The sequence below is a fragment of the Nuphar pumila genome, chromosome 3 (genome assembly GCF_984573655.1).
Source record: "Nuphar pumila chromosome 3, dmNupPumi1.hap1.1, whole genome shotgun sequence".
Taxonomy (NCBI): domain Eukaryota; kingdom Viridiplantae; phylum Streptophyta; class Magnoliopsida; order Nymphaeales; family Nymphaeaceae; genus Nuphar; species Nuphar pumila.
Genome location: NC_143251.1, coordinates 100,142,258 through 100,214,346, shown reverse-complemented (window position 1 = coordinate 100,214,346; position 72,089 = coordinate 100,142,258). Strand labels below are relative to the sequence as shown.

At 37.3% G+C, this 72,089-nt stretch overlaps 1 non-coding gene across 1 annotated transcript; it reads right to left on the bottom strand.

Moving 5' to 3' along the window:
* Positions 1–37,708: 37,708 nt before the first annotated feature.
* On the bottom strand, positions 37,709–37,811 carry LOC149843174 (small nucleolar RNA R71). The gene has a single exon (XR_016431195.1). It is a non-coding gene; the product is annotated as a small nucleolar RNA R71 (small nucleolar RNA).
* Positions 37,812–72,089: the final 34,278 nt, after the last annotated feature.

Below are 72,089 nucleotides of genomic sequence, written 5' to 3'. Positions count from 1 at the left end.
ATCAAGGCATAAGCCGTGTTCCCAAGTCATCACCATAGTTTACTTGAATTACTGGTTCGATTAGTATTCAATTTTGTCGGAATCATAATAAATTAGTTTAATAGTTACTAAGCATGAAGGAAATGCCAACAACCTTTAAGATAGATTTCATTGCCAACATATAGAGATAATGGTGCAGACATCAGCAACTTACATGACATGATTTTCAGATATAAACAAATTGCGCATACGCTCATTTCTATATCAGGTTACAATTCATTCTATTAATAAAGCTTAAAACATTGTGTTTCACAAATAAATAGCATCACCTATTTCAGACTACAATCAGGATGCCATACACAGGTGCATAATGAATCAAAATCATAATGGCAATAAAGATTAAAACGCAGTTTTTTTTTTCAAGTATCTAATATCACCCATATTTAGCTACAAGTGTAGTGCCCATATACAACCATCAAAAAGGGTCAGCGGCTGTTGGGCTCTCAAAAGTTTATGCAGAAGACTATATTAAAGACTTGGTTTATTCACAGTTAGGATCACCATAGGAAATACATGTATACTTCTGTGGGTGTGCAGTGATAGGTGCAGCAAAATATGTCATAAACTGAGTATGTGCCGGCAGCAAAAATACAACCAGAGACATGTATATATGCTGGATACAAAGTAAAATACATTCAGGGACATACATACATGTTGGACACGAAGTAAAATACATTTCAAAACCGATGTTAAGTAAATGAATTATGCATTTACCGCATGGATATCTGTTATATTCTTCACCAACAAGACAGAGATGTTCCTACTTATAGGCATTTAACATCTCCTTAACATAATTGGATGTATATATACATATTATAACACATCCATTATGGTGATTCAAGTGAGGATTGGTATATATATCATCTATTCCTTTAAAGTAATTACTACTACCCATTTTATCCTCAACATAACAACTACTATTAAAGGAACTAAAGACTACATTAAAAAAAAAATCGACAGGCAGCAGTTCATCCTTCGACAACGCTCAATATGGTTATTAAAAGGATATTTCTATTTAATATTCTCCATGAAGTAATCTGGACAAAATTTATACATGTTGTTCTAAAAAAAAAAATCCACCACAGACCATTCACATTGGTAGATTAACGAAATTCAGAAGCATATGCAATGCAAGGTTCCATGGGGTTATATATTTTTAGAAATAAAGGCAGATTTCACAAAGCAATGAATATCAATGGAGAATTGAAAACAAACGCACATTTGTTAATTGGGCAGAAGTAAATACCAACTCTCCGACTCTAAACGAACCTGCCTATCGTACTAAAATGGTAAAACAAAACCATAAAGGAAAAAGAATGACTTTCAAATTGGGCATACTGTAAACACCCCAAATTTTCACTCACCTTCTTGACATCGCCCTCAATCATCATATTTCAGTTCTTCAGAAGCAATGAAGGGCAAAATGGTCATCTTCCAAGATTGAACCTTGAAGAAAGTCCTAAATTTTATTCTTGAGCCTCAAAATTTATATATTTAGGTTCAGAGACATCTTAAAATTGCAAAATTTCAAAATCCTCTTTCTGGACAAAAAGTTAGAATTTCCAAGTCCAAGCTCAGAGTGACATTTCATAGAACATGTTTTTGCATAGCATTGCATCATTTCACTGCATAGCATGTCAGTTTGAGATCCAGAACTCCTGATTTTCAAAATTGTCAATCCAGATTTGATCTTTAAACTTTTTCAAATTGATTTTTAAAACCCTGGGTATTCAAAATTACCAATTTTTCCCATTTTACCCCCAAGACTTTGAATTACAAAAATTTTTCTCAAGGAAAACAATCTGGATATTTGGATATTGATTTTAAAGATTTTATCTCAAAACTTTTTGCAAAAAGATTTTAAATCTCTTTACAATTTTTTTTTACATTTATTTTATCCATATTTTTGCCCTGAAAAACCAATTTTTCCAAATTCTTGAAAACAGATAATGTTTTATCTCGTATTTTCAAATAAATGGAGCGGGACCCGCCTTTGAACTAGCATCATACTCAGACTCTCAGGTAAGTTGTTTATTCTCAAGCGGGACACCCCCGAGGTTCATACCAATTTGCAAATTTTTCTTAATTTCTCAATATTTATTTATTTATTTTTAGTTAGCGGGCCCACACACATGTGGCACCCCATTTGAAAATAAAAGACTTGCAAAAATAAAACAAAAACTTTATTTTCAAAAGGATTTTAAAAGTGGATTGAGGTGGCATTTCCATAAAAGCCTCTCATTTATTTCATTATTCATTTTTTTTATTTTTTTTATTTCTTTTATTAATTTGCTTACTTAAAATTGTAAAAGGAAACTGCCCAAAAGGCGCCACAGCCATATTTTAAAAAAAAAATCCATCTTACCTAAAACTTAGGTAAATGAAACACATTTTTTTGAAAAAATACAAAAGGCGCCCTTTTGAAAACGGCTACCTTTAATGCTGTGGTTTTAAAAACTTTCAAGAGAAGTATAACAGATTTTTCAAAAGGAAAAGGAAGTTGCGATCTTTTGAAGAGGGGGCTGAAAATCTTTAAAAGGGGGAGTCTGGCCGATGAAAGAGGGGGGGGGGGAAATTGTGATTTTCTTGTCTTTGTTGGGTTTTTTTTGCATGGGTCTTCTTCCCACCAGCAGAGGAAGCAGTTTTCCTCAATCCAGCGTGAAAGCCCAGCAGCAAGGGACCAAACAGGCGGCTAACCCATTTCTTCCCACCAGCAGAGGAAGCAGTTTTCCTCAATCCAGCGTGAAAGCCCAGCAGCAAGGGACCTAACAGGCGGCTAACCCATTTCTTCCCACCCACTAGCAAAAAATCGCATCTTTCTTGCTGGTGACAGGGAATCTACAATCCCAGATAATAGTATTAACCTCTTAAGCGTGGGATACAAGTGGTTTTGCAGGGGTCTTCCATCTCCAGCCAGCTGCAGTCCATCTTTCTTTCATCTCAGCCACAGGAAACCGTCCCTCCCTTGTTGGTGCAGAGGATCCACAAACCAGCTGTTTCACCTTTCCTTCAGCCCACCAGAGTTTTCCCCATCTAATTCAGCCCACCGGCCGCAGGAGAGCAGGATCAACCCTTTGATCGTTGGCTATAAGTCGTTGGAGTGCAGGGGATATACAAGGTTTATTTGGTGCAAGGGGATCTACAAGGTAACGTGCAGATAGATTTTTATCATCCCTTTGTTTAATTTTATTAACTAAAATCTTGTTGCAGGCTTTTAGCTAGAGTTGATATAAGATAAAGGGCCATTTAAGGCCTCATTTTCAGCATAATAGAGGGATTTAAAAGGGATAATTGGAAAATTTTCACATCCAGACTAAATGGATGAGACTGTTCATCTTGTTCATGAACCAAACTTCTCATTTTAGTAGCCACATACAGCCTGCCATGGTCATTAGCCATTTATGTTTGTGCATTTTACCTACAGAATATATATTGTTGCACCCATTCTGTTTATCAATTTTCTGTATGTATTTGCATATATCTTCTTTAGCATGTGTATCTTATAATTGTCCTATTGGTATGTATTAACCTCTTATCTGCTATAGGTCTACTGTGGTTTTGATCATCACTAACCCCTTTTGTACACATATGTTCAACGTCTCATTACTGTAATTAATGTTCTGTAGTTATGTAAACTCTATCTTAGTAATTATACATTAATTTCTAAAGAAGAAAATCAGTTTCCCTTCACTATTTCTGAGTCTATCTGATGGGTTTTCGTTGATGTTAGGATCACCAAATTGATGAAAGACAAGAAGTCTACAACCCAGTTGGATTCAATAAATGGGTACCTTAACTATATGTATAGGTCATTTGTAGGAGGTTCATTAGCTACCTATATGTGATCCCATTCACTATTTCCTGCACCCATGCCCTTCACAGCCGTTGGTTATACCTATCCATCACAGCCATGGTACACATGGCTGTCACTTACTTTCAGCCCCACACACACCGTTATCTCAGTAGCATCAACTGCTACCCATCACCTACAACCAGTTTCAGTTCCAGTATTTTGCCCTACAGCAGCCCCTGTTGCTGCTATACCCACCTTTACTTGTCATGTGATATATAGATCATTTGATTCCTTGAAATTTCAAATCAGGTTTTAAGCTTTTGCTGAGAACACATTGAAATATTAGTTTAAAACCAAGTTTGGAAGCACTATGAGATGTGTTTTATTGATTAAGTCTTGTTTTAATATGTATTACATCCTCTACATATTCATTGCATGTTGTATATCAGCTTCCGGTGTTGTGGCAGGTAAATAGTTAGAAAGTGAGATTAGGGAAAACAAAGTGCAGGTGGATTCAATTTTGTACAATATGGCTGTAATGCCAAGAGAACATCAATGGCCGCCGGCTATATTGCACTAGCACCAGCTCTTGGCTTACGACATCTGTTACAGCACCTACAATGGCTATACCCATTTCACATTTCTATAGGTGTGCAGTCTTGAAAATCGGCCATATTCATGAACGGATATATCAATATCCATTCATGATTTATGGATCATATTTGGCATGCTTCGTTATTGATATATAGGGAAGTTCCATACCCATTTTTATTGAAAATTATTTTATAATTTGGGAAATAAGGCTATGTGAAATCCCCTACAGAAACTGTATATACCTGTATTTTCTAATTTTACCCATTATATGGAATTTCTATCAATATGTATATTTTCTCATTACATGTATACATATATCCATATATATATGTATATCTATGTATATCTACCTATATGTATACGTATATATGTATATATATATATACATATATATATATACTTATATATATATATACATATATATATATACTTATATATATATATATATATATATATATATATATATATATATATATATATATATATCACTTCATGTGCACTTGTTATCACATATATTTTTCTTTTCTTTTACTTTTTGTAAATATATCTTCATTACCATATATCATTTATCATAAATTCAAATATTTCTATATCTACATGTATATCTTCGTTGTACATAGTATATATACCCATTTTCTTGGTTATCTTGTACTAATTCTCATTTTTGCAGGAAAATCTGGAGGAGGATGATTCTTTTTCATTATGTATTTTTATTTCATTTATTTTGACTCATGTCAGAGATGTAATAATCAAACTTGGAATAATATTTACTTTTACTGCTTAGATTAGGATGCATCTCATGTAGTTTGATTTTTGCATTATCCTGATTCTATGATGCATATATCTAAATTTTCAAAATTCACCGTGGATGAACACAAATGGCACATGCACTAACTCTTAGAGAGTTGATGAACTCGGTGGAGTCCATATTTACGGCCCTAGTCGGAATATGGACGAGACCCAGATCCATCATCTTTCTACCAGTCACATTGAGCCTACACTCTTAGGCTATTTTAAAAATGCACATCATATTTTCAATTTTTCAAAATATGGTGAATTAACTCAAGTAAACTCTTAACATATTCATGGCCACAGTCAGAATATGTGAAGGATTTACTTTGGCTTAATCCACATTTTTCCAGCAAATTTTTCAGAAATCTTTTCAAACTGCATTCATTCATTCAAATCATCTGCATCATCTATTTTTCTCATGATTTTCTTAAGAAACTTTCACTTCATGGAATCGATTTCTCAAGAAACTATGAGGATTTTCGAAGTTGGATTTTCCAAATCAAAGTTTTTCTGTGATTTTCCTTGAAAATATTATTTTCTTAAGATGCTTTCAAAAGGAATTTCTCATCTTTCTCAAGAATCAAATTTGATTTTCAGATATTTCAAAGACAAGATTCTCAGGATTTCAACTTCCTAAGTTTTGAATTTTCTTCTCCAATGAGTTTTCCTATAGATTTTCCCTCATTTTCCTAAGAAAATTCTCAAAGTCTAAGTTTTCCTGACAAGTGCTTTCCTTTTCAAATGTTCATCTTTTCTCCAGAATTCCTTCCATTTTCCTGAGATTCCCATTTTTTCATGATTTTCTAAATCTCTATAAACTTTCTCGAGATTTTCCCTAGATTCTCATTTCTTCATGGTTTTCCAAGTCTTTATAAACTTTCTCAAGATTTTCTCGAGATTCTCACTTCTTCAAGATTTTCCAAATCTTTATAAACTTTCCCGAGATTTCAAATCTTCTTCGTCTGAGTTTCCTGAGAGATTGATTTCCTAGGAAATGCTTTTCAACTCAAAATGTTTTCTAAGCATACATCATATTTTCCCAACTTACATTTTTTAAAAATCTCATAGCACATGCCTGAATTCTCTGTGCATTTAGGATAGAACACAATTTCGATAATTTTACTAATTCAAGCACAATTTGGGTCCTTGGTTCGATTACCCCTGTTAAAGACGGCAGGAACGGTCGAACCTCGTATCGACAGGTCGAGCCCCATCCCATGGATTTTCCCGCAGTTTTCAAAACGGAGGCGAGTATTTCAAAACAAATTCCAAAATCCGATCAAGTTTGAATCGCGAAAGCATTTTCCTCTCTCTTCCGCAAAGAAGGGAAGATGGGAAAAATTTTGCGACGATAACAGGTTTGGCGACCGTGATGGGACCTGTCCTTTTCTGATCAAAATTGTGCTTGACTTAGTTCAATTATTGAAATTATGTTCACAAAATGTCAACTCTTTTGCTTTCTGATATCATGCAAACCTAGGAGCCTAGATTCTGACCTAGCTGATATTGACTGTATGTAGACTAGGCATGGTTTGGTTGGACCAGATTGAGGAGATATTTTCATGTTCACATAGACTTAGGTCTAAATACAACTCTCCTCAATTTAGGATCTGAATGTAAACAATGTATGCTTCTTCAAAGTTTTCAAAATCTATCTCTCTAGGACTTAGAGCCATCTATTTCTTGCATGTGATCATTCTTTAAACCTCCCTTACCTACTTTTACCCGGTCTTCACGTTTCTAGGCTCTTTTTCAGAACCCTAGTTCGGGACAAAGCCTCACAACTGGGCCACAGTCCGAAGTATATTGGTAGGCGCTCAAGGATGTTGGAAAACCTTACCTTAGAACCAGAGTTGAAATTATATGCCACGTACCTCGAATTTCGATTCGGGTATATCGGCGTAACTGGATTGGACAAAGATGATCTGAGCCTAGAGTTAGGATTAGGGTCCTACAACTATTTTCAAAATGATGCATTTAGAGTCAGCCTTTTAGGGAATGTTTGTGTAGGATGTGATTGTTCGTATATTACCTCTATCTTCTTACATTTCCCCAAATTTTTTTTCAAATATCCATATTCTTATATTTTTCCTTTATTTTCTCAACGTCTGGATGATTTTCCCAAACATCCAATTTCTTTCAAAACTCCATGTGATTTTTCATTCTCCCGTTCTGTTGGATCTCGAACTTCCAGCCTTATTCCAATCCTGCCTGCAATTTTTTTTTTGAAATTTCAAATTTTGCTTATATCTTCAAAAACTTTTCCATATCTTCCAGTATATCTTCCAAATTTTATCCAAAATTTTTGACATGTCCTTCCAATCCCATCATTTGTTTTTCCCTCAAGAGTGTTGGTTTCAAAATTCTTTTTCCCATCATGCTAAACATCCCATGTGGTTCTGCAGAGGGCATTGGCGTGGTTGTGTGATCCAGACGAGATCAAAGACCGTGCTACTTCAGCACATTAGTTACAGACAGTGAGTGAGAAATGGATTCCATAAAGTCTGTCAAAGAGGGAGCTCAGACCATCAAGGAATAGATTGATCCCGCTATATATCGGTTTGTTCAAAAGAATGAAGATTGAGATATTATCCGAGCAAGCTGAAGCCAATTTCAGAAAAGTTCCTGTTAAAGAAGAAACATCTATCACAATCCCTATGTGCATCATTGGCGACCACAACAGTGCAACCAGTTCTAAACCTAACAACAACAAAAACAGAGGCAATCAAAGCAACAATTTGGAAGAGCCTAAGGGTCGGAAGGGAAAGTATGCCAAAATCCAGAATAGACCTTTTCAATCCAGCCCTCAGCAAAAGGAAAAAAGTAAAGAAAAACCAAAGCGTGGAAACTGGAGCGGTGATCGAGATTTCACTCCTATAGACGAACCACTCGACGAAGTCCTTGAATACATGTTGATCAAGGGATTAGTTCGGCTCCCAAAAGCCACAGATCCTCCCACCATCATGGGAATATTCTTGAACCAGTTTTGCAAATTTCATCGGGCAGTAGGGCATGACAGTGATCATTGTTTTGTCCTCAAAAACATTGTGCAAGACTGTATTGATAAGAACCTCTTTGTTGAAGGCAGAGAAGAAAAACATCCAGTAGCCCTAACCAAGCAAGTTCAAACCAATTCCCAGAAAGAAGTCAGCATTCAACAGAAATCCAGCAATCCGAAGAAGATAAAGCATGATGGTTGGAGTTATGATCGCGAGTTTACTCCTTTAGGTCAGCCAATCGAAGAAATTCTTGGATATCTGCTCGCGAAGAATCTGATCAAACTTCCAAGGATTGTGGATCCTCCCGTCACCATGGGAAATGGAAAGATTGTTTCTTCAAGTTCCATCGGGCAATGGGGCACGATACTGAATGCTGCTTCGTTCTCAAAAATATTATACAGGACTACATCGATAAAGAGCTTTTGGTGCCGGAAGAAAGAGAGGGACGAGTTGCAGTCCTGACCAAGCCTTTCCCAAATCACTCGGAAGAATGACAATGACAATGCCAATGCCTTTTCATTTTGTCATATTTATTTTTGTCAAGACGATATAGTCCTAGTTGTTTTCCTTTTTCAAGTTGTCATCCCTTTTAAGGCATTAATAAAATCATCAACTTTTCTCATTTAGTTATGACATTCTTCTTTTGGTTATTGTGTTTTTTTTTAATATTATTCTCTCTTCCACATTACACTGGGGCATCTTTTTGAAAATTTGTTTTCAAACCATCCTGTATGCAGGCAAGATAAACCAATTCCTCATTTTGCATATATATGCACCCATTTGCATCAATTTGCATTCATTTGCATCAATTTGCATTCAATTATAATCATTTGCATTTCATGTGCATGTGCATTTCATTTGCACTAATTATGCACCCAATTCACTTCCCATTCAAAAGAAGGGATAAATCCTGAGACTATGAATGATTTCCCATCTTAATCATCAATCTCTGACTCTAGTCTACAATCTCTGTTGATTTTTTCTCAAAACTCTTCGGATAGGATCCTCTTTTCAAAAATCCAGTTCCCGCACTGACAATTTGCAAAATTTTGATCCCCTAACCGGGTTCTCCTCTGAAGATCTGAATTCCGATCCAAGCTCCTTTTCTTTCAAACTCCAACTTTCAAGTTGGTCCATATTTTTCTTTTGTTGATCAGGGTTCCGACTCGAGATCTCTTTATCTTATTCAAGCTCTGATTCAAGCTCTTTATTTTCTTGTGTTGATCCGAGTTCCGACTCGTGATCTCTTTATCTCATTTGAGCTCAGATTCGAGCTTGTCATTTTCTTTTGTTGATCCAGGTTTCGACTCGTGATCTCATTATCTTACTCAAGCTCTTCATTTTCTTTTGTTGATCCGGGTTCCGACTCGTGATCTCATTACCTTACTCGAGCCCTGACTCGAGCTCTTCATTTTCTTTTGTTGATCCGGGTTCCGACTCGAGATCTCTTTATCTTATCCAAGCTCTAATTCAAGAACTTCATTTTCTTTTGTTGATCCGAGTTCTGACTCGTGATCTCATTATCTTACTCGAGCCCTAACTCGAGCTCTTCATTTTCTTTTGTTGATCCGGGTTCCGACTCGAGATCTCTTTATCTTATCCAAGCTCTAATTCAATCACTTCATTTTCTTTTGTTGATCCAGGTTCTGACTCGTGATCTCTGTATTTTATTCGAGCTCTGACTCGAACTCATGATTCTCATTTGTTGATCCAAGTCATTTCGATCCTCAGGGTCTGTCAATTGCTCAAATTCGATATTTTGCCCACCAATCTCCAATTTAAATCTTTGGACCATGCAATTCTCCAATTCCGGCCTCTGGGTCACCTAATTTCAAATTTCAATTCCAATTCTCAATTCTCAATTCCAAATTCTCAATTTTGACCTCCAGGTCATTTAATTTCCAATTTTCGACCTTTGGGTCACTCGATTCAAAATTTCGACCTTCGTGCCACACAATTTTGACCTTTTGGTCAACCAATTCTCAATTTTGACCATCATGTCATCCAATTTCGACCTCCGGGTCATTCAAACAATCAATTTTCCAATTTCCAATTTCGACCTTTGGGTCAATCAATCTCAATATCCAATTTCAATCATTTTCTCTTGCGAGAGACCCTTTTTAGGGAGAGTTCGAGGGAGCTCGTTCTTTTCGCATGCTATCCAATTCGTTCACTTAGCCCCTTTTCAGGGAGAGTTTAAAGGGACTCGCATCTTTGTGAACCGTTTGCAAAACAATTTTCAATTTCACACAAGGAACCCTTTTAAAGGGAGAGGCTCGACGGAGACTCGCTTTTCTTGTGGTCCCCCCCCAATTTTCATACTAGGCTAATTTTGTCATGAAGGACCCTCTTTTCAGCGGGAGTGTGTTGGACTCGTTCCTTTCATGATCCAATTTTCAGACCACACTATTATCGGCCGCTTTCCATAAGAGAAGCCTAATATTAGGAAGCTTTGACGAAAGCTTAATTTTTCTTCGAAAGTTCATTTTGCAAACACCTTCTCTTCAGGGAAGAGAGGAGTATTCTCCATTTCCCATTCAGGTAAGGGTTAAACCTGAGTCTCTCTTTTTGGGGAAAAAGAGAGGAGAATTTTCGTCACGGATGTGTTGAATCGGACCTCAAATGCTCACTTTTACCAAAGATTTCAAGAAAACTTTGTCAATTTGTCAATCAAATTATTTGTTGATTTCAGAATCCTTATTACATGGATCTTTATCTTAGTTTACCTTTAGCATTACTTCCAAAAGAGTAAAGCTTTTGCGAAAAGAGATTAAAAACTCAAATCCTTTCTATTGGCCAACCAAAAGGGTTGAAGGATAAATCCTCGATATGGCCAGAAAAGAAGATTCAATGTTATTGAAAATCCATAGATGATTGATATTCATCGCAGCTATGACACATTTTAAAGACCATTCTTGTAAAGACGAGGCAGTGGAAATATCCTGAGTGCTAGTAAAAGAGAGAATTCACCCAAGCCCTGTCTCCTTAAAATCACCTAAGCTGCAATAAAATATCCGCAAAAGGGATCTCTTAATTGTCGTCAAGATGAAGGCGAATTAAGCGAGTAGATTCCCGAGGCCAAAGAAGATTTGAAATATCTCCAAGATAACGGAGTTTGTGACGGATCCTTCCAGGAAAGTCCAAAGCACTGTCGAGATGAAGGCAGGTGCGATGAACCTCCCGACAATCCCCAAAAGATATTTAATTTCCGCTATCATCTAAAGATCTCTAACCCAAGAGCCAATATCGTCAAAGAAGGATCGAAACATCTCCAAGTTGAAGGAGTTTGTGACGTACCCTTCTCAAAAGAGAGCAAGAGAGAAAAAAAAGAAAGAGAGAAAAAGTCAGAACATCTCCAAAATGAAGGAGAATATAGCAAAAAACTCAAGAGAGCCAAAAGAGTGCAGAAAGATTATCATCAGAGAAGCTCCCAGGATATCAAACTGCCAAATTTATCAAGAACCCTCTTTAAATTTGTAAAATTCTATTATCAATATTCTTTCATCAATTGCTTTCATAATATCAAATTCTCTTCTCTGTTTATATCAAGGAAATTGATAGCTTCTTTGAAGAAGGTCAATTACAAGCAATTTGGATTTCAAATCTCGATTCTATGAAGTCAATCTCATTTGGAGGTAATACTTCAAGTAGAAAAAAAGGAATATTTTTGCAACAATGTGCATCATTTTCAAATACTTTGAATCAACAACAAAATTCTCAACATTTTGACAATATTTTCTAGCTATCCTGTCGTGAAGTGAGAGCTTGATATCCGTCTTTGATAGATACTGACACCAATTTTAAATCCCTCTTAAGGACTTGATTCCTTCCCTTCTTTGAAAGCGTAACCTCTCAGATTCACACACTTCCCTGTGTCCCCACTGTCCAACCATAGACAGTCCCATTTTGGTTTGAGGTCGAACCACCAATCATTTCTCTTAAAAAGCAATTTCAAAAGCTGATTTTAGTCTCAGCAATGAGACGCCCAAGATCAACCCCTTTTCAAGCTTTAGGGATCCCATTTTCCTTCCTTTTACAAAACCCCTGTCGGATTTACTGTGCAAAATCCGAAGGTTCCATCATACTATTCCATTTTCCGCCCGATCAGGATAAGGGTACAAACCTCAGCCTCTTTCAAAGAGGTATTCCGCCCGATCAGGATAAGGGTACAAACCTGAGCCTCATTCAAAGAGGTATTCCGCTCGATCAGGATAAGGGTACAAACCTGAGCCTCATTCAAAGAGGTATTCCATTTTTCGCCCGATCAGGATAAGGGTACAAACCTGAGCCTCATTCAAAGAGGTATTCTGTCCGATCAGGATAAGGGTACAAACCTCAGCCTCATTCAAAGAGGTATTCCGCCCAATCAGGATAAGGATACAAACCTGAGCCTCATTCAAAGAGGTATTCCACCCGATCAGGTTAAGTGTATAAACTTGAATCTCATTTCAATGAGATATTTCATTCCCCAATCAGGTCAAGGGTTAAAACCTAAACTTCGTTCCACGCGAGGTATTTCTGTCTCATCCAGGTTAAGGGCAAAAACCTGAAATTCGCTCTTTCAGAGAAAATCTATTTCCTCTTCATTTCTCCATTTCATACCTACCATTTTCCTTTGGCTAATTTCTTAATACCCCGTCAGATCTTTCTAAACCGGGGCATTTTATATATATAGCCCAAATTTGGAGTGTTTTTCTTTGCCACTAAGCTCGACCATAAGCCAGCTTAGTAGCAAAGAGGGGCATCTGTAAACACCCCAAATTTTCACTCACCTTCTTGACATCGCCCGCAATCATCATATTTCAGTTCTTTAGAAGCAATGAAGGGCAAAATGGTCATATTCCAAGATTGAACCTTGAAGAAAGTCCTAAATTTTTTTCTTGAGCCTCAAAATTTATATATTTAGGTTCAGAGACATCTTCAAATTGCAAAATTTTAAAATCCTCTTTCTGGACAAAAAGTTAGAATTTCCAAGTCCAAGTTCAGAGTGACATTTCATAGAACATGTCTTTGCATAGCATTGCATCATTTCACTGCATAGCATGTCAGTTTGAGATCTAGAACTCCTAATTTTCAAAATTATCAATCCAGATTTGATCTTTAAACTTTTTCAAATTGATTTTTAAAACCCTGGGTATTCAAAATTACCAATTTTTCCTATTTTACCCCCAAGACTTTGAATTAAAAAAAATTTTCTCAAGGAAAACAATCTGGATATTTGGATATTGATTTTAAAGATTTTATCTCAAAACTTTTTGCAAAAAGATTTTAAATCTCTTTACAATTTTTTTTTACATTTATTTTATCCATATTTTTGCCCTGAAAAACCAATTTTTCCAAATTCTTGAAAACAAATAATGTTTTATCTCATATTTTTAAATAAATGGAGCGGGACCCGCCTTTGAACTAGCATCATACTCAGACTCTCAGGTAAGTTGTTTATTCTCAAGCGGGACCCACCCGAAGTTCATACCAATTTGTAATTTTTTCTTAATTTCTCAATATTTATTTATTTATTTTTAGTTAGCGGGCCCACACACATGTGGCACCCCATTTGAAAATAAAAGACTTGCAAAAATAAAACAAAAACATTATTTTCAAAAGGATTTTAAAAGTGGATTGAGGTGGCATTTCCATAAAAGCCTCTCATTTATTTCATTATTCATTTTTTTTATTTTTTTTATTTCTTTTATTAATTTGCTTACTTAAAATTGTAAAAGGAAACTGCCCAAAAGGCGCCACAGCCATATTTTAAAAAAAAAAATCCATCTTACCTAAAACTTAGGTAAATGAAACACATTTTTTTGAAAAAATACAAAAGGCGCCCTTTTGAAAACGGCTACCTTTAATGCTGTGGTTTTAAAAACTTTCAAGAGAAGTATAACAGATTTTTCAAAAGGAAAAGGAAGTTGCGATCTTTTGAAGAGGGGGCTGAAAATCTTTAAAAGGGGGAGCCTGACCGATGAAAGAGGGGGGAAAAAATTGTGATTTTCTTGCCTTTGTTGGGTTTTTTTTGCAGGGGTCTTCTTCCCACCAGCAGAGGAAGCAGTTTTCCTCAATCCAGCGTGAAAGCCCAGCAGCAAGGGACCTAACAGGTGGCTAACCCATTTCTTCCCACCAGCAAAGGAAGCAGTTTTCCTCAATCCAGCGTGAAAGCCCAGCAACAAGGGACCTAATAGGCGGCTAACCCATTTCTTCCCACCCACCAGCAGAAAATCGCATCTTTCTTGCTGGTGACAGGGAATCTACAATCCCAGATAAGAGTATTAACCTCTTAAGCGTGGGATACAAGTGGTTTTGCAGGGGTCTTCCATCTCCAGCCAGCTGCAGTCCATGTTTCCTTCATCTCAGCCACAGGAAACCGTCCCTCCCTTGTTGGTGCAGAGGATCCACAAACCAGTTGTTTCACCTTTCCTTCAGCCCACCAGAGTTTTCCCCATCTAATTCAGCCCATCAGCCGCAGGAGAGCAGGATCAACCCTTTGATCGTTGGCTGTAAGTCGTTGGAGTGCAGGGGATATACAAGGTTTATTTGGTGCAAGGGGATCTACAAGGTAACGTGCGGATAGATTTTTATCATCCCTTTGTTTAATTTTATTAAATAAAATCTTGTTGCAGGCTTTTAGCTAGAGTTGATATAAGATAAAGGGCCATTTAAGGCCTCATTTTCAGCATAATAGAGGGATTTAAAAGGGATAATTGGAAAATTTTCACATCCAGACTAAATGGATGAGACCGTTCATCCTGTTCATGAACCAAACTTCTCATTTTAGTAGCCACATACAGCCTGCCATGGTCATTAGCCATTTATGTTTGTGCATTTTACCTACAGAATATATATTGTTGCACCCATTCTGTTTATCAATTTTCTGTATGTATTTGCATATATCTTCTTTAGCATGTGTATCTTATAGTTGTCCTATTGGTATGCATTAACCTCTTATCTACTATAGGTCTACTGTGGTTTTGATCATCACTAACCCCTTTTGTACACATATGTTCAACGTCTCAATACTGTAATTAATGTCCTGTAGTTATGTAAACTCTATCTTAGTAATTATACATTAATTGTTGAAGAAGAAAATCAGTTTCCCTTCACTATTTCTGAGTCTATCTGATGGGTTTTCGTTGATGTTAGGATCACCAAATTGATGAAAGACAAGAAGTCTACAACCCAGTTGGATTCAATAAATGGGTACCTTAACTATATGTATAGGTCATTTGTAGGAGGTTCATTAGCTACCTATATGTCATCCCATTCACTATTTCCTGCACCCATGCCCTTCACAACCGTTGCTTATACCTATCCATCACAGCCATGGTACACATGGCTGTCACTTACTTTCAGCCCCACACACAGCGTTATCTCAGTAGCATCAACTGCTACCCATCAACTACAACCAGTTTCAGTTCCAGCATTTTGCCCTACAGCAGCCCCTGTTGCTGCTATACCCACCTTTACTTGCCATGTGATATATAGATCATTTGATTCCTTGAAATTTTCAATCAGGTTTTAAGCTTTTGCTGAGAACACATTGAAATATTAGTTTAAAACCAAGTTTGGAAGCACTATGAGATGTGTTTTATTGATTAAGTCTTGTTTTAATATGTATTACATCCTATACATATTCATTGTATGTTGTATATCAGCTTCCGGTCCTATGGCAGGTAAATAGTTAGAAAGTGAGATTAGGGAAAACAAAGTGCAGGTGGATTCAATTTTGTACAATATGGATGTAATGCCAAGAGAACATCAATGGCCGCCGGCTATATTGCACCAGCACCAGCTCTTGGCTTACGACATTTGTTACAGCACCTACAATGGCTATACCCATTTCACATTTCTGTAGGTGTGCAGTCTTGAAAATCGGCCATATTCATGAACGGATATATCAATATCCATTCATGATTTATGGATCATATTTGGCATGCTTTGTTATTGATATATAGGGAAGCTCCATACCCATTTTTATTGAAAATTATTTTATAATTTGGGAAATAAGGCTATGTGAAATCCCCTACAGAAACTGTATATACCTGTATTTTCTGATTTTACCGATTATATGGAATTTCTATCAATATGTATATTTTCTCATTACATGTATATATATATCCATATATATATGTATATCTATGTATATCTACCTATATGTATACGTATATGTATATATATATATATATACATATATATATACTTATATATATATATATCACTTCACGTGCACTTGTTATCACATATATTTTTCTTTTCTTTTACTTTTTGTAAATATATCTTCATTACCATATATCATTTATCATAAATTCAAATATTTCTATATCTACATGTATATCTTCGTTGTACATAGTCTATATACACATTTTCTTGGTTATCTTGTACTAATTCTCATTTTTGCAGGAAAATCTGGAGGAGGATGATTCTTTTTCATTATGTATTTTTATTTCATATATTTTGACTCACGTCAGAGATGTAATAATCAAACTTGGAATAATATTTACTTTTACTGCTTAGATTAGGATGCATCTCATGTATTTTGATTTTTGCATTATCCTGATTCTATGATGCATATATCTAAATTTTCAAAATTCACCGTGGATGAACACGAATGACACATGCACTAACTCTTAGAGAGTTGATGAACTCGGTGGAGTCCATATTTATGGCTCTAGTCGAAATATGGATGAGACCCAGATCCATCATCTTTCTACCAGTCACATTGAGCCTACACTCTTAGGCTATTTTAAAAATGCACATCATATTTCCAATTTTTCAAAATATGGTGAATTAACTCAAGTAAACTCTGAACATATTCATAGCCACAGTCAGAATATGTGAAGGATTTACTTTGGCTTAATCCACATTTTTCCAACAAATTTTTCAGAAATCTTTTCAAACTACATTCATTCATTTAAATCATCTGCATCATCTATTTTTCTCATGATTTTCTCAAGAAACTTTCACTTCATGGAATCGATTTCTCAAGAAACTATAAGGATTTCCGAACTTGGATTTTCCAAATCAAAGTTTTTCTGTGATTTTCCTTGAAAATATTATTTTCTTAAGATGCTTTCAAAAGGAATTTCTCATCTTTCTCAAGAATCAAAGTTGATTTTCAGATATTTCAAAGACAAGATTCTCAGGATTTCAACTTCCTAAGTTTTGAATTTTCTTCTCCAATGAGTTTTCCTATAGATTTTCCCTCATTTTCCTAAGAAAATTCTCAAAGTCCGAGGTTTCCTGACAAGTGCTTTCATTTTCAAATGTTCATTTTTTCTCCAGAATTCCTTCTATTTTCCTGAGATTCCCATTTTTTCATGATTTTCCAAATCTCTATAAACTTTCTCGAGATTTTCCCTAGATTCTCATTTCTTCATGGTTTTCCAAGTCTTTATAAACTTTCTCAAGATTTTCTCGAGATTCTCACTTCTTCAAGATTTGCCAAATCTTTATAAACTTTCCCGAGATTTCAAATCTTCTTCGTCTGAGTTTCTTGAGAGATTGATTTCCTGGGAAATGCTTTTCAACTCAAAATGTTTTCTAAGCATACATCATATTTTCCCAACTTACATTTTTCAAAAATCTCATAGCACATGCCTGAATTCTCTGTGCATTTAGGATAGAACACAATTTCGATAATTTTACTAATTTAAGCACAATTTTGGTCCTTGGTTCGATTACCCCTGTTAAAGACGGCAGGAACGGTCGAACCTCGTATTGACAGGTCGAGCCCTATCCCATGGATTTTCCCGCTGTTTTCAAAACGGAGGCGAGTATTTCAAAACAAATTCCAAAATCCGGTCAAGTTTTAATCGCGAAAGCATTTTCCTCTCTCTTCCGCAAGGAAGGGAAGACGAGAAAAATTTTGCGACGATAATAGGTTTGGCGACCGTGATGGGACCTGTCCTTTTCTGATCAAAATTGTGCTTGACTTCGTTCAATTATTGAAATTATGTTCACAAAATGTCAGCTCTTTTGCTTTCTGATATCATGCAAACCTAGGAGCCTAGATTCTGACCTAGCTGATATTGACTGCATGTAGACTAGGCATGGTTTGGTTGGACCAGATTGAGGAGATATTTTCATGTTCACATAGACTTAGGTCTAAATACAACTCTCCTCAATTCAGGATCTGAATGTAAACAATGTATGCTTCTTTAAAGTTTTCAAAATCTATCTCTCTAGGACTTAGAGCCATCTATTTCTTGCATGTGATCATTTTTTAAACCTCCCTTACCCACTTTTACCCGGTCTTCACGTTGCTGGGCTCTCTTCCAGAACCCTAGTTCGGGACAAAGCCTCACAACTGGGCCAATTATTTGGGTTAACACCCCCCTACCACGTACCGCGGGCCACAGTCCGAAGTATATCGGTAGGCGCTCAAGGATGTTGGAAACCTTACCTTAGAACTGGAGTTAAAATTATATGCCACGTACCTCGAATTTCGATTCGGGTATATCGGCATAACTGGATTGGACAAAGATGATCTGAGCATAGAGTTAGGATTAGGGTCCTACAACTGTTTTCAAAATGATGCATTTAGAGTCAGCCTTTTAGGGAATGCTGTATGTGCATGAATGTTTGTGTAGGATGTGATTGTTCGTATATTACCTCTATCTTCTTACATTTCCCCAAATTTTTTTCAAATATCCATATTCTTATATTTTTCCTTTATTTTCTCAAAGCCTAGATGATTTTCCCAAACATCCAATTTCTTTCAAAACTCCATGTGATTTTTCATTCTCCCGTTCTATTGGATCTCGAACTTCCAACCTTATTCCAATCCTGCCTGCAATTTTTTTTTTGAAATTTCAAATTTTGCTTATATCTTCAAAAACTTTTCCATATCTTTCAGTATATCTTCCAAATTTTATCCAAAATTTTTGACATGTCCTTCCAATCCCATCATTTGTTTTTCCCTCAAGAGTGTTGGTTTCAAAATTCTTTTTCCCATCATGCTAAACATCCCATGTGGTTCTGCAGAGGGCATTGGCGTGGTTGTGTGATCCAGACGAGATCAAAGACCATGCTACTTCAGCACATTAGTTACAGACAGTGAGTGAGAAATGGATTCCATAAAGTCTGTCAAAGAGGGAGCTCAGACCATCAAGGAATAGATTGATCCCGCTATATATCGGTTTGTTCAAAAGAATGAAGATTGAGATATTATCCGAGCAAGCTGTAGCCAATTTCAGAAAAGTTCCTGTTAAAGAAGAAACATCTATCACAATCCCTATGTGCATCATTGGCGACCACAACAGTGCAACCAGTTCTAAACCCAGCAACAACAAAAACAGAGGCAATCAAAGCAACAATTTGGAAGAGCCTAAGGGTCGGAAGGGAAAGTATGCCAAAATCCAGAATAGACCTTTTCAATCCAGCCCTCAGCAAAAGGAAAAAAGTAAAGAAAAACCAAAGCGTGGAAACTGGAGCGGTGATCGAGATTTCACTCCTATAGACGAACCACTCGACTAAGTCCTTGAATACATGTTGATCAAGGGATTAGTTCGGCTCCCAAAAGCCACAGATCCTCCCACCATCATGGGAATATTCTTGAACCAGTTTTGCAAATTTCATCGGGCAGTAGGGCATGACAGTGATCATTGTTTTGTCCTCAAAAACATTGTGCAAGACTGTATTGATAAGAACCTCTTTGTTGAAGGCAGAGAAGAAAAACATCCAGTAGCCCTAACCAAGCAAGTTCAAACCAATTCCCAGAAAGAAGTCAGCATTCAACAGAAATCCAGCAATCCGAAGAAGATAAAGCATGATGGTTGGAGTTATGATCGCGAGTTTACTCCTTTAGGTCAGCCAATCGAAGAAATTCTTGGATATCTGCTCGCGAAGAATCTGATCAAACTTCCAAGGATTGTGGATCCTCCCGTCACCATGGGAAATGGAAAGATTGTTTCTTCAAGTTCCATCGGGCAATGGGGCACGATACTGAATGCTGCTTCGTTCTCAAAAATATTATACAGGACTACATCGATAAAGAGCTTTTGGTGCCGGAAGAAAGAGAGGGACGAGTTGCAGTCCTGACCAAGCCTTTCCCAAATCACTCGGAAGAATGACAATGACAATGCCAATGCCTTTTCATTTTGTCATATTTATTTTTGTCAAGACGATATAGTCCTAGTTGTTTTCCTTTTTCAAGTTGTCATCCCTTTTAAGGCATTAATAAAATCATCAACTTTTCTCATTTAGTTATGACATTCTTCTTTTGGTTATTGTGTTTTTTTTTAATATTATTCTCTCTTCCCCATTACACTGGGGCATCTTTTTGAAAATTTGTTTCCAAACCATCCTGTATGCAGGCAAGATAAACCAATTCCTCATTTTGCATATATATGCACCCATTTGCATCAATTTGCATTCATTTGCATCAATTTGCATTTCATGTGCATGTGCATTTCATTTGCACTAATTATGCACCCAATTCACTTCCCATTCAGAAGAAGGGATAAATCCTGAGACTATAAATGATTTCCCATCTTAATCATCAATCTCTGACTCTAGTCTACAATCTCTGTTGATTTTTTCTCAAAACTCTTCGGATAGGATCCTCTTTTCAAAAATCCAGTTCCTGCACTGACAATTTGCAAAATTTTGATCCCCTAACCGGGTTCTCCTCTGAAGATCTGAATTCCGATCCAAGCTCCTTTTCTTTCAAACTCCAACTTTCAAGTTGGTCCATATTTTTCTTTTGTTGATCCGGGTTCCGACTCGAGATCTCTTTATCTTATTCGAGCTCTGATCCGAGCTCTTCATTTTCTTGTGTTGATCCGAGTTTCGACTCGTGATCTCTTTATCTCATTTGAGCTCAGATTCGAGCTTGTCATTTTCTTTTGTTGATCCGGGTTCCGACTCGTGATCTCATTATCTTACTCAAGCTCTTCATTTTCTTTTGTTGATCCGGGTTCCGACTCGTGATCTCATTACCTTACTCGAGCTCTTCATTTTCTTTTGTTGATCCGGGTTCCGACTCGAGATCTCTTTATCTTATCCAAGCTTTAATTCAAGAACTTCATTTTCTTTTGTTGATCCGGGTTCCAACTCGTGATCTCATTATCTTACTTGAGCCCTAACTCGAGCTCTTCATTTTCTTTTGTTGATCCGGGTTCCGACTCGAGATCTCTTTATCTTATCCAAGCTCTAATTCAAGCACTTCATTTTCTTTTGTTGATCTAGGTTCCGACTCGTGATCTCTGTATTTTATTCAAGCTCTGACTCGAACTCATCATTCTCCTTTGTTAATCCAAGCCATTTCGATCCTCAGGGTTTGTCAATTGCTCAAATTTGATATTTTGCCCACCAATCTCCAATTTAAATCTTTGGACCATGCAATTCTCCAATTCCGGCCTCTAGGTCACCCAATTTCCAATTTCCAATTTCAATTTCAATTCTCAATTCTAAATTCTCAATTTTGACCTCCAGGTCATTTAATTTCCAATTTTTGACCTTCGGGTCACTCAATTCTCAATTTCGACCTTTGGGCCACACAATTTTGACCTTTTGGTCAACCAATTCTCAATTTCGACCCTCAGGTCACCCAATTTCGACCTCCGGGTCATTCAAACAATCAATTTTTCAATTTCCAATTTCGACCTTTGGGTCAATCAATCTCAATATCCAATTTCAATCATTTTCTCTTGTGAGAGACCCTTTTTAGGGAGAGTTCGAGGGAGCTTGTTCTTTTCGCATGCTATCCAATTCGTTCACTTACCCCTTTTCAGGGAGAGTTTGAAGGGACTCGCGTCTTTGTGAACCGTTTGCAAAACAATTTCCAATTTCACATAAGGAACCCTTTTAAAGGGAGAGGCTCGACGGAGACTCGCTTTTCTTGTGGTCCCCCCCCCCCTCAATTTTCATACTAGGCCAATTTTGTCATGAAGGACCCTCTTTTCAGGGGGAGTGTGATGGACTCATTCCTTTCATGATCCAATTTTCAGACCTCACTATTATCGTCCTCTTTCCATAATCGAAGCCTAATATTAGGAAGCTTTGACGAAAGCTTAATTTCTCTTCGAAAGTTCGTTTTGCAAACACCTCCTCTTCAGGGAAGAGAGGAGTAATCTTCATTTCCCATTCAGGTAAGGGTTAAACCTGAGTCTCTCTTTTTGGGGAAAAAGAGAGGAGAATTTTTGTCACGGATGTGTTGAGTGGGACCTCAAATGCTCACTTTTACCAAAGATTTCAAGAAAACTTTGTCAATTTGTCAATCAAATTATTTGTTGATTTCAGAATCTTTATTACATGGATCTTTATCTTAGTTTACCTTCAACATTACTTCCAAAAGAGTAAAGCTTTTGCGAAAAGAGATTAAAAACTCAAATCCTTTCTATTGGCCAACCAAAAGGGTTGAAGGATAAATCCTCGATATGGCCAGAAAAGAAGATTCAATGTTATTGAAAAGCCATAGATGATTGATATTGATCGCAGCTATGACACATTTTAAAGATCATTCTTATAAAGACGAGGCAGTGGAAATATCCTGAGTGCTAGGAAAAGAGAGAATTCACCCAAGCCCTGTCTCCTTAAAATCACCTAAGCTGCAATTAAATATCCGCAAAAGGGATCTCTTAATTGTCGTCAAGATGATGGCGAATTAAGCGAGTAGATTCCCGGGGCCAAAGAAGATTTGAAACATCTCCAAGATGACGGAGTTTGCGACGGATCCTTCCAGAAAAGTCCAAAGCACTGTCGAGATGAAGGCAGGTGCAATGAACCTCTCGACAATCCCCAAAAGGTATTTAATTTCCGCTATCATCTAAAGATCTCTAACCCAAGAGCCAATATCTTCAAAAAAGGATCGAAACATCTCCAACTTGAAGGAGTTTGTGATGTAACCTTCCCAAAAGAGAGCAAGAGAGAAAAAAAAGAAAGAGAGAAAAAGTCAAAACATCTCCAAAATGAAGGAGAATATAGCAAAAAACTCAAGAGAGCCAAAAGAGTGCAGAAAAATTATCATGAGAGAAGCTCCCAGGATATCAAACGGCCAAATTTATCAAGAACCCTCTTTAAATTTGTGAAATTCTATTATCAATATTCTTTCATCAATTGCTTTCATAATATCAAATTCTCTTCTCTGTTTATATCAAGGAAATTGATAGCTTCTTTGAAGAAGGTCAATTACAAGCAATTTGGATTTCAAATCTCGATTCTATGAAGTCAATCTCGTTTGGAGGTAATACTTCAGGTAGAAAAAAAGGAATATCTTTGCAACAATGTGCATCATTTTCAAATACTTTGAATCAACAACAAAATCCTCAACATTTTGACAATATTTTCTAGCTATCCTGTCGTGAAGTGAGAGCTTGATATCCGTCTTTGATAGATACTGACACCAATTTTAAATCCCTCTTAAGGACTTGATTCCTTCCCTTCTTTGAAAGCGTAACCTCTCAGATTCACACACTTCCCTGTGTCCCCACTGTCCAACCATAGACAGTCCCATTTCGGTTTGAGGTCGAACCACCAATCATTTCTCTTAAAAAGCAATTTCAAAGCTGATTTTAGTCTCAGCAATGAGACGCCCAAGATTAACCCCTTTTCAAGCTTTAGGGATCCCATTTTCCTTCCTTTTACAAAACCCCTGTCGGATTTACTGTGCAAAATCCGAAGGTTCCATCATACTATTCCATTTTCCGCCCGATCAGGATAAGGGTACAAACCTGAGCCTCTTTCAAAGAGGTATTCCGCCCGATCAGGATAAGGGTACAAACCTGAGCCTCATTCAAAGAGGTATTCCATTTTTCGCTCGATCAGGATAAGGGTACAAACCTGAGCCTCATTCAAAGAGGTATTCCGCTCGATCAGGATAAGGGTACAAACCTGAGCCTCATTCAAAGAGGTATTCCATTTTTCGCCCGATCAGGATAAGGGTACAAACCTGAGCCTCATTCAAAGAGGTATTCCGTCCGATCAGGATAAGGGTACAAACCTCAGCCTCATTCAAAGAGGTATTCCGCCCAATCAGGATAAGGGTACAAACCTGAGCCTCATTCAAAGAGGTATTCCACCCGATCAGGTTAAGTGTATAAACTTGAATCTCATTTCAATGAGATATTTCATTTCCCAATCAGGTCAAGGGTTAAAACCTAAACTTCGTTCCACGCGAGGTATTTCTGTCTCATCCAGGTTAAGGGCAAAAACCTGAAATTCGCTTTTTCAGAGAAAATCTATTTCCTCTTCATTTCTCCATTTCATACCTACCATTTTCCTTTGGCTAATTTCTTAATACCCCGTCAGATCTTTCTAAACCGGGGCATTTTATATATATAGCCCAAATTTGGAGTGTTTTTCTTTGCCACTAAGCTCGACCATAAGCCAGCTTAGTAGCAAAGAGGGGCATCTGTAAACACCCCAAATTTTCACTCACCTTCTTGACATCACCCTCAATCATCATATTTCAGTTCTTTAGAAGCAATGAAGGGCAAAATGGTCATCTTCCAAGATTGAACCTTGAAGAAAGTCCTAAATTTTTTTCTTGAGCCTCAAAATTTATATATTTAGGTTCAGAGACATCTTCAAATTGCAAAATTTCAAAATCCTCTTTCTGGACAAAAAGTTAGAATTTCCAAGTCCAAGCTCAGAGTGACATTTCATAGAACATGTCTTTGCATAGCATTGCATCATTTCACTGCATAGCATGGCAGTTTGAGATCCAGAACTCCTTATTTTCAAAATTGTCAATCCAGATTTCATCTTTAAACTTTTTCAAATTGATTTTTAAAACCCTAGGTATTCAAAATTACCAATTTTTCCCATTTTACCCTCAGGACTTTGAATTACAAAAATTTTTCTCAAGGAAAACAATCTGGATATTTGGATATTGATTTTAAAGATTTTATCTCAAAACTTTTTGCAAAAAGATTTTAAATCTCTTTACAATTTTTTTTTACATTTATTTTATCCATATTTTTGCCCTGAAAAACCAATTTTTCCAAATTCTTGAAAACAAATTATGTTTTATCTCGTATTTTCAAATAAATGGAGCGGGACCCGCCTTTGAACTAGCATCATACTCAGACTCTCTGGTAAGTTGTTTATTCTCAAGCGGGACCCACCCGAAGTTCATACCAATTTGCAATTTTTTCTTAATTTCTCAATATTTATTTATTTATTTTTAGTTAGCGGGCCCACACACATGTGGCACCCAATTTGAAAATAAAAGACTTGCAAAAATAAAACAAAAACTTTATTTTCAAAAGGATTTTAAAAGTGGATTGTTGTGGCATTTCCATAAAAGCCTCTCATTTATTTCATTATTCATTTTTTTTTCTTTTATTTCTTTTATTAATTTGCTTACTTAAAATTGTAAAAGGAAACGGCCCAAACGGCGCCACAGCCATATTTTAAAAAAAAAAATCATCTAAACTAAAACTTAGGTAAATGAAACACATTTTTTTGAAAAAATACAGGAGGCGCCCTTTTGAAAACGGCTACCTTTAATGCTACGGTTTTAAAAACTTTCAAGAGAAGTATAACGGATTTTTCAAAAGGAAAAGGAAGTTGCGATCTTTTGAAGAGGGGGCTGAAAATCTTTAAAAGGGGGAGCCTGGTCGATGAAAGAGGGGGGGGGAAATTGTGATTTTCTTGTCTTTGTTGGGTTTTTTTGCAGGGGTCTTCTTCCCACCAGCAGAGGAAGCAGTTTTCCTCAATCCAGCGTGAAAGCCCAGCAGCAAGGGACCTAACAGGCGGCTAACCCATTTCTTCCCACCCACCAGCAAAAAACAAGTGGTGACAAAGAATCTACAATCCCAGATAAGAGTGTTAACCTCTTAAGCGTGAGATACAAGTGGTTTTGCAGGGGTCTTCCATCTCCAGCCAGCTGCAGTCCATCTTTCCTTCATCTCAGCCACAGGAAACCGTCCCTCCCTTGTTGGTGCAGAGGATCCACAAACCAGTTGTTTCACCTTTCCTTCAGCCCACCAGAGTTTTCCCCATCTAATTCAGCCCACCGGCCGCAGGAGAGCAGTATCAACCCTTTGATCGTTGGCTACAAGTCGTTGGAGTGCAGGGAATATACAAGGTTTATTTGGTGCAAGGGGATCTACAAGGTAACGTGCGGATAGATTTTTATCATCCCTTTGTTTAATTTTATTAAATAAAATCTTGTTGCAGGCTTTTAGCTAGAGTTGATATAAGATAAAGGGCCATTTAAGGCCTCATTTTCAGCATAATAGAGGGATTCAAAAGGGATAATTGGAAAATTTTCACATCCAGACTAAATGGATGAGACCGTTCATCCTGTTCATGAACCAAACTTCTCATTTTAGTAGCCACATACAGCCTGCCATGGTCATTAGCCATTTATGTTTGTGCATTTTACCTACAGAATATATATTGTTGCACCCATTCTGTTTATCAATTTTCTGTATGTATTTGCATATATCTTCTTTAGCATGTGTATCTTATAATTGTCCTATTGGTATGTATTAACCTCTTATCTGCTATAGGTCTACTGTGGTTTTGATCATCACTAACCCCTTTTGTACACATATGTTCAATGTCTCATTACTGTAATTAATGTCCTGTAGTTATGTAAACTCTATCTTAGTAATTATACATTAATTGCTAAAGAAGAAAATCAGTTTCCCTTCACTATTTCTGAGTCTATCTAATGGGTTTTCGTTGATGGTAGGATCACCAAATTGATGAAAGACAAGAAGTCTACAACCCAGTTGGATTCAATACATGGGTACCTTAACTATATGTATAGGTCATTTGTAGGAGGTTCATTAGCTACCTATATGTCATCCCATTCACTATTTCCTGCACCCATGCCCTTCACAGCCGTTGCTTATACCTATCCATCACAGCCATGGTACACATGGCTGTCACTTACTTTCAGCCCCACACACACCGTTATCTCAGTAGCATCAACTGCTATCCATCACCTACAACCAGTTTCAGTTCCAGCATTTTGCCCTACAGCAGCCCCTGTTGCTGCTATACCCACCTTTATTTGCCAAGTGATATATAAATCATTTGATTCCTTGAAATTTCCAATCAGGTTTTAAGCTTTTGCTGAGAACACATTGAAATATTAGTTTAAAACCAAGTTTGGAAGCACTATGAGATGTGTTTTATTGATTAAGTCTTGTTTTAATATGTATTACATCCTCTACATATTCATTGTATGTTGTATATCAGCTTCCGGTCCTGTGGCAGGTAAATAGTTAGAAAGTGAGATTAGGAAAAACAAAGTGCAGGTGGATTCAATTTTGTACAATATGGCTGTAATGCCAAGAGAACATCAATGGCCGCCGGCTATATTGCACTAGCACCAGCTCTTGGCTTACAACATTTGTTATAGCACCTACAATGGCTATACCCATTTGACATTTTTGTAGGTGTGCAGTCTTGAAAATGGGCCATATTCATGAACGGATATATCAATATCCATTCATGATTTATGGATCATATTTGGCATGCTTCGTTATTGATATATAGGGAAGCTCCATACCCATTTTTATTGAAAATTATCTTATAATTTGGGAAATAAGGCTGTGTGAAATCCCCTACAGAAATTGTATATACCTGTATTTTCTGATTTTACCCATTATATGGAATTTCTATCAATATGTATATTTTCTCATTACATGTATATATATATCCATATATATATGTATATCTATGTATATCTACCTATATGTATACGTATATATGTATATATATATACATATATATATATATATACTTATATATATATATATATATATATATATATATATATATACTTATATATATATATCACTTCATGTGCACTTGTTATCACATATATTTTTCTTTTCTTTTACTTTTTGTAAATATATCTTCATTACCATATATCATTTATCATAAATTCAAATATTTCTATATCTACATGTATATCTTCGTTGTACATAGTATATATACCCATTTTCTTGGATATCTTGTACTAATTCTCATTTTTGCAGGAAAATCTGGAGGAGGATGATTCTTTTTCATTATGTATTTTTATTTCATTTATTTTGACTCACATCAGAGATGTAATAATCAAACTTGGAATAATATTTACTTTTACTGCTTAGATTAGGATGCATCTCATGTAGTTTGATTTCTGCATTATCCTGATTCTATGATGCATATATTTAAATTTTCAAAATTCACCGTGGATGAACACGAATAGCACATGCACTAACTCTTAGAGAGTTGATGAACTCGGTGGAGTCCATATTTACGGCCCTAGTCGGAATATGGACGAGACCCAGATCCATCATCTTTCTACCAGTCACATTGAGCCTACACTCTTAGGCTATTTTAAAAATGCACATCATATTTCCAATTTTTCAAAATATGGTGAATTAACTCAAGTAAACTTTGAACATATTCATGACCACAGTCAGAATATGTGAAGGATTTACTTTGGCTTAATCCACATTTTTCCAACAATTTTTTCAGAAATCTTTTCAAACTGCATTCATTCATTCAAATCATTTGCATCATCTGTTTTTCTCAAGAAACTTTCACTTCATGGAATCGATTTCTCAAGAAACTATGAGGATTTCCGAAGTTGGATTTTCCAAATCAAAGTTTTCCTGTGATTTTCCTTGAAAATATTATTTTCTTAAGATGCTTTCAAAAGGAATTTCTCATCTTTCTCAAGAATCAAAGTTGATTTTCAGATATTTCAAAGACAAGATTCTCAGGATTTCAACTTCCTAAGTTTTGAATTTTCTTCTCCAATGAGTTTTCCTATAGATTTTCCCTCATTTTCCTAAGAAAATTCTCAAAGTCTGAGTTTTCCGGACAAGTGTTTTCCTTTTCAAATGTTCATCTTTTCTCCAGAATTCCTTCCATTTTCCTGAGATTCCCATTTTTTCATGATTTTCCAAATCTCTATAAACTTTCTCGAGATTTTCCCTAGATTCTTATTTCTTCATGGTTTTCCAAGTCTTTATAAACTTTCTCAAGATTTTCTCGAGATTCCTACTTCTTCAAGATTTTCCAAATCTTTATAAACTTTCCCGAGATTTCAAATCTTCTTCGTCTGAGTTTCTTGAGAGATTGATTTCTTGGGAAATGCTTTTCAACTCAAAATGTTTTCTAACCATACATCATATTTTCCCAACTTACATTTTTCAAAAATCTCATAGCACATGCCTGAATTCTCTGTGCATTTAGGATAGAACACAATTTCGATAATTTTACTAATTTAAGCACAATTTTGGTCCTTGGTTCGATTACCCCTGTTAAAGGCTGCAGGAACGGTCGAACCTCGTATCGACAGGTCGAACCCCATCCCATAGATTTTCCTGCAATTTTCAAAACGGAGACGAGTATTTCAAAACAATTTCCAAAATCCGGTCAAGTTTGAATCGCGAAAGCATTTCCCTCTCTCTTCAGCAAGGAAGGGAAGACGGGAAAAATTTTGCGACGATAACACATACCCTTAAAGTCTTATCATAATTCAAAATACAAGGTCTGAATCCTCTTTTTCTAATCCTATTCTTTTTCATATGGGTTGCTACTACAACTCACTACATATTTGATTCCAAGCACAGAACTAAATCAAATACGGTAATCAACAAGGTAAACGTTAGATTTAAAAAAAATCAGAACATGAGAAATCAACTATTTGTTATTTAAAACATACACAGATCCGAGATTCAACATTTAAATCGTTTAAACCCTTGCAAATGGGTTGTACTATTGTAACTTGCATCCTTGTAACATGCACATTGCGAAAACCATAATAAACCCTACAGTGCAATGCATGGTTTGATGTCAACTACGAACAAAATCAGGGTATGTTTGGGGGGATGCAACAAGATACGTGTACCCCAGGGCACCAAACACACGCACAAGAATACGATGCCTCTTACCTTGTTGAAGACCGAAGGAGTTTTGCGAGAGGGCTTCCACTTGCTCCACACGTCTCCTTTCGTCGTTTGGTTCAGCGTCAATAAGAAGCCGAGATAGAAAGATGGTGATGGCCATGGCTGGAATGGGGAAGATGTGAAAGAGGGAGGAAGGAAGAAGATCACACGGTTGAGAGGGGAAAAGTGAGAGAGAAAGGGAAAGGGTCACCATGAAACTCTTTTTTTGTAAACCTCTCCCTGTTTTCGGTTTTTTTTTTTTTCATGTAACCCCCACCTCCACTTTTCCTGATTTCGAAAATATGGGAAAGTGGAAATTTCCAAAGGGGAAAACAGTTGGGTTTCCTCTTTGGGAAACCACCCAGTCGCCCCCTTTGATGGTACAGTGTTTCCTCATTTAAACCCTTCTTAAATAAGGAGGTTTCCAAATCATTTTGAATTTGAAAAGGCGTAAAAAAAATGTCAAAGTCGTTTTTAGCAAAAAGGCTCCCTGGCGCACAAGGGATTTGAACTGGGGTCCTCTTCTGTAAGGGGTAACGAGCCCCACCAGTGTGCCATACACAATTTTGTTGCATATCTTTGCAATGAAATTTTATTTAACCACTTTTAGACGTTTGATGGATTTTTTTTTTCCAAAAACGCCGTCTTAAGTATTTATTTCTTTTTCTCTTAGTAACCGATCTCCTTAATTAAGGTCTTGAAACTCCCCACCCAAATTTTGAAATTTGGGTGGCTCATTACTTTCGTTGTTTTGATACCTCCCCCATTAAGGTCTTCTTAATGGAGGAGTTATTACACAATTTGAATCTTTTTTACAAAAACTGTCTTTAATAAAAACATAATGGCGCACAGGGGGATTTGAACTTGGGTTCTCTTCCCTAAGGGTCCACCATTCTGACCACTACACCAATTCCTCCTTAGTTGCACCTTCTTGCAACTGTAATTCTTTTATCTTATGAAAATCCGTCCAAGTCCCTATCATGTACGTTTTCATCGGATTTTTTCGAGGATGGGGGTTATGAACCAGGGTTGTGGTTCCACACCACCGTGCATCATACCGCAACACCATTTGTTGCAATATTGGCCTTGTTTAATTCCCTTATATGCAAATTGGTTTTCGATGAATCTCAAATACGAGTTGGATAAAAATTATATTTTAGATCTTCTGAACCTTCGAACTAGATTTTTGGAACTTGTTCGCAATTCAACCATATTTGGATCCATTAAGATCCAATTGAATTCTAATTCTGTTTTGAATCTATCCAGGATCTGAATTTGTTTGTCGTACCCGAATCCAGATACTAGATCCATTTGATCCAGTTTGGATTCAAGATCCATTTGGATCGACTCTATATCATTTTATCGTATTTATTTCAAAGAATTTTATCCTTTATTTAGTCTGATAATTATCAAAATTTTGCGGGTTTTACATCCTTTCCCCCTAAAAAGAATTTCGTCCTCGAAATTCATTGAAAAGACCAATCAAATGGATTGGAGTATCTAACTATGTGTATTATATTAGATGATACTTCAAAACCAATTAAAGTATAAACCTTGCATCTCGTTTCAGGGTCCTATTTAGTGTAGCAAAATTCCCTATTTGAAGAACCTAATGGCATAGCCTTCATTACTAGAAAGTGATATATATATGTGTATATATATATAACCTCTATATATCAATTGGGTCAACTATAATTCAGTATTCAATGCATATTGAAACTAGAGTCATTAGACCCTATATCCTGGATCGTATTCAATTAAGATCTGGTATAACATTCTAGATTAAACCAATTCAGTATTAAACTTAAAATCATTCCATTAAATCCTTTCATCAAAATATTCATCTTGGTTTCCGAAGAACCTACATAATAACATTGTTAAGTCTAATAGTGTCCCTAGCAATATATCTAGGTTCTAAAAAATTATGTAATAATTCATTTTTTTATAAACTAGAAAACAAAATTAAATACTTACAGAGCTTTTACAGGGTCGCTGAAAGGCCATGAACCATATATTATTGTCCTGCTCTGATACCATAATTGTAACGCCCCAAATATTTAGCTTTAAAATTTTAGAATAAATTTTTTTTCTACACAAGAGCGAAAAATCTTTATTAAATCCTTAGTCAAATTATTTGGGCGGTGATGATGCATGAAATGCACATCATGTAAACAAGTTTTTCATGCGTTTTGTATCAAGTTTAAGGTTTTAAACCCATGTTTAGATGTGTTTTGATAGTAAGGGCTATGGTTCGAATTTCAGAAAAATCGGAGTTAAAATGAGAGAGTTATGGCTATTTCAGTGTTTGGGCACGGATTTCGAGGTGGATCGGATCCATATCCGACCCAATTAGGTCAATTGGACCTTGGATCAACTCTTAGAAAGCCCAAAACCCAACCCACACACCTATCCATACTCATTTCAAAAAGTTTTTCTAAAAACCCCCCAGAAAGTGGCGCCTAGCAATATTTTATTTTTTAACACTCTTTCTGAAAAATGTCAAAACTATAAATAGTTTTTTTTCAAGAACCCTAGGCGTCTTTGGCTGTGTTTGGACGCCCCCTACAGTGACTCTACAGCAGCAGCTCCTTCCTCTCCATCTTCCCCAAGTGTTGGCCATTGAAGATCGACCTATGCTTGATTTTCAAGCATATTTTCAAGCTTTCTTTGGTTTCTTTTCCTTTCTTTCTTATTCCTTGCTGTCTTTTCACCATTTTTCTGTACTTTTGCAGGTGTAGCAGAGGTGGAGACCATTAACCTTGGGCGGGAGTGCGCAACACACCACCAAGGTGAGCCGGCCCTACCTCCATCCGGCTTTCTACACCCTCCGATCGCGAATCGGCTCACATGCCATCATCGGTGGATCTCCAACGTGTAGCAGCTGCAATAGGTGCCGTTTTTGGTGAAGTACAGCATCCTTGAACTGTAGAAGACGTCTACATCCAGCCACGGTCCGCTCTTCTTCACCCCCCCGGTCGTCGGATCTTCCAAAAGGTAGGTCTTCTTCTTCCTTCTCTTCTAGATAAAACCGATTTGTGTGTGTGGTTTTTGTTTTGTTATTTTCTGTATGTTTCTTGTTTTTCTTTTTATTTCAACCTTAGAATAGCATGCGTGCACAGACCAGCACGTTAGATTAGGTTTTCTTTCATTGGTTGTGTATTCGATTTGTGTTTTTCCATCGTTTTTATCTAAAACGTGCAAATCGGCAAGAGGCTTTTCTAGTCGATTTGGGTTTTTGTTTCCAGCGTGTTATAGGTGTTTTCTTTTTAGAAAATCTCAGACACAAATTTCATTTTGATTCATCTTAGTCGTTAGGTTTGTTTGTGTGTTGTTTTTGCTTGAAAAGAAGAAAAATCGGCTAGACTTTTTCTAGCCGATTCTTGATTTCTACAAAAATATTTTTCTGTTTTGCTATTTTTGTTTTGTCCAGCTTGTGTCTTGTATTGTGTTGCTGAAAATCTCATTCGGAAATTTCATTTTAGTTTATTCTAAGTCGTGGGTTGTGCGTGTGTTTCGTTTTGATTTTATTTTTGAAAAAAGAAAAAAAAATCGGCTAGGGATATTCTAGCCGATCTTTATATTTTTGTTAAAAGGGGGTTTAGAGTGGTAAGTTGTGTTGCTTGCTGTGTGTTTAGTGTGTTAACAGTAGCATAAATTGGTGTTAGTCGTTCCATTGTTTTAGGATTGATTTACTTAATTGTTTTAATCATTTTTCGTTTTGGTGTTTGAGTGTATTATTGAAAATTATAAAAATCAAGTTTTCTTTATTTTTTTTATGATTTTAAGTCCAGCATAGTGATGTTATTGTTAGCCTTTGTGTAATTAGGAGTCATTTTTAGTATTTTCTAACTTAGTTTTATCAAAATAGTAGTTACTTGGTTTTATTGCTTTTCGTTAGTTTATAAGTTTATATATTTTTTATTTTTTATTTTCGTGTAGTTCTTCTTCTTCCCCAAGGTGGGCGGCAACCATTAGAGCTCTCCTTGAGCTCTTGGTCGAGTTTTAGAAAGTCTTAATGGTCATTAGTTGAGTTAGGAAGGTGTCTAGGTTCAATGTATTAGGTCTTTCTTTTCTAGCCGTTTTTAGAGGTTAACTAAGTAGGTTTTGATAATTAGGTTAGCATTAACTCCTAGGAAATCGATTTTCCATTTAAGTTCTTTTATTCTCTAGGTAGAATTAAGTCTATTAGTTTAGAAAGTAGCATCCATTAAAGTTGGCGATTTTTGAGAAGAGAGGTAATTAAAGTAATTGAAAATTGGAAAGCTTTTGGAAAAAGGAGATTCTTCAAAAATCGTGTGAGGCATTTAAGGAAGATTTGAATTTTGAATGGGTATTAAAGAAGGAGTTACTCCTTAACTTTGGAAAGTGTTTTTGCAATTAAACCAAAATTCCAATCTAGGGTACACGATTTCCATAGAGCATTAAAAGCATTTTAATTCCATCTTGAAAAGCAAAAATCGTGGATTTCTAGATTGGCCTTTTCAGATTTCCAAAAAGGCATTAAAGGCAATTAAGGAGTGTAACTCCCTCTTTAAATGGGGCAATTTTTGAGAATCCAAAGCATTTCAAAGTTTGAACATTGGTAATTATTACATTCCTTTTCCAACCTCCTCCATTAAAATCGTGAACTTTGGATTAATTGTAGCTTAATTAGGAGGTTACTACTTTAGTCTAGACCTAACCTAGTCAAACCGAGCCTAGGTCGAGTCAACCCCTAGTCTACACCCCCTTTGAGCCTAGTCTACCTAACCTATCTAAGTCAAACCTAGTTGATTCAACTTAGTTCAAGCCTACCTAAACCGAGTTCATCCTAGTCTTGCTAGACCTAAATCCAAAACCCAACCTTGGTCAAACCTAGTCAAAGACCTAACTCGGGTAAAAACTTAGTCTAAACCTAGTGAGTCAAACCGAGCTTACCTTAGCCCATTCGAGCCTAGTCGAACCTAAGTTGAGTCCAACTTAGTTGAGTCTAAGTCAACCCGAACCTAGTTGACTAAGTCTATCCTAAACCAAGTTCAAACCCTAGCCTAGCCTAAGTCCAAGTCAAGACCAATCCGAGATCGAGTCAACCTTAGCCAAACCCAACCCAACCTTAACTAAGGTCAAACCGAGTCCACCTAAGTCAACCGAACCTAGTTGATTAAGGTAACTCAAAACCGAATCCAATTAGTGAGTCAACCTTAGCTCGAACCTATCTCTTTCAACCTAGTCAAATCGAGCCTACCTAATCCCATCCGAGTGCATCCAAACCCAAACTGAACCTACTCAAGTCGAAACCGATCCTAGTCGAGTCAACCAAGTGAAACCTAACCTTAGCCTTCGTTCTTTAGTTAAGTAAGTCATTTCTTATTATTTCTTTTGATTTCTATATTAATTAGTTTATTTATCTAATTTAGTTTTAGTGTAGAAGTGTGTGTACGTATAGCATATTTATTTAGTATGTATGAAATGTGTTTCATTGTGGTTTGAATGATAGTTAGATATTAGTTAACTTAGTAGTTAGATTGTATTTTATTATTGAGCATAGTTGCATTTCCATTGTTAGTTAACTTCGTTCTAGTCATAAACTGCTTGTAGTGTTTTGTTCGTCGTGCATTTAGTGTTTTCCTAATATTCATCTGCATATACACTGTTATACAGTGTCATTTAGATTGCATTAGGTGTAGATTACATTTGATAGGGGGTAAATAGGTCCATAAAGTGAATAGTGCACTCAAATAAAAACCAGATTTTTGCCCTGTCGCAACAGAATTATTTTCTGAGCAAAAATTCTGTGTTTTCCAAATTTTTTTCTTCTATTCACTTTATTAACGTGTTATTTAACTGCAGACCAAATTTCAGTTCATTCGGAGTTGATTTGGTCTGATTTTTAAGCGTTTTGTGAAAACCGCTTTTTCTGGATTTTAAATTACAGGACTGACGATATCCTGATTTTTCCCAGATTTGAAACGCTTATATCTGGAGTTCCAGATACTGTTTTTCAATTCTGTAAAAACTGTCAATTTGTTTAATCTGTCAGTTGCAGAACAGAATAAATTTCGGGAAAATCGGACCTCGTTTTCCCTGTCAAACAGTGGTTTTCCGATAACCTGTCAGATTGCTAGTTTACACTAGTTAGGGGCAGTTTCGTAATTTTCTTAATTTCGGCATTTTAGGTTTGTTTTCAGTAGTTTCTGTATTTTAGAAGTTGCATAATCATCATACAGCATTAGTAGAAGTAATTTGGTTAATTTTAGAATTAATTTAGTATTTTATTTAATTTTTGTTTGATAAGTAGCATTTGTTTATTATTTTCGTAGAATTAGATATAGTTTTAGTTGTTGTTTGCATACTTAAAATAGAAAACTAACTTTGTACTTTTCTGCATTTTTAGGTTGAAAAGCATATTTAGTTTCCAGGGTTATTATACAAGTGAGAAGATTCTCTAAATGGCGAAAAGACAGAAATATCCTTGGTGTGGAGCAGAAGACTGAATGCTTGTTTAGTGTTCTTTTAGTGCTTAATTGTAGTTGTATTCACTTTATAATTGTAGATTGCCATTTGATATTAATAAATTAAATTTTCTAGAATTGTAGTTATTAATTCCTGTTCCCTGAGGATCGACCCGTACTTACCACTTTGTGGAAAGTCGGTTTTTATATTTTTGGTTGACGATTTTCCAAAGTTTTATTGAAAATAATTGTTTTAAAAAAAGAGCATTCCAAAATATCAACCAAATTTTGGCGCCGTTGCCGGGGAACGACGAATTAATTACTTTATTTCTTAGAGTTTAATTTATTATTATTTTGTTTTAGTTAGTTAATTAGTTGTTTTCTTTTTAGTTAGTAGGATTAGTAAGTGAATATAGGATTAACATAGTTAGTAAATATAGGATTCACATATTGTTCTTTTTAGGATTCACTTAATTATCATTCTGCAAGGAGCGATTAGACAGGTGGGTTTTAGAAAAACATAGTTTGTGATTTCCTGTATTTATTTGTTTTAGCATTTTAGAATAGTTTACTTTGTTATTTAATTATTTAGTATAGAATTCTGACATAGCTATATAGCATATTTGTTTGTTTTTAGTTACTGTTATTTGCTTATTTACATTTTAGTATCTGTGCTAGTTTAATTTTTTTTAGTTAGGTCGTTTGCTTACATCTGGTCTTAGTACCAGTGTATGCAGGGTCGACGAGGTCTAGGAACCCCATTACACCCATTTGTTGACAACCCAGAGAGAATTTTACATTCTCATCGAAGTTCGGCAACAATGGCTGACATGGATCCTCCACCTCCACCCCCAGTTCTTTCACGCCCTCTGCGGGAATACTTCATTCCCACAGACTATGTTCAGGCATCCTGCATTCGGAGACCCGATATAGGAGTGCCACATTATGAGATTAAGGCCAGCATTATTCAAATGCTTCCATCCTTTTATGGCCTTAGTCATGAGGATCCCTACCGACACTTAGATGAATTCCTCGAAATCTGTTCTACTGTTAAGATACAGAATTTCGATGTTGATGCGTTGAGGTTGACTCTATTCCCTTTTTCATTGAAGGACAAAGCCAAGTATTGGCTAAAGTCCTTAGATTCTGTAGAAATAGAGTCCTGGGATCAGTTGCAACAGGAGTTTCTTCGGAAATACTTTCCCATTGGTCGCACGAACCAATATCGTAGAGCCATCACTAGCTTTTCAGAGCTAGATGGTGAGCGCTTTCATGAGACCTGGGAGAGAATGAAGGATCTCCTCAGGAAATGCCCCCATCATCAGGTGCCGAAATGGCAACTGGTGCAGAGTTTCTATGATGGATTGTCTGACAAGAATCGTCAGATGATCGACTCTTCATGCGGTGGGACATTCATGCTGAAGAGCGAGGACGAAGCATGGAGGCTATTTGATACATTGGCCGAGAATTCACTCCACCATGCTTCGAGCTCTCATTCTGATAGAGCCACACCCAGCATTCAGAAGAAAGCTGGCGTTCTTGAGATTGGTCCATCTACTGCACTACAGTGTAAAGTAGACATGATTGCTCAGAAGCTGGACCAGCTTCTCTCAGGACCATCCACTACACAGCAGGTGTGTACTCTTTGTGCCAGTCCGGCACACGAGATCACTGAGTGCCCTTCAGCAGCTCAGTACCCTGAACTTGTTCAAGAACAAGTTCAGGCAGCTCAGGGTTACGTCGGACCGCCAAATAACCCATTTTCATCGACATATAATCCGGGTTGGCGTAACCATCCCAATTTTTCATGGAAGAATCCACAGTCTTCTATACAGATGCCTTCTTCCTCTCAGCCAGTTCGGCAGCCATCTTTTACTCAGCCATTTCAAAGACCGAACTATGCTCAGTCTTCTTCTTCTTCAGTTCCTTCCCCGATTCAGCAGGAGTCTGCCCCACAGACATCTTTTGAGGAGAGACTTCTCCAGGCATTCCAAGAGGTGAAAACCTCTAATCAGAACGCCTTCGAGAAGTGTAGCCAGATTTTGAGCTCACATACGCAGACCATTGCGAAGTTAGAGTCGCAAATGGGACAGTTAGCTGAGGCTATTAGTAGGAGACCCGAGGGTACATTGCCGAGTCAGGCTGTCATGAACCCGAAGGGTAAGGACCAGATGACTGGAGGCCTATTTCATACTGAGACACAGCAGCAGGCTAAATCAGTTATGGCCTTGAGGAGTGGACGTGAGTATCACGTTGAGAGTAGAGAGAAGATAGAGGAGCCAGAGACCATTGTTTCACCTACGTCGGCTCAATCATCATCCCCATCCCCATCATCACCTTCATCATCTTTATCCTCAGAGAAGAAGAAGGATAGGAGTGAGCCTTCTCGCAAAGAGGAGGAGCCAGCAGAGTATATTCCCCCACCACCCTATCCCAAAGCATTAGAGTCTCCTGGTTATAGAGGGAAGCAAGGTGCGAAGATCCAGGACATGCTTGATATCTTCAAGCATGTGCAGATCAACCTACCTTTGCTCGATGCTATTCAGCAGGTGCCGGCTTATGCCAAATTCCTGAAGGAGCTATGTACGCAAAAGAGGAAATCCAGAGAGCGAGTTCCTAACAGGGTCCATCTGACTGAGCAGGTGAGTTCAGTACTTCAGCATCAGACACCACCCAAGCTCAAGGACCCTGGAGCACCTATCATTGCTTGTACTATAGGGAACATCCGGATAGAACGCGCATTGCTCGATCTTGGAGCAAGCGTGAACATTCTGCACGGATATTTCTTTGATTCTTTCGGGTTAGGGGAGATGAGATCGACTCCGATTACACTTCAACTGGCAGATCGTTCCGTCAAGGTACCGAGAGGTGTCTTGGAGGACGTGCTAGTTAAAGTGGATGACTTTTATTTTCCAGTCGATTTCATTATCCTTGATATGGAAGGAGTAGACAGCCAGCACCAGACTCCGATTATTTTAGGCAGACCATTCTTGGCGACTGCCAATGCGTGCATCAATTGTAGAACTGGAGCCATGGATCTCTCATTTGGCAATAGGAAGGTAAAGCTGAATATTTTCAATGCCGCGATGGGACCAGCAGGAGACATGGACTGCTTTCATGTAGACATTGCACAGGAGTTAGTGGAGGAGCAGCCCGAGTTGTACATTACTGAGGATTCTTTAGATTTGTACCATATAGAGAAGAATAGCGGTTTAGATAGTGTAGATGTGTCTAGAGTGTCGTCGGAGAGACCACCTTGGGGAGCAGTCAGGGAACCTCTTCCACCACTTGCGGAGACCCCCGCCAAATCGTCGATCAAGTTGCCTCCGAAACTTGAGTTGAAACCCTTACCGGATTCACTCAAGTATGCATACCTCGGAGATGATGAGACTCTGCCTGTGATCATCTCGTCCTTGCTCACTGAGGAACAGGAACAGAGATTGCTGACTATTCTTCGAGAGCACAAGGCAGCGATTGGATGGGGAGTAGCGGATCTAAAGGGGATTGATCCTTCATTCTGCATGCATAAGATCCATTGTAATGAGGAAATCAAGCCATTTAGGGATATGCAGAGAAGGCTAAATCCCAACATGAAGGAAGTGGTGAAGAAAGAGGTGGTGAAGTGGTTGGATGCCGGAATCATTTACCCTATTTCTGATAGTCAGTGGGTCAGTCCGATTCAAGTTGTGCCGAAGAAGTCAGGACTCACTGTGGTTGAGAATGAGAAGGGTGAGAGAATTCCGATGAGGACCACTACAGGATGGCGAGTCTGCATCGATTATAGGAAGTTGAATGTGGCAACTAGGAAAGATCATTTCCCATTGCCATTCATTGATCAGATCTTAGAGCGACTCGCAGGACAGAGCTACTACTGCTTTCTAGACGGATATTCAGGATACAATCAGGTAGCTGTCCATCCTGACGACCAAGAGAAGACCACGTTTACATGTCCTTATGGCACCTTCGCATTTAGACGTATGCCTTTTGGGCTTTGTAATGCCCCGGCTACTTTTCAGAGGTGCATGCTTGCTATCTTCTCGGACATGATTGATGATGTGATGGAAGTTTTTATGGACGACTTTTCTGTGTATGGCTCTTCTTTTGAAGATTGCCTCCACAAACTTGCTCGAGTACTGAGTAGGTGTGTGGAGACCAATCTCGTCCTGAGTTGGGAAAAGAGCCATTTTATGGTCCAGGAGGGGATTGTACTTGGACACATTGTGTCCAAGCGTGGTATTGAGGTTGACAGAGCGAAGGTGGAATCCATTTCTCGTTTGACTCCACCCACCTCTGTGAGGCAGATTCGATCATTTTTAGGGCATGCGGGATTTTACAGGCGGTTCATAAAAGATTTCAGCAAAATCTCTCGACCGCTTTGCACGTTATTGGAGAAAGACCAGCCCTTTGTTTTCGGTGAGGATTGTATGAAGGCCTTTGAGATTCTCAAAGAGGCCTTGATTACTGCACCTATTTTGAGACCTCCAGATTGGACTCTCCCATTTGAGATTATGTGCGATGCTTCTGATTATGCTATGGGGGCCATTCTAGGACAACGCATTGATAGGAAGCCCTATGTGATCTACTATGCGAGTAGAACTCTGTCTGATGCACAGATGAATTATACTACGACAGAGAAGGAACTACTTGCGGTAGTTTTCGCATTGGATAAATTTAGGTCCTATTTACTCGGTTCGAAGGTGGTTGTCTATTCTGATCATTCTGCATTGAAATATTTGTTGAATAAGAAAGACACCAAACCGAGATTAATTCGTTGGGTCCTACTACTACAGGAGTTTGATCTCGAGATTCGAGATAAGAAGGGAAGCGAGAATGTAGTAGCAGACCATCTTTCCAGACTGATCGTGGAGACTACGCAGGATCAGAGACCGATCAGTGATTCTTTCCCCGATGAGCAGATCATGTCAGTCAGTACATCGCAGTTACTCTGGTTTGCAGATATTGTGAACTATCTGGTTTCGAGGCAGATACCTGAGCATTGGAACAAGAATGAGCGTGAGAGGTTCCTATCTCAGGTGAGGCACTATTATTGGGATGAACCGGAGTTGTTCAAATACTGTGCAGATCAGATCATTAGGAGATGCGTTCCGGAGGAGGAATACCAATCCATTTTGAATTTTTCCCATTCGTTAGCCTGTGGAGGGCATTTTAGTAGTAGAAAGACGGCTGCAAAGGTTTTGCAGTCAGGATTTTATTGGCCCACACTCCACAGGGACGCTCATGAGTTCTGTAGGCGATGCCTGCGATGTCAGCAGATTGGAAACATGTCCAAGAGGGACATGATGCCCTTGCTACCGATTTTGATAGTCGAAATTTTTGATGTTTGGGGCATTGATTTCATGGGACCATTTCCGCCCTCATTCGGAAATTTATATATTCTGGTGGCGGTTGATTATGTGTCCAAGTGGGTCGAGGCTGTGGCCACCAAGACCAATGATCACAGAGTAGTGCTTAAGTTCATTAAGCATAACATTTTCAGTCGTTTTGGAGTGCCACGTGCGATGATTAGCGATGGTGGCAAGCATTTTAGGAATGTTCAGATAGCTTCTCTGCTGAGAAGATATTCTGTCAATCATAGATTCACCACTCCATATCATCCGCAGACTAGTGGACAGGTTGAAGTGTCCAATAGGGAGATTAAGCGAATTTTAGAAAAGACAGTTCGTCCGGACCGCAAGGATTGGTCCCAGTGCTTAGATGATGCACTTTGGGCATATAGAACTGCATTTAAGACTCCCATTGGCATGTCCCCGTATCGCCTTGTATTCGGGAAAGCATGTCATCTTCCTGTCGAGTTAGAACATAGAGCGTACTGGGCTATCAAGAAATTAAATTTTGACCTCACCCAGGCTGGCAAAGAGAGAGCACTGCAGCTCTCAGAATTAGAGGAACTCAGGAATGATGCATATGAGAATGCCAAATTATACAAGGCTCGCACAAAAGCATTTCATGATAAGCATATTGTCAGAAAAGTGTTTGAGCCAGATCAGAAAGTGTGGCTATACAATTCTCGTTTACATTTATTCCCAGGGAAGTTAAGATCGAGATGGACAGGTCCATACATTGTAAAAGAAGTATTTCCCCATGGAGCAGTGACATTATTCGATCCTATGACCCAAGGTACATTCAAAGTGAATGGGCAAAGACTGAAGCCATTCATTTCAGATGCCTTACAGGATGGTGAGTGTGAGATAGTGCATCTCACGAAGGCATGAAGATTCGACCAGAGGGATGTATCATATGTACATTATTTATTTTTCATTTCAGAGTTTTTATTTATTTAGTATTTCATTTCACATGTGCTAATTTGTGTTTTGATGTATGCAGGATGAACTTAACAATTAGTGTATCAATTACCAGGTACAGAGAAGAGTTTTCAAAGAATTCAAGAATCAGAGGAAAATCAACTTCAAAAGCTCAGAGCAAATCAGGTTGTATCTATCCTTTCTCCCATATTTTTGTTAGTGTCTTTTAATGTGCATTTGCATTACATTTTTATTCATTTTGTATGCCACTAGAGACAGTGTCATTCAAGCATGGGGGGGTGGTTTAGATGCATGCACACAAAAATACACAATTTTTTTTTTGTATGACTGGTAATCAAAGTAGGCATTTAAGAACAAAGTGTAGCATATATGATTGTTTTTGGCATAATCTAACAGTTTAAAAATTTTTTAAGCCCCATAAATTTTTTTTTTTTCTGAACTGAATCAAATATAGTAGTTGTTTATGAGATAATTCAAAGAAAAGATAGTATTTGATTGTTAGAAAATTTTGAATCACTTTTGTATAAGTATGCACAGTATGTTTTGTGAAAGAAATAAGCAATGGAAAGATGGGTTTGAAAAATGAGTTTAAAAGAATAGAGTTACGTTTAGTTGTTGATGTCTTTTTGAATCCTAGTAGTAGAACTCAGACACGAGATGAAGTGTTTGAGTATCTTAACGAAAAGGATAACGAAGGAGATCATCTCTTGTCTAAGTCGATATCTGTGGCCTTTGTAGTTCGAGTAAGTAGAATCTGAAGGGTGTTTTACATCTGGTGCCCCAAAGCCAGCTGGTTTGGGAGCCACCGGTTCGAAAGCTTGTTACATGGACTGCATAGAAAGCCTAAGAGATAGAGACATTGCACATGACAAGAGGAAGACTATACGTAAACTATTAGAATAGAAGGTCTAGTGACTCAAGCAATTAAGTCTGAAGGATACTCTGTATCTAGTGCCCTAAGGTCGGCCGACTTGGGAGTCACTGACCCAAAGCTCGCTACACGGGTCACGAAAACTGACTATTCGAAATAGTGCTCATATGAGAAGAATGCGCAAGAGATCAAAAGTTGAAAATGAAAGAAAAAGAATGTGCTGAATGAGAAAATTTTCATTGCTTAAGTATATATGTGCATTACTGTGCAGAAAATATACAAGTGAGAATAAATGAGTAAAACATGAGAATACTTGAGTTTCGGAGAAAAATCATGAACTAGCTACAATATTAGAAAAGTGAAGGAAAAGAATTTTTACTGTGGAGGCATGAGATTTTTAAACTTGTTTTGAGAATGTCAATTACATGAAATATTTGTTACAACTGCATTCTTAAGAGCCTAATATTTTTGAAAGATCATCCTTGCATTTTATTGATGTTTGTGGGTAGCATCGCTGCAAACCCTCACGAGACCTTACTCGTCCACTAGTGTAAGCTAGGGGTTTAAAGGGCTTGTTGCATACGCTAAATGCAACCGTGATTCCTACGAAAGTGAGGTAGTATTATGCATTCATGCTTAGCATTTCTTGTCTTCAGTGCATATCATGATTAGGGTTTGTTAAGGGACTAACAAACATTCAAGCATGGGGGTATTTGATGATGCATGAAATGCACATCATGTAAACAAGTTTTTCATGTGTTTTGTATCAAGTTTAAGGTTTTAAACCCATGTTTAGATGTGTTTTGATAGTAAGGGGCTATGGTTCGAATTTCAGAAAAATCGGAGTTAAAATGAGAGAGTTATGGCTATTTCAGTGTTTGGGCACGGATTTCGAGGTGGATCGGATCCATATTCGACTCAATTAGGTCAATTGGACCTTGGATCAACTCTTAGAAAGCCCAAAACCCAACCCACACACCTATCCATACTCATTTCAAAAAGTTTTTCTAAAAAACCCCCAGAAAGTGGCGCCTAGCAATATTTTATTTTTTAACACTCTTTCTGAAAAATGTCAAAACTATAAATAGTTTTTTTTTCAAGAACCCTAGGCGTCTTTGGCTGTGTTTGGACGCCCCCTACAGTGACTCTACAGCAGCAGCTCCTTCCTCTCCATCTTCCCCAAGTGTTGGCCATTGAAGATCGACCTATGCTTGATTTTCAAGCATATTTTCAAGCTTTCTTTGGTTTCTTTTCCTTTCTTTCTTATTCCTTGCTGTCTTTTCACCATTTTTCTGTACTTTTGCAGGTGTAGCAGAGGTGGAGACCATTAACCTTGGGCGGGAGTGCGCAACACACCACCAAGGTGAGCCGGCCCTACCTCCATCCGGCTTTCTACACCCTCCGATCGCGAATCGGCTCACATGCCATCATCGGTGGATCTCCAACGTGTAGCAGCTGCAATAGGTGCCGTTTTTGGTGAAGTACAGCATCCTTGAACTGTAGAAGACGTCTACATCCAGCCACGGTCCGCTCTTCTTCACCCCCCCGGTCGTCGGATCTTCCAAAAGGTAGGTCTTCTTCTTCCTTCTCTTCTAGATAAAACCGATTTGTGTGTGTGGTTTTTGTTTTGTTATTTTCTGTATGTTTCTTGTTTTTCTTTTTATTTCAACCTTAGAATAGCATGCGTGCACAGACCAGCACGTTAGATTAGGTTTTCTTTCATTGGTTGTGTATTCGATTTGTGTTTTTCCATCGTTTTTATCTAAAACGTGCAAATCGGCAAGAGGCTTTTCTAGTCGATTTGGGTTTTTGTTTCCAGCGTGTTATAGGTGTTTTCTTTTTAGAAAATCTCAGACACAAATTTCAGTTTGATTCATCTTAGTCGTTAGGTTTGTTTGTGTGTTGTTTTTGCTTGAAAAGAAGAAAAATCGGCTAGACTTTTTCTAGCCGATTCTTGATTTCTACAAAAATATTTTTCTGTTTTGCTATTTTTGTTTTGTCCAGCTTGTGTCTTGTATTGTGTTGCTGAAAATCTCATTCGGAAATTTCATTTTAGTTTATTCTAAGTCGTGGGTTGTGCGTGTGTTTCGTTTTGATTTTATTTTTGAAAAAAGAAAAAAAAATCGGCTAGGGATATTCTAGCCGATCTTTATATTTTTGTTAAAAGGGGGTTTAGAGTGGTAAGTTGTGTTGCTTGCTGTGTGTTTAGTGTGTTAACAGTAGCATAAATTGGTGTTAGTCGTTCCATTGTTTTAGGATTGATTTACTTAATTGTTTTAATCATTTTTCGTTTTGGTGTTTGAGTGTATTATTGAAAATTATAAAAATCAAGTTTTCTTTATTTTTTTTATGATTTTAAGTCCAGCATAGTGATGTTATTGTTAGCCTTTGTGTAATTAGGAGTCATTTTTAGTATTTTCTAACTTAGTTTTATCAAAATAGTAGTTACTTGGTTTTATTGCTTTTCGTTAGTTTATAAGTTTATATATTTTTTATTTTTTATTTTCGTGTAGTTCTTCTTCTTCCCCAAGGTGGGCGGCAGCCATTAGAGCTCTCCTTGAGCTCTTGGTCGATTTTTAGAAAGTCTTAATGGTCATTAGTTGAGTTAGGAAGGTGTCTAGGTTCAATGTATTAGGTCTTTCTTTTCTAGCCGTTTTTAGAGGTTAACTAAGTAGGTTTTGATAATTAGGTTAGCATTAACTCCTAGGAAATCGATTTTCCATTTAAGTTCTTTTATTCCCTAGGTAGAATTAAGTCTATTAGTTTAGAAAGTAGCATCCATTAAAGTTGGCGATTTTTGAGAAGAGAGGTAATTAAAGTAATTGAAAATTGGAAAGCTTTTGGAAAAAGGAGATTCTTCAAAAATCGTGTGAGGCATTTAAGGAAGATTTTAATTTTGAATGGGTATTAAAGAAGGAGTTACTCCTTAACTTTGGAAAGTGTTTTTGCAATTAAACCAAAATTCCAATCTAGGGTACACGATTTCCATAGAGCATCAAAAGCATTTTAATTCCATCTTGAAAAGCAAAAATCGTGGATTTCTAGATTGGCCTTTTCAGATTTCCAAAAAGGCATTAAAGGCAATTAAGGAGTGTAACTCCCTCTTTAAATGGGGCGATTTTTGAGAATCCAAAGCATTTCAAAGTTTGAACATTGGTAATTATTACATTCCTTTTCCAACCTCCTCCATTAAAATCGTGAACTTTGGATTAATTGTAGCTTAATTAGGAGGTTACTACTTTAGTCTAGACCTAACCTAGTCAAACCGAGCCTAGGTCGAGTCAACCCCTAGTCTACACCCCCTTTGAGCCTAGTCTACCTAACCTATCTAAGTCAAACCTAGTTGATTCAACTTAGTTCAAGCCTACCTAAACCGAGTTCATCCTAGTCTTGCTAGACCTAAATCCAAAACCCAACCTTGGTCAAACCTAGTCAAAGACCTAACTCGGGTAAAAACTTAGTCTAAACCTAGTGAGTCAAACCGAGCTTACCTTAGCCCATTCGAGCCTAGTCGAACCTAAGTTGAGTCCAACTTAGTTGAGTCTAAGTCAACCCGAACCTAGTTGACTAAGTCTATCCTAAACCAAGTTCAAACCCTAGCCTAGCCTAAGTCCAAGTCAAGACCAATCCGAGATCGAGTCAACCTTAGCCAAACCCAACCCAACCTTAACTAAGGTCAAACCGAGTCCACCTAAGTCAACCGAACCTAGTTGATTAAGGTAACTCAAAACCGAATCCAATTAGTGAGTCAACCTTAGCTCGAACCTATCTCTTTCAACCTAGTCAAATCGAGCCTACCTAATCCCATCCGAGTGCATCCAAACCCAAACTGAACCTACTCAAGTCGAAACCGATCCTAGTCGAGTCAACCAAGTGAAACCTAACCTTAGCCTTCGTTCTTTAGTTAAGTAAGTTATTTCTTATTATTTCTTTTGATTTCTATATTAATTAGTTTATTTATCTAATTTAGTTTTAGTGTAGAAGTGTGTGTACGTATAGCGTATTTATTTAGTATGTATGAAATGTGTTTCATTGTGGTTTGAATGATAGTTAGATATTAGTTAACTTAGTAGTTAGATTGTATTTTATTATTGAGCATAGTTGCATTTCCATTGTTAGTTAACTCCGTTCTAGTCATAAACTGCTTGTAGTGTTTTGTTCGTCGTGCATTTAGTGTTTTCCTAATATTCATCTGCATATACACTGTTATACAGTGTCATTTAGATTGCATTAGGTGTAGATTACATTTGATAGGGGGTAAATAGGTCCATAAAGTGAATAGTGCACTCAAATAAAAACCAGATTTTTGCCCTGTCGCAACAGAATTATTTTCTGAGCAAAAATTCTGTGTTTTCCAAATTTTTTTCTTCTATTCACTTTATTAACGTGTTATTTAACTGCAGACCAAATTTCAGTTCATTCGGAGTTGATTTGGTCTGATTTTTAAGCATTTTGTGAAAACCGCTTTTTCTGGATTTTAAATTACAGGACTGACGATATCCTGATTTTTTCCAGATTTGAAACGCTTATATCTGGAGTTCCAGATACTGTTTTTCAATTCTGTAAAAACTGTCAATTTGTTTAATCTGTCAGTTGCAGAACAGAACAAATTTCGGGAAAATCGGACCTCGTTTGCCCTGTCAAACAGTGGTTTTCCGATAACCTGTCAGATTGCTAGTTTACACTAGTTAGGGGCAGTTTCGTAATTTTCTTAATTTCGGCATTTTAGGTTTGTTTTCAGTAGTTTCTGTATTTTAGAAGTTGCATAATCATCATACAGCATTAGTAGAAGTAATTTGGTTAATTTTAGAATTAATTTAGTATTTTATTTAATTTTTGTTTGATAAGTAGCATTTGTTTATTATTTTCGTAGAATTAGATATAGTTTTAGTTGTTGTTTGCATAATTAAAATAGAAAACTAACTTTGTACTTTTCTGCATTTTTAGGTTGAAAAGCATATTTAGTTTCCAGGGTTATTATACAAGTGAGAAGATTCTCTAAATGGCGAAAAGACAGAAATATCCTTGGTGTGGAGCAGAAGACTGAATGCTTGTTTAGTGTTCTTTTAGTGCTTAATTGTAGTTGTATTCACTTTATAATTGTAGATTGCCATTTGATATTAATAAATTAAATTTTCTAGAATTGTAGTTATTAATTCCTGTTCCCTGAGGATCGACCCGTACTTACCACTTTGTGGAAAGTCGGTTTTTATATTTTTGGTTGACGATTTTCCAAAGTTTTATTGAAAATAATTGTTTTAAAAAAAGAGCATTCCAAAATATCAACCAGGCGGGTTACAAGTAATAGCAGAGACTCAAGGCATTTAAGTTAAATAATTTCTTGCATTGAAATACTATAAGTTATCATTTACAACTTGAAGATTTATTACATGTCAGAAATCCTCAGGACATCCGAAGAAGATATGGTCACATGGCACTATCCGCAGCGACGACCGCAATTGCTCGCCATACTGTTTTCCTAAAAATATTAATTCAGAAGGAGTCAGACAACCACGTTTGAGTAAGAAGCATAATATCCATATGGGTGTGCACAGTGTCATGTGTACCAGTTTATGTGCAACATGTTTAGATAAAACTAATAACCTTCTACACAAGTGATGAATGTACAATTCACTAAAGTCAAGTATTTCATGATATATTCTATCAACATCAAAGCACGATCTATCATATGTATAAACCATATTCATACACGTAATAATAACTTTGGAACTAAGGTGGATGTACACCTGACTTAACTAAAGCATTTCATGTAAAGTGTGGATAAAGCACAACCACCAATATTCAACACATATCACAATTTCCATGTAAAGGACAATCGATTTGAATCATGCACCATAGGAATCACAACTTACTAAATAATTGCAACATCAAGCCATATGCAACTACTTGAAGATTTTTCTTAATGCACTAACCTTATGTTTCATCTTGTTAATTACCCTGTGGGTACGCACAGGCATTCGACATCGTAGCAGACCGAGACCACACGGGGGTTTATTATATTATAACCCGTATGACTATCCGTATAGATATCCAAAGGGGACGGTTCACGACCAAGAGAGTACTCTCCAATGGCTAGAACTAGAATTATGATGCACCTTGTACTTCTGCAGAAGACTTGGATCTACCACCTAGAACGAATTGGTTGTCCTGGCCACCTAACTCCGAGGACTGAGGACCAGGTGAGACGCCTCGCTCTCACAAAACTAGAATGTCCCACGAAGTTTGTACCATCTACCTTCTCCAAGGTAGACCATGGGTCCAGTAACATACACCGTCTTTCAGGTGTACCCAGACCTCTGGGAAACCAGTAACATATACCATTGTATGGTATACCCAGTATCCCAGAAAACTAGTAACATATACCCTCTTTCAGGTATACCCAGAATCCTTTTATTTATTTTAGATGTGCATATTTTTCATTCTTGTTTGTTTCTTAGTGTGAGTCATTGCACCACAGGGGATTTCCAAAATCCCAACCCACACTCAGGGTGATCTCAGTGTCACATTACCCATTAAATGCCCAATAGGCAACAATCACAATTTCTCAGAATTTTGTCTCAACTTTGAGTCGAGTACTTATACATTCAACAAATTTAAAGTTTTAGTTATGAGTTTGGGTGTACATTTCGTACCCACCCACTAGTTACGCCGCAACATAACATTATCCAACTTTATCAGTTCTTAAGTGCTTGTATGGCACCCTATGGAACTCTCATGCACCAGGCTTAGCCAATCATGTGGCAGCACCAATCATGACCTCTGTTTACTTATCAAGGCATAAGTCGTGTTCCCAAGTCATCACCATAGTTTACTTGAATTACTGGTTCGATTAGATTTTAATTTGGCTGGAATCGTAATAAATTAGTTTAATAGTTACTAAGCATGAAGAAAATGCCAACAACCTTTAAGATAGATTTCATTGCCAACATACAGAGATAATAGTGCAGACATCAACAGCTTAGATGCGATGATTTTCATATATAAACAAATTGCACATACGCTCATTTCTATATCAGGTTACAATTCATTCTATTAGTAAAGCTTAAAACACTGTGTTTCACAAATAAATAGCATCACCTATTTCCCACTACAATCAGGATGCCATACACAGGTGCATAATGAATCAAAATCATAATGGCAATAAAGATTAAAACGCAGTTTTTTTTTTCAGGTATCTAATATCACCCATATTTAGCTACAAGTGTAGTGCCCATATACAACCATCAAAAAGGGTCAGTGGTTGTTGGGCTCTCAAAAGTTTATGCATAAGACTATATTAAAGACTTGGTTTATTCACAGTTAGAATCACCACAGGAAATACATGTATACTTCTGTGGGTGTGTAGTGATAGGTGTAGCAAAATATGTCATAAACTGAGTATGTGCCGACAGCAAAAAATACAACCAGGGACATGTATATATGCTGGATACAAAGTAAAATACATTCAAGGACATGCATACATGTTGGACACGAAGTAAAATACATTTCAATATTGATGTTAAGTAAATGAATTATGTGTTTACCACATGGATATATGTTATATTCTTCACCAACAAGACATAGATGTTCCTACTTACAGACATTTAACATCTCCTAAACATAATTGGATGTATATATACAGATTATAACACACCCATTATGGTGATTCAAGTGAGGATTGGTATATATATCAGCTATTCCTTTAAAGTAATTACTACTACCCATTTTATCCTCAACATAACAGCTACTGTTAAAGGAACTAAAGACTACATTTAAAAAAAAAAATCGACAGGCAGCAGTTCATCGTTCGACATCACTCAGTATGGTTATTAAAAGGATATTTCTATTTAATATTCTCCATGAAGTAATCAGGACAGAATTTATACATGTTGTTCTAAAAAAACAATTCTACCACAGACCATTCACATTGGTAGATTAACAAAATTCAAAAGCATATGCAATGCAAGGTTCCATGGGGTTACATATTTTTAGAAATAAAGACAGATTTCACAAAGAAATGAATATGAATGGAGGATTGAAAACAAACGACATTTGTTAATTGGGCAGAAGTAAATACCGACTCTCCGACTCTATACGAACCTGCCTATCATACTAAAATGGTAAAACAAAATCATAGGGGAAAAAGAATGACTTTCAGATTGGGCATACCCATAAAGTCTTATCATAAATCAAAATACAAGGTCTGAATCCCCTTTTTGTTATCCGCTTCTTTTTCATATGGGTTGCTACTACAACTCACTACATATTTGATTCCAAGCATAGAACTAAAATCAAATACGGTAATCAGCAAGGTAAATGTTAGATTTAAAAAAAATTAGAACATGAGAAATCAACTATTTGTTATTTAACACATACACAAATTCGAGATTCAGCATTTAAATCATTTAAACCCATGCAAATGGGTTGTACTGTTGTAACTTGCATCCTTGTAACATGCAAATTGCGAAAACTATAATAAACCCTACAGTCTAATGCATGGTTCAATGTCAACTAGGAACGAAATCAAGGTATGTTTGGAGGGATGCTGTAATAACCACGATTTTTAAAGCTTATGTGATTTGGGCCTGGGATCCAAGTCGCGGATCCGGGACCCATAAAGGGGTATTTATGCCTAAATAATTGTGTTATACTAAAATAATATTAATATTAGTAATAAAAGAGAAATATACATAAATACATATATATATATAGCAAACTCGAGGATCCACAGTTGGATCTACTTGGATCCAACTTGCGGATCCATATTGATGGGGGTTAAAATTATATGAAATTCAAATTAAATAAAATTTTAATTTTAAAACTTATCCGAGGATCCACAGTTGGATCCATTCGGATCTAACTTGTGGATCCATATAGATTGTAGTCGGGTTATGGGTTACGGGTCACGGGTCCGGACTCGAGCCCCACCCCATGCCCCTGTAGCAGTTTTTTTTTTTTTTTAAGATAAGGGGCAACCCGATAAGGGTTGCCCGATAAAACCCTAACAGGAAAAGAAAGGGGGTAGGAGGGGGGTTACGCAAGGCATAACCGATCCTTACCCATCTCGGCATGGAGGAGGGGGGTTCGTCGATAAAAGGGAAGTGGAAGAGGGGGGTCTCACCCTCGTCTCTCTCTCTCTCTCTCTCTCTCTCTCTCTCTCTCTCTCGTCGGCAAGGAGGTGCCGCCAGTTTCATCTCCGGTGGAAGCACTCTCCTCGCAACATCCGCAGCCACGCCGGTGACTTCCGTGCTTTCCCGATCGTGCCTTCACGGTGGTAGGAGCAGCGAGAGCAATCAGACCGCCTCCTTATAGTAGCAGCCCGAACGTCGAAATTGGTACGGGTTTTTCTTTTGGGTTAAGTGAGGAAAACGAACATGGATTCGATTTCCATGAACTATTTTAGTGTAAACCATGTGGGTGAGTAAATCTAAGCATTTACTCTACAATCCATGGATGAAATCCATGTGTTTCATGGTCTTTTTTTTTGGTTATTTGAAACAATGTACGTATGGATGCATTCTTATAGTAAAACAGAATTTTTATCTATGAAAAATATGGATTGTCATATGTGTGGGTGTGCGTGTGGGTGTAGTTAACAGGTCCAGCAGCTCTGAAAAATTAGCCTATGTCGGTTGTTGCTAAATCAGCCGGTAGGTATTTACAAATTGATATGTCACACGGTCTGGTGTATGTTGGTATTTGTGTTTGGGTGAGACTGCCACAGTCTTGAATCATGGTAAAAAGAAAAGTAAAACTGTGTGTGGTGCTCTTGTTAAGAAATTGTTTTTCTGCTGTGATAAAATTTTTGTTGGAGGTATAAACAGAACCTCACGAAATCCAAATTTGATGGCCTGTACAGTTGTTGTTCCATGACTTAATCGCTGATATGGTGGACAGCATGTTAAAAAATTTACGTGGTTAAATTTGTGAACAAACTCAGACCTATTTACATGCGCAGATTTCCTTTTTAGTATATTTAATTATAAAATACCTTGAATTCTTTGGGGTTAGCATGTTGGACATGGATTTAAATTGACCACTTATGTAGTTTCTGTATCTATACAGATTTAAAGTTCTCTCATACTAAATCTGTTTATGGTACAAGTTCAGCTGAGCACAAGAGTCGGTTTGAACCGAGCTCTTGCTGGGTATGTCGGAACCAAGGGTACGACGAAAATTCAAAGGAAAAATGGGTTTGGATTTCAGGTTGGTCTGTGGAGGAGGATCCTGAATGAGTCTACTGCCCTGTCCTCAATCCTTTTTTACATTAGGATGGGTAGATCACAAACAGGATATATATATATATTCAGGATTTCAATTAATGTCTTATGAAGCTTTTGGTTATCTGATTTCTCTATTGATCTGATTATTCATAAGTTGCCTATGTTTCTATACATGAAATGATTTAGTTTATGTTTAATATACAAATTTAGTTACGTGTTGATTACATTGTTAATTTGGTCTCAATATATTGGCTGGGTCATTGCTTCTCAAATAAGACTACATTATATCTGTGTTAGTCCAGCTTTGCGTGGTTATATTGTTTTTTTTTATCATGTGTAAGTGGTCATTTGCTTTATAATTGTTAAATGTCTTAGTAACATGATTGATTAATGTCATGCATCCTGTCATACCTATTTACAAGGTGATTAAGAGGCATATGGACGTGCAAAGATTGTTAGGAATGCACCCATGTAGTCGGTATGACACAAACGTTATGGGTGTTATCATAATTTAGCTAAACATGTAAATGTTTTCGGTTGTTATCGTACAGGCTGTTTTCCAAGGCTTAAACTAAATATTTTAGGTTGAGTTAAAGTAGCTTGTGTAAGGTTCAGTTCTTCTCGAAATTTTCATATTTATGCTTACCTGATATTCAGACCTATGTGTGTAAGAGCATGATATGTTTTGTTTTCCTGCATTTCACACATTAAGCTAAAATCAAAATATTTGCTGCAAAGCTACATCTTATGCATATCGTACACTAACTTGATGTATTGACACGTGCACCACCACTTGAAGGTTCACATGCTGATTAAGATGTGTAATGTCATTAAAATGTGTATGTGACATGAACATGTATGTTAAAGCATGCATTGACAGGCTAAATAAAATCATACATGGGATATGTGTGTGGAATGAAAGCATGAAATTTAAATTAAAGTTGTGAACTCATGCACATGTATATGTATGTTATTGTTTCATGCACACCTTTAAATTATCCTAAATGAATGCGCATTGAAAAGCATGTGAAAAGAAGGCATAAGTGGCATACTCTTTATGATTTTTGCTTATGCATGTAGTAATGATCAAATTGGATCATTAGGGGCTGGGTGAGCCTCGAGAACCAGTTGTTCTCTGTTTTAGTTATTTTGATGCATTGCAACAAATCAAATGTGATATTGATGTTTTACCGCACTGTTTTATGTTGTCACGGGCTGTGATCCCGTGAAAAGCTTAGCATGCTGATGTGCAAGCTTATGTTATTAATTCTGCATGTAAATTTACAAATGTAAAAGAAATGAATTAATAACCAGATAAAAGAAAGTAAAGAACAGTGTAATTCACTTTCTCCTTGATGTCCCTGCTTTAGCGTGGGAATCTTGGATATTACGGTTTCGGGGAAACCGTGAGGATACAAAAAACTCTGTGTGCGTTTTGTTGCCCCTGAACCCGATATTGAGGTTCTTCTCCTGGCCACGGTTTTAGAGAGAATCCGCCACTTTACCCGGGAGTGGTGTGTTAGTCACAGCTGTGAGTTTGTTTTGGTATACCAAGAAAGTGGCACCAGTGGATGCTGTTTTCCATGGTGTCCCCGACTTTGGATGCTGTTTTCCAAGGTTCCGATGGATGGTGTTGTTTCCTGATATCGGTCGAGGGCTAAGTTTGGAACTCGGTAATAAAATTTAAATTATGTGTTAAGCTACCCCGGGAACCCTACTTGACCTCGGGGACTGTACCCATTTGGTGTATCCGTGTGCAATGATAAATAAAAAAATAGGAACTTAAAGATTGTGTGCATTTAATAGGACATGCATATGGAAAGAGGGGAACTTAAATGAAAGATAATATGGGTTCATGCATTATACATAAATCATACATATTCTTGCTCTGCATTAGTTCATGCATATTTACCAGTGCACTTGGTTGTTATATATTGATCATTGCATGATGTTGATCTCTTTTGCCTTCAAATGCCTTTATTGATTAAATTATAATCACGGTTACTTACTTAGTGTTCCCCCATGCTTAATGTTTATTTTATTGTTGCATAACTGGTTAATTGCCTTATAATTTGGTTATAATTGTATCCTTCTAAAATATTACATGGATCTTATTTGATTCATTAGGGAAACCTGTACGCAGAATTCTACGGATTTCTGACCCTCTCATTTTATTGGTTTTTCCCAGATATAGGTGATCAGTGAAATTGACTCGCTCTGAGGAGACACGAGAGTCACATTTGCTTCAGATTGCTTTACTGACGGACAGAGTGGCTCTACTGTTATTTTCTTTTAGTTCTTATTTTCTGCAAGCTGTTATTTCATTTTTAACATTGAATATGAGACTCTTATTGATTAATGAATAAAAGAGTTCAGTTGGTTGGCTATGAATGATAAATGTAAGTTTGTTTGTGGTGTATGGTTATCCAACTGAAATTGGAACTGTAAGAACCCCAGGTCTCTGGGAAGTTTTCCGCAACTCGTAGAAAAAAAATCTGCATTTTTCAAAGGTATGAGTTGGGGTCGTTACAAACGCAACAAGATATGTATACCACAGGGCACCAAACACACACACAAGAATACGATCCCTCTTACCTTGTTGAAGACCGAAGGAGTTTTGCGAGAGGGCTTCCTCTTTCTCCACACGTCTCCTTTCGTCGTTTGGTTCAATGTCAATAAGAATCCGAGATAGAAAGATGATGATGGCCATGGCTGGAATGGGGAAGATGTGAAAGAGGGAGGAAGGAAGAAGATCACACGATTAAGAGAAGAAAAGTGAGAGAGAAATGGAAAGGGTCTCTATGAAACTCGTTTTTTGTAAACCTCTCTCTGTTTTCGATTTTTTTTTTCTTGTAACCCCCACCTCTACTTTTCCTGATTTGGAAAATATGAGAAAGTGAATCTTTTCAAAGGGGAAAACAGTTGGGTTTCTTCTTTTGGAAACCGCTCAGCCGTCCCCTTTGATGGTCCAGCGTTTTCTCATTTAAACCCTTCTTAAATGAGGAGGTTTTCAAATCATTTTGAATTTCAAAAGGCATAAAAAAAAATTTCAAAGTCGTTTTTAGCAAAAAGGCTCCCTGGCACACAGGGATTCGAACTGAGGTCCGCTTTTGTAAGGGGTAACGAGCCCCACCAGTGTGCCATACACAATTTCATTGCATATCTTTGCAACGAAATTTTATTTAACCACTTTTAGACGTTTGGTGGATTTTTTTTCTAAAAACGATGTCTTAAGTATTTATTTCTTTTTCTCTTAGTAACCGACCTCCTTAATTAAGGTCTTGAAACTCCCCACCCAAATTTTGAAATTTGGGTGGCTCATTACTTTCTTTGTTTTGAGACCTCCCCCATTAAGGTCTTCTTAATGGAGGAGTTATTACACAATTTGAATCTTTTTTACAAAAATTTTCTTTAATAAAAAGATAATGGCGCACAGGGGGATTTAAACATGGGTTCTCTTCCCTAAGGGTCCACCATCCTGACCACTACACCAATTCCTCCTTAGTTGCACCTTCTTGCAACTGTAATTCTTTTATCTTCTTATGAAAATCCGTCCAAGTCCCTATCATGTATGTTTTCATCGGATTTTTCCATGAACGGGGGTTATGAACCAGGGTTGTGGTTCCACACCACCGTGCATCATACCACAGCACCATTTGTTGCAATATTGACCTTGTTTAATTCCCTTATATACAAATTGGTTTTCGATGAATCTCAAATACGAGTTGGATAAAAATTATATTTTAGATATTCTGAACCTTCTAACTAGATTTTTGGAACTTATTCGCAATTCAACCATATTTGGATCCATTAAGATCCAATTGAATTCTAATTGTGTTTTGAATCCATCCAGGATCTGAATCTGTTCATCGTACCCGAATCCAGATACTGGATCCATTTGATCCAGTTTGGATTCAAGATCCATTTGGATCGACTCTATATCATTTTATCGTATTTATTTCAAAGAATTTTATCCTTTATTTAGTTTGATAATTATCAAAATTTTGCGGGTTTTACATCTTCAGTATCATAGACATGTGGACAATATTTTTCTAAATTTCTAAATTTAGTAATATATTCCAGTAAGGAGAGTCCTCCCTGTTGTAGTTCAAGGAATTCTCGCATCTTTTGACTTCTTTCATGCTTGGGAAAATAGGCAGCATAGAAGACTTCAACAAACTGCTCCAAGCAACAAGTCCATTGTCAAATTTTATTTCTAAGATGGATGCCTACCACCTTTCTGCATCCACCTTCAAACATTATATTCCATAATCAACTTTACAATTCTCAGGTACTACCAAAACACGAAAAACCTTTTCTATTTCTCAAATCCAAACCTCTGCAGCTTATGGATCCGTCTTTCATGAGAATGTAGGTGGATCTAGTCGAAGAAATTTCTCATACGAGACTTCACTATGATTGTGACAGACTTTGAAGGATATAGCTAGATTTTGCTTACACTGGGTATGATCTCTTATGGCAGCTGCAAAATTATTTAGCGCTTGTATAACAAATTCCTATTAATTGTTCTATTCTTTTGATTTCTTGTTTTGTGTTTGACTAGGCATCCTTTAATCCATAATTAGATAGTAATTAGACTTTAATTAAGATAAAAAGAACAATTATGCATCAAGGTCCATATTTACAAAAAATTATATATTCATAAAAGATTAACAAAAAGAAATCTTATAAAAATTTGTGGAATTGACTCAAGTAATCCCTCTTATTTCTAGTCAGCCTCGATTGGTGAGAAGGCCCCAGAATGTCTAGATCCGCAGGATGATCTTCTCTAGGAGGGGTTCCTAAGCATAGGTTCTGGTTTTCCCTAGGTTCCATTGGGTTATAATTTATGGATTCTGGTGGTGGAACAAAAAAGACAAAGTTCAAGGGGTTACGGTTGGTGCAAAATTTACAGGGGCAGTAACTATAGGTGCAGAGGATTTAGGTGAGTCAGAAGAGATAATTATTAATTCAAGTTCTTGAGGAGGAATCCCTACATAAGATCATCGGTCTGGTAAGTTCTCAGTTGCTCATTGTTTTTTATAGATCCTTGATTTATCTGACATTCTCTTTCCACATGTCCAGTCTCTCCATAAAATAGACATTCTTCTAATTCTAAAGCACATGGTTGTGATAAATAGGATTGTAAATACCTATGGTATTTTTCTAGTTGTTGATTTTTTTTTCGCTAAAAGCTATTGGACTTGAGTATCTAGGCTATCTATAATTCCTTGTTGTACCCAGAAAGTTCTTTCTAATTTTTCTATAGTTTCTGCCATTTCTTCCATGACCTTTAGCATTTCTTCAAGAGTCATTTATAAGGAAAGAAATAATTTAATAATAATAATAAAAATAAGAACTTAATGTAAATACTTATAGTGTAATATAAGGACAGGATGGATCTTGAAACAGATTTTTCAAAACTCCGCTCTGATACCAACTATAACGCCATGAGGTTTTAAAAAATTTTAAATTGTGTAAAAAAATATTTTTTTTTAAATAAACAGCAAAAACGGTTTTTGACTTCTGATTTTAAACCTCAAACAAATTACATTTCACAAGTCATAATAAAAGCACCAATAAAATTACACCAACATTATATACACAACCTTTTATAAGGTTCAGATATGGAGTAGACTATAATGCAGTGGATGTTGGATAGGAGTGGCATCGAAGAATCCAGATTCCCAAGATTATGGGATTAATTTACGATTTATTTTAAATTTAATCTTAAATGTTTTAAATTTCTAAACCTTATAAAAAGGTTGCGTATACAATATTGGTGTAAATTTTATGGTTGCTTTTATTATGGTTTGTGAAATGTGACATGCACGAGGTTTAAAACCGAAAGTCAAAAACCGTTTTTGTTGTTTATTTAAAAAGAAAAGAAAATTTTTATGCAATTTTAAAGGTTTTAAAACCCCAGAGAGTTACACCTTATGCACCCAACCGATCATTGTTGGCGATGAGTTCGAGAGGGTCGGGTTATCCATGATGAGTTGTTGCCTCTGCAGATGTGAGAGGTACCCCCTCCTCAGCACCATTCGGACCTTCCACCGAAACTCAACCTCCCTCAATAGAGTCTGGGCGGCCATGAGGGCAAAGACCGTGATCGGTCCATCCATATCGATCGACTCATTAGGGAGAAGAGGTAGGAGAGGAAGAGGATACAGACGGCTCACTAGAGAGCGTGAAGCTTTGCCTCCTTAATCAGATCGTGGAGCGACCCCATGGCCTTCATTGTTGGGAATAGGAATTCTTGAGAAAATGGATTTTGTGGATTCCTTCACAGGGAAGGAGTGGGGTTCGTGCTTGGGGTTGGGGATGTCTCCATCATTGGTGTGAAGGCATGGAATGTTCACAGGGGAACACAGCTTGGGCGGACACGATGCGTGTCCAGATCCCAAAAAAAACATGGGCAACCAGAGGGTTGCTGCCTGGTTGGATCTGAACAGGAGAGACCACTAGGCTTTCCTATTTCGGTCCTGGCATCCATCCAAATCCATGTAGCATTGCTAGTCTTAGCAGGCTCTGAATCAAGCAGCAGGCAACGCTGCTGTATGGGTCTCTTCTGCCTCTGACCTCGAAAGATACGCAATTGCAGGGGATCTTTTTTGCCCCTATCAATGGCAGTAACCCTTGATTAGCGGTTCTCCTTTCTCCTCTATTGTCGACCACGAGGAACCAGCGACCACTTGAGGGGTTCTTTGCCGCCCCTGATGTTGACAACAATGCCGGCCTCTGGCAACTCCACCTTCCTCTACAATGATCGGCGTCGAGGATCTGAGCACATAGTATCTGGCTCTGATACTACTATAGGAATTAGTATCGAGGTGTGCATAGTGAAGGATAGAGAAGGAAACAAGGAATAGATTAATGGCTTGCTTAGGAGGGTTTCTCGATGAAATAATCGAGAGCTCTAGGTTTTTCTTGCAGAGGTAGTAGCATTTACCTAATCATAATTGACTCATTGGATTTCCCAACACGTTTGGGAATCCAATGTGAAGTGGGACCACCACTATCCTAGTGGTTCATATCTCAATGACCCACTACTCAAGTGGGTCATTGGATTTCATGTGAGACCCATTGGCTACACTGGATCCATAGCAGGATCCAACATAGAGTTGTACTAATTACCCTTCAAATCCTCTTCCTTGTTGACATTCCTGCATCCTATAATCTCTTATGAGAATGACCTTGGATAAATGATTTGAAAGTAGTTCATTCAACCTATTACCAATGCATTAATTTTCCTTAGAAAGACCAAGTCATTATCATTTTTGCCAATGACCTTACAACCTGAGTTACTCAACCCATGCTACCATGACCAAATAACCCAACTGATATGCCTACCATTTGGTAGAAAAATGAGGAATCCTTGTCATAAGTAGAGTTTGGGAAGTCAGGTTTGGCCAGAATAGCAATGGCAAACTGCTTGAAAAGACCAAAAATTTTCAAGAATAGTGACAAAATAGATGACTCAAACTTCAAAGAAGCATAGCAATACCCCTACTTTGCAAGAATTAAAAACATATAGGAATTGTTAATCAAAATGGGATATTTTACTTTCTTTGGTCTCAACAGAGAAAGTTTAAGGAATTATAGAGCCGGTAGATCTAGAAAGGGACATTGGGACAAATGTGTTGGGGAACAAGAGGCCAGCGGAAGACCAATATTACAAAAGAGAGATAAGAAAAAAATGGTGATTTTTGTTAAAGTAATCAAGAATCCCGCATCAAGTGAATGAAAAGTTGAAACCTCTCAAGAAAAGCAAAATAGAGAGAGAGAGAGAGGAAGAGGAAGAAAGACAAATTCTTGAAATGACATTTTTGATTAGGTGACTCCTTGGAGAAGAGGAACTAGGAAACTAGCTATATTCGGACGAGTCTGAAGGCCTAGGCACCCACAAATGACAAGGATATTAGTTCCTCCTTTGTAGAAGTAGGAATGGGAAGCCTTTGTTTGAGTGAATATTTTCAATGTTATGTGATTAATTTCAGCTTTTCCTTTGATCCATAATCATGACATTTAACCAGAACTGGATCTCCATTCCCTGAGCTCAGGCAAGTGGTACTGGCTCAGATTTTGTACATATTAAACAAGAAAAACTTAAAATTTTAAAAATAGAAAAACCAAAAAATATTTCAGAAAATGTTAAAATCGTTGAAAATGAAATCTTTGTCATTTCTCCTCATTGTAAATACTACCAACTATTATTCAAAATTCCTAAAATGATAAATATTGGTAAATCAATAAAAATAGAAAATTTTAAAAATCCTAAAAATTTGGAAAATGTTGAAAATTCCAAAAACATTGGAAAAGAAGATAATTGCCTAAAATGGAAAAATAAAGAAAAACCTAAAAGCAAAAAATTAGAAGAAACCAATGTTCTAGAAGTTTTTGGTCAACCAAGCACTCTTAGGGTTTGGCCCAAGACATAGAGGGGATAGGATTGGTTGACCATAGAGTCGGATTATTATGAGTACGTTAGATACTGTCTTGATTGCCAAATCCATGGCAATGCCAGTTTTCGCGGCCTTTTTGTATTTGGGCCTTCGATGAGATAGGACCCAGACATCCTTCTACATCCAATAGACATAAATACATTCTCATAGCTATCAAATACTTTACTAAATGGGTAGAAGTTGTCTCATTGGCTAGAGTAAAAGGCCAACATGTGGCATCCTTTATTCTAAAAAACCTTGTAGTTTTGGTGTTCCAAAAAGACCTAGTTTGTTATTACGACAACCATTTTTAAAATAATAAGGTTGCAAAAGTTTGTCATTACCCATAATTTTTTGAGTCCTTATTACCCTCAAGGTAACCGACATGTGAAAGCTACAAATAAAACAAGCATTCATATTATTGATCCCACCATTGAGAAAGGTCATGATTGGCATGAGAAGTTGCATAATGCGCTTTGGGCTTATCATACTACAATTCATACCCCAACCAATGCTACGCCATTCATGTTGGTGTAGAGATGAAGGTTGTGTTGCCCTTGCATATACAATTACCCTCTCTTACGATTGTTGGTTCATTAGAGCTTCCTCTTGAAACTCAACAAGATCTCCCACTTGCCAAGCTTGAGTTGTTGGATGAGAGGAGGCTCATTGTTGTTGAGCATGTCAAAGGATATAAGAGAATGGTAGAGTGATATAATGAAAAGTCTATAATCGAGCAATCATTCAAGGTTGGTGAGTTGGTCCTTAGAAAGATTGACCACATTAGCCTACATCCTTTGAGGAAGTGGAAATCCAATTTTCGTTAAAAAAGTCTTGCCTGGCAACTCTTATTGACTCATTAGTGTCGATAGAGTTGAACTTTCTGAACCAGTTAACACAAAGAACTAAAAAAAAAATCCTTAAACTAGAGGCTTTATCTTGTTGATTTAAGAAGTAATGGTCTTTAAATCCAATCACTTTTTTTGGAAATTCGAATGGATACAATCTTTTTGGATCAGAAGAATTTGCTGGGAGGCATAGAGCCTTAACCTAACTAGACTAATTGAAAAGCTTAAAATAACAACATTAGTGGAGTTTGAGTAGAAACTTGGGATAATTAGTTCCCTAAGGAATCCATAAAATTAAAGAAATAAGGCAATGATTCGAAGGGGCCTAATTTTGAAAATATCAAGTAGGAGGATAAAAAAAGAGAGATGAGGGAGCGAGATAGTCGAGAAAAAAAAGAGAAAAAGAAAAACCACAAAAAAAGAAAAGAGAGAAAAAAAAGAGAAATCATGCATAAAAAAAGAGAGAGCAATAAGGCATGAGATGTGCACATAGGCCAAGGCCCAACCCGAGTAAGTTCCAAAAATGGCTACCATAAGAGTAGAGATTGGATTAGTACATCTGTAGACACCCAATTTTTTTCTAAATCTCAAAATAATAGGAAAACCCTTTGACTCCTGGAAAAACCCAAGAAAAAACCCTTTTCTATTGGCCAGATGAGAAACCCCGTCCAATAACCTAATATTGGCCAGAGGAACAAAGTTTGTCGGATGGATGATAGACTGTGTCTGCCATCCCTTGGTCGGATGGCAGACCCAATGTTTGTCATCCCATGGCCAGACACAAAAATTATCTATTGTCCCATGTCCTGACGACAGAAAGTGTCTGCCATCTACCATCCCTTGGATGGACGATAATACGTGTCTGTCATCTCTTGGACAAATGATAATATGTATTTATCATCCCTTGGCCAGATGACAATATGTATTTGTTGTCCCTTAGCCGAACGACTGATTGTTTCTGTCATCCTCTGGCCTAACGACAGACCATTTTTGTCATCCCCTGGCCGAACGACAGACTCTGTCATCTCTTGGTCAGACGATAGACCGTGTCTACCATCCCTTAGATGGACGACAAATCGATTCTATCATCCCTTGACTGAACTACAAACATTGTCTATCGTCCCTTGGCCAGATAGTGATCTCAAGTTTCCATCATTCTCAAACGACAAACATTTTGTCATCCAATGATCGGATGGCAAATAGGTGTGTTGTCTGGCTGTGGGACAAGAGAGCTGACAATCATTCATTACTAGAACGGCAATATCCTATGGTGTTTGACTCATCAACCATGAGGATAGGCCTCTAAAGAGGCATGTCCCAGCCAGACTCAAACTCCTAGGCATGTATTCCATGCAAAACTCTTATGGATGAGCCTTATCCCTCGTTAGGATGGGTGTAAATCCATTTGGACTGGATCCTGAACCTAGAAACCCATGATCCATATCCCATCTTATACTCCTATAAATAGGAGTTAGCCCCTAGATTTTGGGAGACCAAAAAAAATCCCTACTTAAGTGTTGACCTTAGAGAGAATGAGCCCTAGCCTTGCCCTCACTCTGCCCCTCTCTCAAATCTTCATACCCTACATGAATGTGTTGTAGATGGAGAAAAGCCAACATGAGCAAAAAGGATAAGCGGATCACAAAGTTCAAAAAAGGTGATTTTTTTTATCGATCAACTTGTTTGTTCATTTGTTTTAATTTCTATATTTAATTTGTTTTATAAGAGCGTATACATGTTTGATTTCTATCACATATCTTGTATCTTGATGGTGTATTTCATGCTTCAAAAATTGAAAAACCTTCCCCTGATTTACCTTTTTATGTTGAAGAATAGTTGAGGCTTAAAACAAGCATCCCACATCTTTTTAAACATATTTAAAAAAGGGTTTTAAGAATCCCAGGTAAGTCTTATTCCTTTACCTCAAAATTTTTGTTAATAGTTTTTGGTTCGTCTGCAAACTCTGCCATCTATAAACCCAGTTTTGCAGACTTAGCCATTTGAGGTTTGTCGTCTAAAGGTCTCTGTTGTTCGAAGCTCAACCATCCTGATCTTGACTGTTTAGGGTTTTCCATCCCAATCTCTGTTACCCCATACACCACCCCCAAGTGTTGTCTGACAGTTTGCACCCCCGGTAGACTTTGTCATTTACAGACCCCTCATACACAGACTCTGCTATATGCAAAACCCCATTTTACAGACTTGATCTTCCCATAGAGCTCTATCGTTCGAAGCTCTGTCATCCCATAGTGTTGTGCCATTTGGAGATCTCCTGTCCCATAGGTCTCTAAAGTTTAGAGCTCTTTCATCATGTAATGTTTTGTTGTTTGTCATCATTGTCATCCATTTGCCTTTGCCACTTAGTATAAAACGATGAAATCTTAGCGTTGTTACCTCGGTTCAGCCATCTTATTTGCTTTCTCAGTAGAACTTATTATGTTTTAGGGTTTTTGTTCTTTCTTTATCGCAAATATACATGCATACATATTAAGTTTAGGTTTTTATCATATTTTAGAAAAACTTGCTGGAGAAAATTCATATCACATAGAAATTAGAAAAATACAACCTCCCGCAAGTTAGGGTTTTGTTGAAACCTTGTTTGATTTATTGTGTGTTCAGTGCATTTTTATCCCCTCTTCTCCTCTTTTATTTGGATTTTCAAAAATCTCTTATCCTATCATTTGGATCTTTAGATCCCCCACTAGTACCTTTAAGTTGTTAGCTTAAATATATTAGTAGTGGTTACTTGAAGTTGGATAATTCATATCAGTACCTTTAAATTGTTAGCTTGAATTTATTGGTGGTGGAACTAGGTGGGAATCATGATCTATAAAATCTGAAAAGAGCTCACAAATCCATGGAGTAACTTTTGAGGATAACTAGGGTACACATTGTTTTGAAAATATCGTCTTACTTGTTTGGGACTCTACATGAACCATTGTTTGGAGTATCATGAATACCTGATATAAAAATTAAAAATTCAAATCCCAATTCATTCTTGAGGAACAACTTTTAAAAAATCTCACATACAAAATGCCACCCCACATAATGTAAAACATCATCTTCAATAAAGATTCCGAAGAAATGACCCACACTGATGTCCCCGCTGAGTCTAAGGATGACCAAAGCAAAGGAAAAGCTCTGGTGATCCTAGAATCTTGCCTGTCTTGTAAGAATCCCTCTACGGGGTATGAGATAGAGAGTTTCAGAACAAATGAGCCCACAAGGAGATGGCTCTTTAGGACCCCACGTGTCAAAACTCCATCTAAAGAGAAAAATTTATTGGCAGAAATGAAGTGACATGTAGAAGAGGTAGAGAAGATGATAAGGGAAATCCAGAGGATAGAAAGCAAGCCCAAGTAGCAGAGATAGAAAGAAAGGCTAGTAGAGTAGTGTTTCTATGAGAAATGCCCTTCCCACATAGGATTCTCGGCTAGCATAGGGATTGATGGATTTGGAGCTCATGGTCGAGTGGGGAGACTCTGTCAACACAACAAGTGAGAGATAAAGCTTCACAGATCCTGAGTAAGTATCTTCTTGCATTCTTTTTTTTTTCCTGTGAATTTGCTTTCTCACTCACACTTTCATACACCGTGAAGAAATCTCAACCTTTGGGTTTACTTCCCTAGGCTTACTGCACAAGTGCTCGACGGAGACTCAAGAAGCTCATTTTCTCAAGAAATCTCAACCTTGGTTAGATCATCCCTCACCACTTGGGGAGGAATGATACATCCTCGTACTAGTGAAGATCCCACAAATTTTTTGTAAGAAGTCAGTTTTAAAAAAAAAAGTTAAATTAAATCTTTTGTATTTCATAAGTATGATTTCGGTGCTACATGGTTTCATGCAAGGACGTTGGACCAGGTCAAGGGTGGCTCCAATAGTTGGGTTGACTAGGTCAAGTCAAAATCGGCCGGACAAAACCCATAAGGTGGAAAGGTCTAAGGATAAAACTATCCCAATATCCAAAAGGAAGGTTCAAAGGTCATCCAAATCCAAATTCTATGGTTCAAGATCCAAAGTTCAAAGTTCAATTGTCATGGCTCCCATGGGCCTTGCACGTAAAAAACAATTCTACCTTATATAAACTCAGTAAAAGTTCGGTACCCTCCCAAAGCTAACTTAAGAAAGACAAGGAAATAGGTGGCCAAACATGGGTGCAAACCCACATAATTTAAAGACAACACCTAACACCTCCTCCCCATTTGGATCAATTCTAACCATTGGCTTTATTAGAACACTGAATGGTCGCAGCCTGAGCTGGTGGAGAAGATGAATTCCGGACTTTTAACTTTGGGATTAATGGGTCATTTTCTTTGTAAGATACACCAGCCAGCAGATACGAACACATCTGGTCCAATATCCCAAAAGCTATCTTCCAGCAACACATCTCAAATTTGAGCAACACCGCCTGGAAATCGAACATAATAGTTCCATGAGGGTCCCAACATCCTGGAACAAAACCCAGCTTCGCCCATACCCCTACTATAGACCTAATTTCTGGGTCCAAAATAATCTTTTGGAAATTATGCTTACAGACACTGCAAATTTCTCCTTTAGTCTTACGGAGCGAATAAGGTGGTCCATCATGAGCTACTCTATTTCAAATGCTCCATAACTTACATATAACACTATATGGAAGACTTGCCTCCAACACTCGGTCTTCCACTTTTCCAGAAATTGTTGTTGAAACTAGTTAATAAGTTCCTCTTGGTTCCCTTGAGATGAGCTTCAACACACCTCACATATGAACTTCCCAAACATTAGCCATGCATGGGCATTAGACAAACAGATCTCTTACATCCTCGGCCATCTATTCCGAATTTCTGTTGTCCTGTGTCAGGAGTCTCCTGATACATCATCTCAAATAAACCACCTAAACTGCTCGGGGTACACTGTGTGATCTCCAAACCAATTTACATTAAGCCTCCATGGGGGCTCCACTTCGAATCTCTTTCCATATCAAGCTTCGGGTAACCACCTCAGAAGGGTTGCCTTTCCACACAATTTTGTTCATGAATCAACCTGGCCTAGCTCCCTCACTGACACAAGGCACTCGGGGCTTTCTTTATACCGCTCAAGTGCTCGGGCCACAAACCAACCAAGTTCATTACAAATCTGCCCATACATGGCACTAGATTAGTGCAAGTTCCATCCACCTATCCATCCAAAATCTGCATTGTTTACCATCTCCAGTTTGCCACACAAAATGATGCTTGGCATCCTGCCAAGCCCAGGTAATACTTTTCCAACCCATGAGGCTCAATCCTGCACTTTCAGAGTCCATAGTGATTGGCATTGAAGGTATTTGCATCTTACAAATTATGCTCATGCAAAGAGCCTTTTTCAGAAATATCTGGAGTTTTTAAGGATCCTTAAAAACTCCCAGATATTTCTGATTACAATTTCCTTCATTTAATTGTTCGACTTGATAGAAGGAAAAATCTTTTTTTTCTTTTGATTACTCTAGCCAACGTTTTATTTGTTTGTAAACTGCAGTGCAGGATTATTGGATTGGACTTTCTGTGCTGCTCATAATCATAAATAAAATCCGTCCATGAAAGTTACCCATGAAAGTAATTAGATAGAATAGCTTCTACCTTGTCAACTGATAGTGAGAGAACGAATATATGGCCTTGGGAACTTTGAATTATCGTTAGTAAGCTTGAAGTGTCGTTAGCAATACTCAGGAATCTGGATTGTCGTTAGTGACCCATTTGTTCTATTTGATCCAGATTCATGCGAGAAAAGGAGATAAGTTCCTATATACTCGTCCATCTTATTCCAAAAACTCTAGAATTCTAAACAATGAACCTGCCTTATAAACTTGTCTATCTTCTTATCCTAAAAATTTTAGCTCATAAGCAAGGTGACTCTGACCAAACAGAAAGAGATCTCATAGCAATCACCTAATAGGATCTCATTATGTCATCTAGAGGTAGATCTGGACCTTTGGATCCCAAATCCATAGGATTAGGATCCAAATATACTTCAAAATCTATAAAATAGGGACCATCTGTTCCTAACCCAGTATCTGTGATATGAAATCTAAAAGCTGAAATCTAGAACCTAGAAGCAAAGAAACCCTGCTACATCCACTACCCAACTTTGCTTCTAGAACCTAGCACCAAAACTTTGCCCAAGTAGGCCCAGCCCAGCTGAGTCCACTTAGCTCAAGTTTTGTTCAGATCCCTTATCTCACACCTACCAGAGCTTGTGCCTAGCTGAACTTTGTCGGAGTCACTACACACTCTCTATTATTTTAAAAAAGGCTATATAAGCTCAAGGTGAGATTTAGTTTTTCTGCACTTTTTATTGTATTTCATTTATTTTATTATAAAAAATAGTTTTTCTAACGCCTAGTATATTTTCATGCTTTTTTAGCCTTGATGGAGGCTCGCACCATTAAGCTCATTTTTTTAGGACTCAAATGTGAGGTATGTGACACTTGCTAAAACCTAGCCATTGAAGATTATGAAGTTTTTAGAGTAGTTGATCACTACTCGTCGGAGGAAAAAAAGAACACCTCACTTGTCTCACATTCAGATCCAGTTTTTTAATCCAAACTCTTTGGAACTACCCATATTTTCTTTTCAAAATTTAGGGATCCACAATCTGTTGAAATAAAATAAATGCTAACAAAAGCAAAAGTACTAACTATAGAAATCAAAATATCACGTAATTTCACCATGTATAGCCATATCAATGGGCCAACGTCTAAAACTACACGTAAAAGTAAGATATTTTAAAATAATAACCAAAAAAGGTAAAAAGACATAAAACAATCTTTAGTTAATATGGTTGATGATGTAAAGGTTCCCCTTTGCAAGAATTTGTGAAAATTATATTTCATTATGACCATGATATTTTGCATATCTTCTCATATCTCAACCATGAAATTAATATAATACAAAAATCATGTTTAGATTAAAGAAAAACAAATAACCTCCCATGACAGCCTCAATGGAAGTGATAGAAGTCTGATGATAGTTTCAATAAAAGTAAGATAGATTTACATATAAAAAAATGGTCCAATTAAAAGGGGCTAAGAAGGTCCTATTATTCTCTTATCCCATGTTTTATTTTATTTTAGAATGATATAATGTCACTACCACAAATGAAGCTAGGTTTGTATTGGTTTCACTTAGGAATGAGTTTCATATGCATTTAGAAACTAGTTTCAGTGATTTTGAAACTAGTTTCGTACCAGTATCAGTTACTAATACAACTGAAACGGGATAAGCATGGCAAAATAGTTTCTATGCAACTATGGATTGAACTCCCCACTCCCGTCAACTTCGCGACATTCACAAGTGGCCCCTACCAGATGAGCGGAGCCCTTGTGGGCGAATACATTGCATTGCGTTCTTGAAACCACGATCTTGCATAAAAGCTTGACCAGGAAATTGCATAAGCAAACAAGACAGTAGCCCTGAAAACCCGTCCCATTTAAGAATTTGCAGAATATGAGTTTCGTTGATCTTTTTAACAAGCTGACCTTTTCTGAAAAGGCGTGTTTTTACCTATTTTATTTTGCAATAGGGACAGTTTAACAATTTTATCAAACATAGCTCAACGTTAACATGACTTGTTCCAACTGAGGCATCCATATGACAATTTAAGTGAAAAGTTGCAAAGCAGGTTATATGTTCCCCCCCCCCGAACAGGGCAGTTAGCTACATCTCATGATCGGGGGTCCCAAAGAGCACCACGTATGTAAGCATGTGCGTCTCGTATCCCCATGTTTGTCAGCATTAATTAGCGTTGGAGTTTGATAAGATTGCAAAGACTTAAGTACCCTTTCCTCCATTGGTGCAAAAAAAATGACGGTTCTTGAAAAGGAGTGGTTGTAAAGACTTAAGTGCCCCGAAGATGATTATTTAAGACTCAGTCTCTGCACTGCAAGATTATTCGAGAAAGAAATCTCCCCTGGAGGAGGCCATGAACATCAACCCTCTCACTCTCTCTCTCCCTTCTATTTCTGCTTCTGTGCACATCCATTAGAAGATTATACATTGCTCCATCAAGCACCGACTTACCTGTACATTGACTCTTGTGAAGCCTGATTCAGAGTTTTTACCCTTACAGGAGGAGGGTTAGGGGGCTCCTCCCAGCGTGGGTATCATCATTCAACTAAATGAGTTATAGATCCTGATTCAGAGTTTTTACCCTTACAAGAGAGGGGTAAAAACTCATCTCACTCTCTCTCCCTTCTCTCTCTACTTCTGTGCACATCCAACAAACGATCCAACATTTCTCCATCAAACACCGACTGACCTGCACACTAACTGTAGCATAGTTCAACTTGATGAATTGTGGAGCCTGATTTAGAGTTTTTGCCCTTACAAGAGGGGGGTTTGGGGGCTCCTCCCAGCATGGGTAGCATCATTCAACTTGAAAAGTTGTGGAGTCTGATTCAAAGTTTTTATCCATTCATATTTTAAGGCATTAGATCTCATTTTTGAACATCCACGCATGTGCAGTTTGCTTTCATCATGTTCAGTTGCTTTCTAGATTATACTTTGAATTCTTGTGCATTTTAGATCTATCGATTTGTATGTAACCAGAGCTCATTTTAATCTGAATTTTTTACTGCAACTTCATGCATATATCTTCATGCTCTCCACCAAAAATCAGATCATTCTGAGTTTGTTTGGCCCACTTTAAAAATCGAGATTCAAAACCTGTTATTTTGCACCATCAGGATTTTAGCAGAATCAGGACCAACTTGCGGAAGTGATTTCTCCCTAACCAAAGATGATCTTTCCAATCCGTAAAAAGGGTTGTTTTATAAATTGAATCTAGTTTGTTCATACCAAATTTCAGTGATATCTATGGTGTTTTCATACCAGTTTCGGGTCAAAAACCATAACCCTGTCACCCTGTGTCATTTTAACGGCTCAAATTTTGATCCATTTTGTTTGAATTTTATTTT